The 72089-nt window shown below is 41.1% G+C and overlaps 1 long non-coding RNA gene across 1 annotated transcript; it reads left to right on the top strand.

The window, feature by feature from the left end:
* Positions 1-12636: 12636 nt before the first annotated feature.
* Positions 12637-51415, top strand: LOC147359027 (uncharacterized). Its single transcript, XR_015140139.1, has 2 exons — positions 12637-13525; positions 51057-51415. It is a non-coding gene; the product is annotated as an uncharacterized LOC147359027 (long non-coding RNA).
* The last annotated feature ends 20674 nt before the right edge of the window (positions 51416-72089 follow it).

Genomic DNA, 72089 nt, shown 5'->3' with positions numbered 1-72089 from the left:
AGTTTAAATGGCTTTATTTATAAAAGTCTTCTCCAGCATTTGTGTTTTTTTCCCCCTTTCTTGAAAAGCGTGTTCAACTTGAAAGGAATTGGGGGAAATGCAGGCGCCGGGGGACCATTGTGGATTTGGAATTGAGCTCTGTTTCCCTTCAAGGCCCCCATTTCTGGGGGAGCTCGTTAGTTCAAGGAGGTCAGAAACACATTTGAGTTCAAAAAAAAGAAAACAACACCCTGAGAAGATAATTTCTTTCTTAATGTAGACTTTTTTGTAAATGGATATATGATGTCTCCCCCCAAAAGCTAGTCATTTTATGATTGTACTGATTAGAAAATTAACATCAGGAATTTTCCAGCTTTTCTGTAATCTCAGTGCTAGGCTAAATTACTCAGTAATTTTTTTAGGAATTTCAGATGTTTTTATATTTGCTATATTAAAAACAATTAAAATCCCCTCTAACATTCATTTTGAATATACCTCCAGACACCAGTAGACCAATGGTCCCACACTAAGCGTGTTCAGCCAGTAGCCCTGGAGGGAACCATATTTTCTATTTTACACAACCCCAGGAGATGGGCTGCGACCTCATGAAGATAAACCAAAAGGTTGAAGGCATATGGGACAGTTCCCTGATGTGAAGAAAAATTCTTGCAGAGATTAGTGTAACCACAGTAGGGCCTTGAGTGAAGACCTATTGTGTCCCAAGTATTTTCATAAAAGGAAAATGAGTTCTTTTTCAGTTGGAAAGATGAGATCCTTCTGACATCAAGGTTGTGGCCATAGATAAAATTGGTTTGAGAATTCCAACCCAGTCCCTTCCCTGTTTCCCCGTATGTGTGATTCCTCTCAGGCTCACTCAGATTCCTCAGTCCCCATCCCTTTCATTTTGGGTCCCCTGAGCCTTCTATATCATTGTCCTCAGAGCTCACAGCTCACTCAAGAGATGTGACTGGGATTTGGCTGGTGAATCCACCTCCCTTTTTCTACTCATCATAGCATCATCTTCAGAACAACGGGGCAATCACAGATAATTTCCCAGTCTAATCAACCACCCATCCACCCACCACAACACACACACACACACACTCTCTAGTCTGAATGCTATATATTTGCAGCAGTTTGGTTACTTGTTTAGAAATGTTTCACAATAGTTCTGACATTTCTCTGTTGTTTTCTGAGGATGAGTCATTGAACCAAGCACTTTATAGAGTACCTCTACCACCTGACTTATGCTAAAAACAAATATTGAATATATTACTTCATTTAATCCTTATAACAGAACTAAGAAATGCATATTTTTCTCCTTATTTTACAGGTGAGTGAACTTAACTTTGGTTAGGTAAACTATTCTTGTAACCATTTTAAGCCAGTTCAGTTCAAGTTCAGTCACTCAGTCATGTCTGACTCTTTGCAACCCCATGGACTGCAGCACACCAGGTTTCCTGTCCATCACCAACTCCTGGAGTTTACCTAAACTCATGTCCATTGAGTCAGTGATGCCATCCAACCATCTCATCCTCTGTTGTCCCCTTCTCCTCCTGCCCTCAATCTTTCTCAGCATCAGGGTCTTTTCAAATGAGTCAGTTCTTCCTATCAGGTGGCCAAAGTATTGGAGTTTCAGCTTCAACATCAGTCCTTCCAATGAATATTCAGGACTGATTTCCTTTAGGATTGACTGATTGCATCTTGCAGTCCAAGGGCCTTTCAAGAGTCTTCTTCAACATCATAGTTCAAAGGCATCAATTCTTCGGCACTCAGCTTTCTTTATAGTACAACCCTCACATCCATACACGACTGCTGGAAAAACCATAGCCTTGACTAAATGGACCTTTGTTGGCAGAGCAATGTCTCTGCTTTTTAATATGCTGTGTAGGTTGGTCATCACTTTCCTTCCAAGGAGAAGCGTCTTTTAATTTCATGGCTGCAGTCACCATCTGTAGTGATTTTGGAGCTCTTCGTTATTAACCTCTGAGCTTCCCTGGAGGCTCAGGCAGTAAAGCACCTGCCTGTAATGTGGGAGACCTGTGTTTGATTCCTGGGTCGGGAAGATCCCCTGGAGAAGGAAATGGCAAGCCACTCCAGTACTCTTGCCTGGAAAATTCCAGGGACTGGGGAGCCTGTTAGGCTACAGTCCATGGGGTTGCAAAGAATAGGACATGACTGAGCAACTTCACTCGCTTTTATTAACCTCTACATCTGGGTTTCTAAGTGTGGCACTACTGACATTTGAGCCTGGATAACCCTTTGCTCTGGGTGCCTGTCCTGTGCACTGTCAGATGTTTAGCAGAATCTTCAACTGCTCCCTACTACATACCAATGTCACTCTCCCTGCCCCATTCCCTAAATGCGTATCAACCAAAAAGTTCTCCATACATCGCCAGATGCCCCCTGATTGAGAATACCACTGCTCTTCTTTTGCTGCATAGAGATTTTCTCAGCTTTTGATGTAATGTAATTGATCCGAGCAAAGGTCTATTGGGTCATCAAGGCTCGCTGGAGACTGATACAATCTTAATCATGATCTAGGAAGAGGCAGCAAAGTCTTCTCAGAGAGGTTCTGTGGAGAAGTCCAGAAATGTGAGTGATTAATACCCTCCCCAGGAGGCTTGTCAGAAGCTAGATAAGATTGCCGAAAATGAAACTAATGGCGATATGTTATGACATATTCAAGTTTATGAACCCAAGGAAGAGGTGAAACAACATTTGACTTAACTTTTGGATCTCGGATAGAGTGTAGATAAGACACTGTTCTCAACTGCTCCAAGTCTGAGGCATTAACCCTTAAGACTTCTAAGTCTTTTTTTATCAACCCAGAAGCTGCTGCTAAGTCACTTCAGTCGTGTCCAACTCTGTGCGACCCCATAGACGGCAGCCCACCAGGCTCCTCTGTCCCTGAGATTCTCCAGGCAAGAATACTGGAGTGGGTTGCTATCAGACACTAAACTAACAGTTTTGTCAACCTTTGAAACCCTGTTTTTGAGGATTATTTTTCACCTCAATCCACATGATTCTGAATCATGGAACATCTTTTCCATGATACTCTCAAAGGCACATATCCCAGCCTATTAACCAAAGCCCATAGTCACAGGGTAGAAAGAATATCACGCTTGCTACTGTGACATGTAAAATGGTACTGGACTTCTGGCTTGATTTGAATCTGCCACTTGACCTCGAGTTAAAAGCTGGGGAGAGTTCCAGGAAGAAAGTAGATCTTGGCAGTGGCCTGATGGATGACTAGTAATATGGACTGACTCGTATCCCCTCAAACTCATGTGGTGAAGCCATAACCCCTCAAGGCAACTGTATTTGGATACAGGGTTTTCACGAAGGTCCGAGGTTAAAAATGGTCCTAAGGTAGAGCCCTGATATGATAGGACTAGTGCTCTTCTAAGAAGGGAAGGAGACACCAGAGAGACTTCCATGACCACATGTGCACAGAGGGAAACCAGCAACAAGGTGCCCGTCTACAAGCCAGGAAGAGCGGCCTTGCCCAAAGCAGGCCCTGATGGCACCTGGATCCTAGATTTCCAGCCTTCAGAATCGTGAAAGAATACGTTTCTGTCTAAGCTCCCCAGTGTGTGGTATGTTGGTAATGCAGCCCTGGAAGGCTAATATAACTGGAAATGAGCCAAAGTGGGAGAGGGAAGTTTCAGGGGGGAGGTGGCAGGGAGGGATGTGGGCAGAGCAAGCACCAAGGCCTGGAGTGAGGACGACGTGTTCTCTCCCAGCGAAGACGGCAAACGCTGTCTGGCATGTCATGCATGGGCTTCTCAGGTCCTACCACCTTTAACCTGACGGCTGAATAGAAATGGTCTTCTCTTAGATCAGAGCAGAAAGTCTGATGTATGTGGTGAACATCTGAAACTCTTCAGAGCAAGCATAGTGCAGCCTCCAGCCCCAGCGGTACACTGTGTGTGATAACTAAGGTTGAATATCACATTTAAAAATGAAAAAGGCTTCAACAGGTCCTTAGTTCAGGGTGAGGTAAGCAAATGAAAAACATTGCCTAATTTATTTATTCTGAAGTCTTGTAAATCAGATTCTAATGCTAATGAATTTTAAATGTACAGAAATCAAATCTTCAAGCTGTTTGAGCTCTTATCAGTTTAACTTTGTGTCAAATGGCATATTCCTTTACAAGACTTAAAAAAAAATGACAGCGTTATTTTAAACAAAGAATAACTATTATAATCGTCTTGTTGTTTCAGAGTTAGCAGCCTACCTGCTCCAGAAAAGACAAAATAATGGAGATAAAAGAAGACCACCATCCTTGTTTTAAATATTTGCAGTCCTGTCTTCATAGGTAAAATAAAATAAATGGCTGATAGTTGCAATAATGTTTGCAGTTACAGAATATGAAGAAGAATAATGGGACTGAAATCTACTTCTTCAGGTGAGTTTTGCTTGTTCTTAGGGTCGTCAGTAAATTAGATGATGTAATAGGCCTTTCTTTCCTTGTGCCCATTCTCCCTATACCCTTTTCCAAATCCAGGTGAAGAAATCTGCCTTGGTCTTTTCATACAATATGCAGCTATATGCACTTTCTTTCATAAACATTTGCAATTCACCAAAGAGAATGTGAGATGCATCTTGCATGCTTATCAAACGCCACAAGAACTTTACAGATTACTGCCTGCCTCAGGATTCCAGTTCCCTGGTGCTTATGCATAAGCAATAGATTTATGCAAACACTGTAACATTTTCAAACAGACTGTGACATGAGTGGTTCCTAGTTCATATAAGGTTCAGATATGCAGCCTATTTTCTGCTAGTACTAGATCATTCATCTCATTGAGTTTAAAATATATCATCTCAGCTTATAATGTTGTCAATATAAAATGTCATAATGTGGTCCTCAGTTGAACAGCAAGATGGGTATTAATCTCAAAGGTTCTGTGCATTGCTGGGCGGAATTGCAGACGTGCAGCAGCATTAGTCTGTTTGGTAGTCTTTGTATCAGGCACCATATGCATAGGTGGTAAACATTTTGTTATATTATATACAGTCTACTAATTCTCCTTGATCTAGAGTGTTTATATAGCCCCAGTGGTGTAATATGCATTATAACTTAAATTGGATAATATATTTAGAAAGAAAAAAAAGCCTTTACAAAGAACAGCCTCATTGAAGTATAATGATAACATGCCTATTTGCATAATGATAATGCATATATTTACTGCCAACCATGTTTGTTTTGCATTAGTGTTTGTGGCAAGGCGTTGAGAATTAAAGAATTACAAAAGGGAGTTTTTCTAGTCTCCATTACTGTAGTAGGGTGGTTCCTGGCAGTGAGCAAAGGAATGGAAACACTCGTATTTGAACTAGTGAAAAAAATGAACAAGGCTAGTTGTTAAGTTCATATTGTTTATGAGCACAAACAGGCATGTGTCCAAACTCCACTTTTTTCCTAATTCTGAGACGTGGCTTCTAAAGCAACTAAAAACTCTAGCATGGCTTTTTTTTGGCAGCATGCATCAAAAATTAAATACATAAAAAACATCTCTGTTGGTTGTATGCATTCTTAACAAGCACGTGTTTAAGGAAAACCACCGTTGGACTCATCTACTCCAAGATGTGAAAATCTGCATTTTTGCTTTTGCATCCAAAACTGTGAATTTATTTATATGTCGATGAAAGCCTGGAACCTTGTACTTCAGAAAGAAAAAAAAAAAAAGTTGGGAGATGTTGTTTTGTGAGCTGTCATATGTTTTCTGAACTTTTTATAATAGAAAGGAGTCTCCGAAGAGCCCTTTTCTTCACTCCTTTAACAAAGGCATGTCCCAGTTTATTAAAAAATCATACACAACAATACTGCTTGCCAGGTTTTACAGTCCTAATGAAAATTTGGTCCGGAGCACAAAAATTATCTGGAAAAGTGCCTGAAATTTCCCTGTCGCAGATGTTTCAACAGAAGGTGCTTGCATGCCATTCGTTAATACGGCGCCATACGGGACTCAGTGTGACCACCGCAATATAACCAGTAAGTAACACACGCAGCGTGCGCCGGGCGCGCCAAATCCTCCGTCTGTTGTGTGGGACTCGTATCCCATGGATTGAGACGTACCTTGATGAAACTGCATTGTCATGGAATGATAATATTTGTGGATCACCATGCACAGAAAACATTCTATTCAGAATGTGGGAGGTCCGTTGAGAGATGCGGAGTGTTTCTCGGCATTGTGGTTGGTTAGACTGGATGTGAATGTCAGCGTGGAAAAAGTTCTTGTTTCCGTCATGCGCCACCTTACAGGAGTAACTTAATGGAGGGAAAATTGCTTTTTCAAAGAATATTAGTTTGGGATAACAAAATTAAAAGCCTATATGGAAGTTGTTTCATCTGTGTAGATATGGAAACGAATGTACAGGCTGCCTTAGTTTATTCGTTGCTTTAAAATACGTATGAGAGAGGTGACTCAGTGCACACTCTCCTTTGAAATTAAAGGAATATAGTCATCCTTGCAGAGGCTGATAAAAATAGAGACATGCCTATAAGCGACTCACATATATTGAATTTTTCTACTGAACCCAGATCCTTCTTGCTTGCAAAGACTATCTGGAGCAACACTGTTATCCATTCTAAAGATCAGATTTGCAGCTGCCCAGACTTCACTTTAACTTTTCACTTTCACGCAATGGAGAAGGAAATGGCAACCCACTCCAGTGTTCTTGCCTGGAGAATCCCAGAGACAGGAGACCCTGGTGGGATGCCGTCTATGGGGTCGCACAGAGTCGGACACAACTGAAGCGACTTAGCAGCAGCAGCAGCAGCAGTACATACTCCACACTCAAAAAGAGCTGCTACCTCGTGAAAATAATGCACTTCACTCTAGGTTACTACAGGCTGGGGAGACAGTTGGAAAAGGGCAGAAAAATAATTTACCCCGTACCTCTTGTTCATTAAGGGTGCTAAAGAGATGTAAACTCTCAGTCATTGTACTTTTTGTGGTTCTTAAAGTATTACTTGGCTAAATATAAAGAGCTAAAATATATTGCAACTTTTGTAACCCTGTTATGATCCTCGTATTCCTTTAATGTATCAGGAAGCCGCATCATCAGAGTGACCCAGGCTCTCAAACACTGAGAAGCTCTTTGCTTAAGTTGCATTGTCTTTCAAAACAATTGTTAATGTATTCGATTATGCTCCTTCATTCACATCTTAAGATTCTTTTGTGGGAAAGATGTTTACCTCTTCTTTTTGAAAATACTGTTTATCTCTTTTGTGGCAATAAAAAAAAAATAGATTTTGTGTATTTTACCACCCTAACCAATTTAATATCTCAAAGGGAAAAAATGTTTATAGTCTGAAAAAAGTTTTCAAATTTTTTCTTAGACTCTTTATTCTCTTTACAAAGATTTGACATCAGTACTAAGCATTTTTGCAATAGAGTAGAAGGTGGAGAGATTCTTTTGACCACTTTCCTTAAAAAAAAAAGTTATTGCTTGTTGTTAGAAACTAAAATAGTTATTTTATGTGTGTTCCCATGTTATATATGTACTTTTAATGCATGTTTTCTGTTTTGATCTTTGCATTAACCTATTGAATATCCCTAGTTATTGATAAGAAAACTGAGGCAGTATTATTAAGAGGCTTGTCTGGAAATATACATTCTATTATCGGTATTTCTAGGTCATGGACATAGAGCTTCTAACTCCAGATTCTGGGCTTTTTTCATTGGATTATAAAATCATTCAACATATTAATTCGTTCCTTAAGCCACGATGTCAGTTACTATCAATAGTTCATGATTATTCCACACAGTCAATGAACAACTCAGCTACAAAACCAAGGTTTTTCTGCAGGTCTATTCAGAATGGTACTATTATAATTGAAAGTTGTTGTCTACACTGATAACTTAGAATATAATTGTCTAAACTTCTATTTCTGACATTTTAATTATAAATCATTGATAATACATTGAGGCACACTATTCTTCAAAAACTTCACAAGGTGTATATATTTATATATTTTTAGGTATACACATAATTTACTGAACTGTTTTTAAGAGAAAGTGATAAATGTGATCTACAAATCTTTTTTGAAGAAGGCAATGGCATCCCACTCCAGTACTCTTGCCTGGAAAATCCCATTGATGGAGGACCCTGGTAGGCTGCAGTCTATGGGGTCACTAAGAGTAGGACACGACTGAGCGATTTCACTTTAACTTTTCACTTTCATGCGTTGAAGAAGGAAATGGCAACCCTCTCCAGTGTTCTTGCCTGGAGAATCCCAGGGATGGGGGAGCCTGGTGGGCTGCCATCTGTGGGGTCGCACAGAGTCGGACACGACTGAAGTGACTTAGCAGTAGCAGCACAAATCTTTTTACTTCACAGAGGATGCCCACAACCCAAGGTAGTTTTGAGGGCCGCGCGGCCAAACAAAAGTCAGTGAAGACCCAACTAAGATATTAATTCGTAGCTACAAAATTCTGCCTCAATATAAGCTCATATCACCTGGCTGTCTTTTTCATAAGGAGGAAATTTTTCTTCAATCCCATATAGATTAACTTTTGTTTGAAAGCACTTATCTTCAAATCATCAATTCTGCATTCCAATACAGAGAAGAACAAAGTTTCTCTGTAATGAGCCTTCAATTAGAAATACTATGTAATGTGCCCTAATAAGACATTCCTCTGTTATAACATTGCTAGAAACTACTGGTTGGGAGTAACCAATTATTCACCGATGATCCTTATTAAGACCAACTTGAAAATCCTTCTCCCTACATAGTGCTTCACTGGGAGGAAGGGGGAAGTTTCTCTGTTTGCAAGTGAAACTCAACCAAGTGATAATACGCTGTTAGATAATATGCCCTTCCAGACACTGATAAATTAACTTTTTTCTCAATGCAAAATGGTGTGTTCTTTGAAGCTATGCTGCTATCACTCGATATTAATTTTAATGTGTATTTACTAATCTCCAAAATTCAGCTCAATCTCTGTTGGTTTTCTTTACCTTCAGGTAGATTAAAATATTCCTGAATGTTGCCTCCTCTGAAGATTCCTAAAGTATTCTAAGCCTTCCCAGAAGCCATTGATCAGTGTTAAACAATCCTGAGAATTCTAAAGTAATTCCGCACAGTGAGGCCCACTGGCTAAGCCCTGCAGTGAGAGAGGCTACCAGCTGTGTCGTTGATGGATGAGAGCTGTTTCATGACTTTATTCCTAAATAGAGGGTTTTTTTTTTTTTTTTGACATGTTAACAGCATTTATGGTGATGTAATTTATTTTATTTTCTCTCTTCAATCTGCTGCTTCGTTCTTTCCCTAACCCTCCCCTGTCACTGGCAGTCATCATGGTCAGTCTTTATGCATTCATTTGGGTTGGTTTGCCTAATCAGTCAACTTCAGACTATTAGCCAGCTCTCAAAACACTTCTTTTGCTACCAGAGAGTGGCTAGGTGAGATTTGAGTCCCTGGTGTTGATAATAGCATATCAGTGCCCAGGAGAAAAGAGAAATTGAGTAAGAAATACAAAGGTAACTTAGGAAAGGAAATGTGACTCAAGTCGTTGGCCCAAACCAGAGATAAAAATAGTTACTGAGCCTTCTCATTATTTGACTCCTTGGTAACATGGCATGCCCTGCGCTTAGAGAGCATTTTGGCTATCCCCTCTCTGCTTCTCCATCTTTTAGCACCTGTCCTTCTCCTTCTTCCGCAAGCCCAGATCTTTATTCTTATTCCATTGCTGCAAAACACCGAGGCAGAGATGAGAATGGACTTGCTAATGGTGCCACATCAATCAGTGGCCATCAAATACGATATTCTGTCTTGAAATGCATTTGTGCTGTGCTGTGCTTACTCACTCAGTCATGTCCAACTCTTGCGACCCCATGGACTGTAGCCCACCAGGCTCCTCTGTCCATGGGGATTTTCCAGGCAAGAATACTGGAGAGGGTTGCCATGCCCTCCTCCAGGGGACCTTCCCAACTCAGGAATCGAACCCAGGTCTCCCGCATTGCAGGCAGACTCTTTACCATCTGAGCCACCAGGGAAGAGAAATGCATCTGGTCCTATAAAATGAGGACCCCACTCTCTTGTACAAAGGGCATGTCATATTCAAGTGCCTTTAGATAATCTCATGCCAGTAGAGTCCTTTCTCAGGACTACTAACTGCTTTTAAAAAGGCTTTTCAAATGTGGCCTCTGTAAGCACATACCAGAGAGTGTATGTGCTTACTGAAGATTCTAGAACACTTTGAGCAGATTAGGGGATGTGGACTAGGAAAGTGAAAACAGAGAGGACGCTGGAGGATTCTAAGAGGAAAAAAAGAAAAATGAGGTCATGAAATGTTGGTTAGGGTAGTAAACGGATATCGAAGAGGATGGAAAGAGAGGCCCTTGGAAGAATAATTGACAGGAGGGAGAATGGGTGTTTGTTCCTGGAAGGAGCAAAGTAAAGGGGAAAGAATTGTGGGTTGTATTTTGAGCTCCTAGGATCCTGTTATAAAGTGAGAATTTCTTCATTGACACAAATGTTCTCTTGGTAATGACCTCGTCCCTAACTGTAGCAATTGAATGCCTTTCCTTTCTTGCTTGTGTTTTGTTGAGTGTGTCAATGATATTTTGGTTCAGGTCCCGGGCACCGCAAAAGACATTTATGGTGATAAGCCTCAGCATCTGATGTGAAGAGCTGACTCGTTGAAAAAGACCCTGATGCTAGGAAAGATGGATGGAAACAGGAAAAGAGGGTGGCAGAGGATGAGATGGCTAGGTAGCATCACCAACTCAATGGACATGAATTTGAACAAACTATGGGAGATGGTGGAGGACAGAGGAGCCTGGTGTGCACAGCCCATGGGGTTGCAAATAGTCAGATTCAACTTAGGAACTGAACACCAGCAACAACAAAGTATAATGTGAACATGTAGATCTCCCATTTCTTTGTGTGTGTGTGTCTCCAAATAATATTTAAAGAAGTATATTGACCGCACAATCCTCTAAGTTTGTCATTAGCCATATGTCTTTACAAATGCTACCCCCGACAAGGAAGGACTGGCTGATCAGCAGATTCAGGCTGTGACTGACATGAACACAGATTTCTCCCTGAGCTAAAAAGTTTTCTTTTTTTCCAGTGGAATCTCATGTGCTCCCTTTTTTCATTTGAGCACTGCATGTTGTCTTTCCCCATTAGGCTACATAGTATCTGATTATAATTATGAAAAGCAGTACATAAAATATTTTAGTATTTCAAAACAGGAGATATTGAGAAATCCCTATGTTAACAAGTAGGGAAAAGAATACCTTATATTTGAAAGCTTTGGAAACAAGTGGGAAGGCAAGATTTTTTACTTTAATAATTGATTTAAAGTCACATTTTGAAGTTTAGAAACATTTCTAGTCCTTTGGCAGCAGTTTCCCTTTGGAAAAGTTTAAGTCTACTTGCTCTGCAGATGTTTAAAGACGACTATCTATTGATAAGTTGCTATCTTTGGTGGAAAAAATAGTGTAGGATTAGTAGTGTGATGGCCCTGGATTAGCTTTCTTAATACTGATTTTTAATATGATTTCTAGGACCATATTTTTTGTTTCCTTCACACTCTTCAAAATACACAGCTCAATAGAATTATCACATGTTGTCTTTCCAGAGATTGCTTTAGCAAGGGCGACTTAGTTCATTAACCCTTTGATTCCGATCACATCAGTAATAAGAGGGACTAGTCACATAAATGTTAATGAATGCATACTCATGGCAGAGAACTAGGGAACTGATACCAATGGCACTTGAATGTAAGAATCAGCTTTCAGTTATCAGATTGATGCAAGATAAGGTCATTTTTTAGGGACTACAGAAATGACAAAATGTTTGCCCTTTTCATTTTGTTTTGTTTTTTTTTTCCCCATAAGTAAGGATGGTGATTCACCTACTTAGAGGCCCTCAGCATTTTCTCCTGATTGTACATGTAATAAAGGGGATGCATTTCACAGTCGTGCAGACTTTGGCACAGATCCCAGCTCTGCCATCCATAACTTAAATATGCTAGTAGAACTCTACGTGCCTCGGTTTTCTCATCTATAACAAAGCAACGAGAAGCTATTGTATATGGATGTTGTACATATAATATTAAACAGTGTAAAATGAGGTACACAGCTTGGAACACAAGGAACATTACTTCCTACTATCATTACTTTGCTGTCTTATGTATTCTTCTGCCTCTTGGTGAGAGAGTAGCTTATCTGGTTGAAAGGATGTAGAAAAGTGCCAGGGACAGAACATCAGCCAGAAACACCTAGAGCAGTGTCACGCAGCATTCAACAAAAGTTTGGTGAATTAAGCAGCTGACAAGCAAACCAACAGAAACATCTTATTCTCCTTACCTGTATACCTTATCACTAATATCAATAATAAAAACTTCATTTATTATGTAACAAGTACTGTGCCGGGAGCCGGCATATTGCATATAGAGTGCAGCACTTTCCACAGCATCATCTTTCAGGATCTGGAATAGCTCAACTGGAATTCTATCACTGCCTGGAGCCAGTGTGAGGAACTCCGCCCATGACAAAGGTCATGAGGAAGGAGGCTCGGCATACGCAAAGGCGGGATCGAGCCTCAGGGGTCCCCCTGGAAATTCTCGAGCATCTACCCCCAAAACCAGAGTCTGCCTACTTTCTGCTTTGTGCTTTCACCTACACCTCTGACTTTACGGGAAGCTGTCCCCCACTACCTCTCTCTGAAAAAACAGTTAGCTTACAGCTCCAGTTAATAATTCCTGGGTGTGACAGTGTTTCAACCTACAAACTCCTTTGGAAATCCTCTAGCCTGCCTGAATAGGTTTTTCCGGCCACATGTGATTGTTCAGAGCCTCCCAACTGTGAGATGCAGGAGGTGTTCTAAACTGTCTAAACACAGATTCCTTTGAGTAGTTAAAAGATTGATTAGAAATTGTATTGGTGAAGGGTTTTTCACTTATTGGGCCAATGTTTGCTGCTAAGTCTCCATACTCCTTACCTACTGTGTCCTTGGCAGTGTATTGATTGATATAATGGGTATATAGAAATGTAAGTAGTAGCCTCAGTGTTTGTAACCTTGGACCCTTGAGTTAATTCTTTTCTTGATTGAGCCCACCTCACCTTTGCCTATAGGAATGCAGCTTTGTCCAGTGCTTTTTTGGAGGCTGGTGCCTGACTTTGGAATAATCACCTTTAGAGAAAAATAAGTTCCTTAAAATGTTAACAGGCCTCCTGGCCAGAAGATGATATAAATCACCTGAACTTTTGCATATGATAAGTTTGAAAGCCTGGCTTCGATTAGAACCAGGAACTGCTGTCCTTGCATGACTCCACCCCTTCCCCCATAATCCTCTATGCACAACTTAAGGTATAAAAAACTATTTTGGAAAATAAAGTGCGGGCCTTGTTCACCGAAACTTGGTCTCCCCATGTCGCTTTCTCTCCCAAATTCTGGCTGAGTCTCCATCTGGAGCGCGGAACCCGCCATGCTTGCTAATTATGCCTGGGCTTCTAAGATCTGACTGGGGAGGCCTCAGTGTCTCCTCTCCTTCAGGAGAACGGAAGGACGCCTGCAGCCTACGTAAGTGGTGCAAACTTCTTGTCTTGAAGTTTTATTGGTCTCCCGCGTAAACCAAGCTACTCAGCCTCTTTTCTGCACTGAATTTTCCTACTGAGCTATCCTCATTCTATTATTCTTTATATCTTTGATAAATATTTAAATAAATAGGTCGCCTATGCCATCTCTCCTTCGAATACCCTGGATCAGCCGGGGCTGGACCCCGGCAGTACTTTATTCTTTTTGTTACATTAATTCCTTCAAAACAACCCTGAGAGCATGTGTATCCCCATTTTAAAGATGAGGAAACTGAGGCTTAGAGAGGAAAACATTCCCAGGGCACAGAGTTAGTAAGGAGAAGAACTAATAATTATTTCAGCTGTGCTTGCTTCAGGGCACGAGTTCATAAACACTATACTCTGAATCTGCTTTTTGATTAAATAGCTGCTTTCCAGTCAGCTATTCTGGCCACATTCTCCCTTGGGATGCTTCCCTAATCCTCAGCAGGGAATCTGGCCAGTTTGAGATACAATGCCTCAGGGGTTCCAATTTAAATGTCACAAATGTCAGAGCCTTCCACCCTGGGTCATAGGTAATTGTGCTCTGGAGGTGTTTAAAGATAATCAAAAGATCCATACCACTCCAAACTTTATTATCTAATTTCTTCACCTTTTACCATTTCTAGTGTAGCCAACAGAACATACTCTGCATTCTTAAAAGCTTGCCTGATTCACCTAATCATGCAAAAAAGCTTTACTTTTCTTCTAACAGGTGGCTGATCACAAACCCTGCTTTGGCCAATCAAAACATTAGATGACTGTTATTCTTGGAAACCCATGTTAAAGTCCAGACCTGTAATTGCCTGCCAGGTAGCATGGCATAGTAAAAATAACATAACAGTGTGCTTGCCTTGTTAAAGCATCCCTTGTATTCTGGATCAGAATCCACTGGGCTTGGTGCTGGTGAAGTATATAGCAGCAATAAAATGCTAGCAATACCAATTACTGTGAAATGGAGTCAGAAGGCTGAGCACCAAGAGAACTTTCTAATTGGGTATTAATGATGTCATCACGAGCGCAAGCCCAAGATATTAGACACATGAATGTGACCCTTTTCCTTTTTTTGGCTTAGGCATTTTCCATTCCATCTGAGCAGCAAAGGTCTTAATTATATTTACAGCTTTTTCCTGGGTTTCACATCATTCCCTAAAATCAGATTCACTGGGTATTTTATCTTTAAAAGTATAATCGAGGAAATACTCGATTCCTTGTCAAAAATGGGCTGATACGACTTAAATTCAAATCAATTTATGGACAATCCTAAAAGAACATGTATTCATGTGTTGCTTTTTTATTACATGATTTTACAGAACAAATTGAAAATAATTTTGAACATAAAGGCAATGTAGACAAATACGTTGTTCAGGTGTAAACAAAGAGAATGAATGCATACAAAATATTCTCAATATCATGAGCCTTAGCTCAGTGAAGGTGTAGAAGCTCTTAGAAGATTTGAGGCCAGGTAATCCCATAGACGGAGGAGCCTGGTGGGCTGCAGTCCATGGGGTCGCTAAGAGTCCGACAGGACTGAGCGACTTCACTTTCACTTTTCACTTTCATGCATTGGAGAAGGAAATGGCAACCCACTCCAGTGTTCTTGCCTGGAGAATCCCAGGGACGGGGGAGCCTGGTGGGCTGCTGTTTATGGGGTCTCACAGAGTCGGACTTGACTGAAGCGACTTAGCAGCAGCAGCAGCAGCAATGCCTTTGAACTAGGGTTTGGGGATAAAATACCAGATTCTGTATTTTATCAGATGAACAAAAAAATATTTTTAGTAAAAGTATGACCCACATGTTGCACAGGATATACTTATCCTACAAAACTATTCATTGTCTATCTGGTATTGTAGTCCAACTGGGCACCCCATATTTTTATTTGCTAAGCTTGACACACCTACTCTAAGTGTATTTTCATTGGCAAAACAAAGTAATAATACCTAGCTATCTCATCTGGCTGTTAAGATACTCAAATGCGGAATAGTGATAGCATGTCGTAAACCTTTTTTGACTCCCACGTATTCAGCTCTATGCCTATCCCCTGATATCTCAAAAAAAAAAAAAAGAGAGAGAATCAAGAGTCAGAGAGAGAGAAATAAACAGAGGCTGAGACATGGAGTGAGAGATGTGAGATAGCGGGAGCTGTCCACCCGGCCCTCCAGTGCCTGACAGCGTGCCCTGGGCTGAGGGTGGCAGGGGAGGTGGTTTCTGCTCTGGCCTCTCTCTCCCTGAGGCCGCTTCCCATAATGTGAGCACTTGATGGTGCAGAAGTATGATTCCAGTGTTTAAAGATACTTATTTTTTATGCAACATGGTCCCTAAATGCAAGCCAACTGCTTCATCTGGAGCTCAACCAAAGAAACCGCGATCTGTTCCAATGACAGAAGAAAAATAAATCTTTGGACTTATTGAGAAACGGTGTGTTGATATCGAATGTGGCACTTCCCAAGAGCTTTTTAAAGGTAATTTAACTATAGACAATCTTCATCTCACATGTTGGTTTGAAATCTCAGTCTCCGTGTAAGATGAAATTTCACAGTAATTGATGTAAAAAGTGTTTTGCACTTGATAATGTAGTAAACGGATATAAGGCATCACTATTTTTATACTGTTCTTTTACTTCCTATTATTTTTCCTGTTTCATTATCACCAAAGAAAGTGATATTTAAGTTCTTGAGAGTTTGCCACAGAATTTGAAATAAATGGGAGGCAATTTGAAGACTAAAAAACAATAAGATTCAAAGATAGCTATGATTCGGCTACTTAGGACTAATGTCTTAGAACAATAAAGGGATAAATGCATGTGGTATAAGATCTTAAAGGAAAAAACTTAGAAGCAATGAGACAACTAACTGTAAGTACTAGATGTAATTACTGCACAATGAGGATGCTTCTTTATAATGAAATTATGGGGTATGAGGGTTTGTTGACATGATTGGAGAAAAAGTAAATCTCAGAGAAAAGGACTTTCCTGGAACTTCTATCCTGTACATTGTAGAACAATCTTTTATGAGATGTGATAAGAGCCAAAGAGTTTCAGTCACTTAAAAACAAACTAATTAAACCATTAAGAATATGCTATAGATAATCACCCTGCCCTTACAGGATGAAAGGTCAGCAAATCTAAATAACTTTGTTTTGCCTAATTTTTATGAGTTTTTACTACGTATCTGCTAATGTATATCAACTGAATAATTCATTCAGGTTAGAACAGTGCTGGACAGGATGGTGAGCACTTGTGATTTGATGGTGATGAGGATGATGATACTTCCACAGCTTATTATAGTTATTTGAATAATTTTGAATATTCAATATATGCAACTAACTATAAGCTCCTTGATTGCGGGATCATTCATCTCTTTATATTCTTCCCAGTATCCAGCTGAGTGTTTTCATCCTCACTCCTATGGGGCAGTATTATTTTTATCTTCATTTCTAGAACTGGGGAAACTGAGGCACTAAAAGTTTAAGTCACTTATCATGGTCTCATAGCCAGGATGTGATGCAGACAGTCCAGCTTCAAAAACCAAGGGGTTCTCCTCTTGTGCTATCCACCTTTTCCATACTCACGAAGAACGTGCTCAGGTTCTTGGACAGGGGGGTGATAAATGTACAACAGGGAGGACTGGGTAAGACGGCTAAGATAAAGAGTCGAAATATGAGTCACACTGTAGAGTAGAATTCCTTGGACAGGGTAGTAAGGTTATTCAAAGAAAAAGAAATATAGGTAAAGAGGAATAAGGAAAATGGGCTCACAGAGCTGAAGGCTGTGAGAACAAAGTGCTGTTGGAGCAAAGGGCCTGGGATGATTTTCTGTGATGATTTGATCAGGAGCTGTGAGAGCAGCAGGTGACAAGATACGTTGAAGAGATAAGAGGATCCAGTGGTGAACACGGGAACAAGAATGACTGGGATGGTGGGGTGTGGGCTGGTGGAGACAAAGAGGTCAGAGAAGGAACAGTAGAGAGGAGGGTGGAGGTTAAGGCTCTAAAAGCATCCTTTCTCCTTCTACCACACTTTAGACCATGTCAAGTTGAATTTTCCGAGATGTCTTCTTAGGGGTGTGTGTGTGTGTGTGTGTGTGTGTGAAAAGTGAAAGTGTTAGTCATTCAGTCGTATCTCAGTTGTTAGGACCTTTTCTGAAAGGCATGCTGCCCATCAGCATCAGGGAGAATGGAAAACAGCGCCAGATACCTCTGTTTAGAGCCCCTCTATTTAGATATCCTGCTTACTTTGTTGTTTGTTGTTCAGTCATTAGGTTCTGTCTGACTCTTTCGTGACCCCATGGACTGCAGCCTCCTAGACTCCTCTGTCCATGGAGTTCTCCAGGCAAGAATACAGGAGTGGGTAGCCATTCCCTTCTCCAGGAGATCTTCCCCACCCAGGGATCAAACCCAGGTCTCCCAAACTGCAGGCAGACTCTTTACCAACTGAGCTGCTGTTGTTGTTCAGTTGCCAAGTCCTGTCCAGTTCTTTGCAACCCATGGACTGCAGCATGCCAGACTTCTCTGTCCTTCACTATTTTCTGAGGTTTGTGCAAATTCATGTCCTTTGAGTCGAACATGCTATCTAACCATCTCATCCTCTGCCACCCTCTTCTCCTTTACCTTCAATCTTTCCCAGCATCAGGGTCTTTTCCAAGGTTGTCAGCTCTACCCATCAGGTGGCCAAAGTATTGGAGCTTCAACTTCAGCATCAGTCCTTCCAATGAGTATTCAGGGTTGATTTCCTTTGGAATTCACTGGTTTGATACCCTTATAGTCCAACCGACTCTCAAGAGTTTTCTCCAGTTTGAAAGTTGAGAGGATCAGGGAGAATGGAAAACATTCTTTTAGCACCGAGCCTTCTTTATGGTCCAAATCTCACGTCCATATATGACTACTGGAAAAACTATAGTTTTGACTATATGAACTGTTGTGGGCAAAATGATGTCTCTGGTTTTTAACACACTATCTAGGTTTGTCATAGCTTCCCTTCCAAGGAGCAAGTGTCTTTTAATTTCATGATTGCAATCACCATCCACAGTGATTTTGGAGTCTAAGAAAATAAAATCTGTCACTGCTTCCACTTTTCCCCCATCTATTTGCCATGAAATGATGAGACTGGATGCCATGATCTTAGTTTTTTGAATGCTGAGTTTTAAGTTAGCTTTTCACTCTCTTCTTTCACCCTCATCAGGAGGCTCTTTTGTTCCTCTTCACTTTCCGCCATCAGAGTGGTATCATCTGCATATCTGAGGTTGTTGATATTTCTCCTGGCAATCTTGATTCCAACTTGTGATTCATCCAGCTTGGTATTTTTCACAATGTACTCTGTGTATAAGTTAAATAAACAGGGTGATCATATACAGCCTTGACATGCTCCTTTCCCAATTTTGAACCAATTAGTTGTTCCACGTAAGATTCTAATTGTTGCTTCTTGACCCACATACAAGTTTCTCAGTAGACAAGTAAGGTGGTCTGGTATTCCCATTTCTTTAAGAATTTTCCATAGTTTGTTATGATCCACACAGTTAAAGGCTTTCATGTAGTCAATGAAGCAGAAGTAGATAATATTATATATATGTATATATATATATATATTGGAATGCAGGTCTCATACCTAGAGAAATACTCTTGACTGTGGAAGCATATTTTTCCAGTCGTCCAAAAGTAGAAGGCTCAGGAGAACATACATATAGTTGCCTTAGAAGAGAAAGACTGTTAGAGGGAGAGAGAATTGAACGACACTGGATTAGACCTACATTTGAAGTGTGGGAATAGTAAAGACAGTGAGTGGTCAGGAAAGTGGCAAGTATCTAGAAGGTTCAAGAAAATTCTTTATTTTACATAAGTAAAAATGACTGGTTAGGAAATGGTCACTTTAAAAAAATAAATAAAATGATGTTCCTTTCCCTCCCATTCTTCTACCTAAAGACATGGGTATACACACACACACACACACACACACACACACACACCCCACCTTTGCTAAAGGCATTCCATTCTTCCTTCTATTTAGGAAATAAATACTTCCAAGAGCTGTATAGAGAAAGACTCTTAGGAATGAAAAACCAAGATTGATTTCAAGAGCACATTTGGTCCACCTCCTTGCCAGTAGGGGCATTTCCTAAATCATCCAAAGAAGAAAATTCTCAATTCTATTTTTAAAATATCTCCACAGATGGCAATTCCATAAGCTTTCCTGCTAATTTGCTCCAGTGTTTAATCAGCCTAACACACAAAGTTCTTCTTTACATCTAACTCAATGCTTTCTTGCTATAATATAGAAGCTATTTCCTCCTCCTAGGTGTGATTGTGAAAGAATCTAATAAATCAGAGAATCCACAAGTCAAATGTTCTCAAACTTAATAGCTACTAAGATGCATTTGATTGTTTGTATCTCTTGTCAAATAGCATGTAATTTAGTCCCAATTGAAAATGAAGGCATCTACTTTTAAATTTACTACTAGTAGGAACTGATTAGGGGCTTCCCAGCTGGCACTAGTGGTAAAGAACCTGCCTGTCAATGCAGGAGACATAAGAGATGCAGGTTTGATCCCTGGGTTGGGAAGATTCCCCTGGAGGAGGGCGTGACAACTCATTCCAGTATTCTTGCCTGGAGAATCCCATGGACAGGGGAGCCTGGTGGGCTACAGTCCATAGTGTTGCAAAGAGTCAAACAGGACTGAAGCAACTGAGCACCCACGCACACAGGTACTGATTAAAGAAATATTTAAATGTCCTTTTGCTCTGAATAGAAATAATATGTGGATAAAACCTCTTTAGAGTTAACTGAACCAAAGTTTTTCCTAAGAAAAATGTCCTTCTGAGAATTTTAATGAGTCTTTTAGGGGGACTTCTGTAAGCCTTTTATCTATGATATGTGTGATAAAGTGCAAAATCCTCAAATGCCTATAGGTTGTTTATAATATTACGAACATTATTCTTCAATTACTCTCCTTCCTACATAATGTCATTGAGTCATTTGCTTATTCTTCAAGCCAGAAATCTACATAAGAGTGAATTTAAACTTTCTAGAATGATACCCTCAGGCAATGAGGAAAGAGATCTAATGATAAAGCCAAAAAAGAGCAACAAGAGAAAACCTTATTATTTATTTTATTTTTGGTTTTGAGCCAAGCATGTGTGTCCAATACTATTAATGCTATATAAACCGCAGAGATATGGCTAAGAAAGGAACAAACATTCTCATTACAGATATAGATACAACAAATTTAGACAGCAGAGTTTTAAAAGCCTTCCCAGTCCTTTCCATTGCTCTGGTAAATACCCTCGGTGATTTCCTGGGACTTGCACCACGCTGGGCCCCCAGGATCACAGGTGCCAAAGACGAGATGGCCACGTCAAAATCAGAGACACATGGTCAAGGAACAGTGCCAAGATCTTCTCTCATAGATGGAAGTCAACCAAAGAGGATAAATACAAGGAAGTACGACATTAGCTCAAAGGTATTTGGAGGTCAGCTCCCCAGTATTTTTTAAAAGAGCCATGAAGAGCAATACGTCAATGAATATTGAGAAATATTCTCAGTTCTCATGAAACTAGAAAAAAAAAATCTGTCCTTTCACTTTCATGAAGGATGCACAGCTATAGTCATCTTCATGCACAGGTCTCATCTCCAGAAAATATGCTCTTGCATCTGCCTGGAAGTTTTTTCCCATTCTCAGTTTTCTGTTCCCTTTCTTAATACTTTAGTTTTTTAAGACTTGCCTTAGAGGACATTTGGCTTCCCTGGTCGCTCAGACGATGAAGAATGCACCCGCAGTGTGGGAGACCTTGGTTTGATCCCTGAGTTGGGAAGATCCCCTGGAGAAGAAAATGGCTACCCACTCCAGTATTGTTGCCTGGAGAATTCCATGGACAGAGGAGCCTGGCAGGCTACAGTCTATGGGGTTGCAAAGAGTCAGACACAACTGAGCAACTTTCATTTTACACTTCTAGAAGACATAGGCTCAGAGGACGCTGTTCTTGCCCTTTTTAACAGAGTGAGACGATTGTGCTCTTTATTCTCCAGCAACTCCTCATAATTAACCCATCCTGAGATGAATTATATTATATTTAATTGTTTCATCCCCTGTTCATCTCTCCTACCTTATGTTAAGGGCAGGAGCGAACCTTCCTCTTAATCAAGACTACATATCCAATGGCTAGCACAATGCATTGATGAAGGCATGTTGAATATGTGAAAATCAAATAAATGCATATCTTGCTGCCAGTGTGTCCCTACTACTCTGTTTGTTAATATCTTTCAACCAGGTCAGTGCTCTGAATTGAAGTGCCCCCCCCGCAAAAAAAAAAATTTCATGTATTGAAGCTTCAACCCCCAGTAGCTCAGAACGTGACTGGATTGAAGTCATAATCTTTAAACAGGCGCCTAAATTACAATTAGGCCATTAGAGTGGGCACTAATTCAATCTTACTGATATCCTCCTGAGAAGAGCCAGGGACACGTGCACTGAGACATAAGCAAGTGAGGACACTGCAAGAAAGCAGCCAACTGCAAGCCAAGGAGAGGAGGCCCCAGAGCAAACACCTTGGTCTTGAACGTCTAGCTTCCAGAATTATGCTAAAATAAAGTTCTGCTCTTTAGGCCACCCCGTCTGTGCTACTTTGTTATGGCGGCCATGCGAATTCATATCCAACCAGCATATCCTCCTGTTTCATCCAGAGTAGCCCACATTTTCTCTTTTGTTCTGCTGAGGGGAGAGAGTTGGATCAAAACTCTCTTCTCCACTTGGGTCTCCGTGAGGAAAACAGAAGCCATTTTAGGTCTTTCAAAGAGACAAAATTAAATACAAAGTTTTGGTCACACAGATTATGAAACAGCGGAGAAGTTAAACAGGAGGTTATGAAGCAACCGAGAATTAGAGGCCATTCCCACTCGAGGGCCAGAGGGACGTAGGAGGAAGTAGTCTCCCCAGCGCCCGGAAACAAGGTGTGTGTGACAGGGCGTAGGGCGGGAGTCCATAGGAAACGACGTCCTCAAACAAAGAGAATAAGAAAGAAGCAAGGCTGCCAGCATCATCCTTCGAAATTTAGCCAGCGTCTGCTCTTGGAAGAAACGGTCAAAATTGTCTGATGCTCACTCAAGAGGTACAATCCAAAGGGTCTAACCCCGCCCCCGCTTTGCCTTCCAGCCTCCCGAGAAGCAGAGAAAGGGTATGGAATGAATGTGGGAGCAAAGAATTAAATGATAGCCACAGTCCACAAGAAAATATGTCATGTGAGGGCTGGAAGTAGGTCTGGTCCCTGCGTTATCCCTAGCCCAGCACCTGGCAAACACTGTACCAACATACATCAGGTATTTTAAAAGGACGTGTTAAATCAGTCTTTCCTGAATGAATGTCGTTTCTCAGTTACCATTTCTCTAGTATAATTAGTCTAATGCATATCTGTAAATGCCTACTACAGTTTAAAATTCAAGGCAGAAATTTCATTAGGTGTTTTGTTCACTGATGAATCACTGGCATTTAAAACACACCTGACCAGTAGTAGGTACTCTGTACATATTGTGTATGCTAAGTCACTTCAGCCGTCTCTGACTCTTTGTGACCCCGTGGACTGTAGCCCGCCAGGCTCCTCTGTCCATGGGATTCTCTAAGCAAGAGTACTGGAGTGGGTTGTCATGCCCTCCTCCAGGGGATCTTCCTGATCCAGGGATCAAACCCACATCTCTTCTGTCTCTTGCACTGGCAGGCTGGTTTTTACCGCTGAGCCATGAGGGAAGCCTCCTTACATATTAGTTGGACCAATAAATAAAAGTTTCATACAGTGGAAAACACAGCTTACCGTCTTCTTAATTAGAGTGTGATGCATCAGATCATGGACCAGGTGCCTCTCAAAGCTAAGGAAGAATTGGGCCTGACTGCCATCCGGGTAGCTTACAGAGACCTTCCTGTTTGCCATGATCTTAACAATCAAATGTAGGGGTTTATCTTAATAGACCAGAAACATGAAATTTTATAACAGCTACAAGGAATTATGAAGAATGCAGATTAGATACATGATTCTTCTAATATACATATGTAATATATATATATGCACCAATGTGATATAGGGTATATACTATGTAACATATACAAGCTGACTTATATTTAAACCTAAAAGGAGACACATTAGAAGTTTTGTACGATTTGAGGGGGCGGGAATCTAATTAGCAAGAGGCAAACCCAGAGAAGAGACATCAGAATGAAGTCATAGGAGGTGAAAGGCTTAGAGACAGAAAGATTAGACAACAGAGAAGCCTGAAAAGAGAAAGGGAGAAAGTGCCTGTATTTCAAAAGTGTTTAAAAGTATGAATATACAAGAAGAAGATGCTGTAAACCTCTGCTCTAGCGACCATTAGTCATATGGCCTCAGCCGTATTCTTTGTACCTATTCAATTTTCTTTGTAGCCGTATTCCATTTTCCCATCTGGAAATGGAAACAGTAATGACAGCCACCCCATAGTGCATTTATAGAGGCTCAGACCTCAAAGGTCCACGTGAGAGGTCCAGGACCACATTGCCCGCGGTAAGCAACATTTGGGGAGGTTTGCAGTGCGTGCAGGCCGTATCTCTGACTGAAGCTGGTAGGGAGAGAAATAAACACATCATGAAAGTGTTAGACCAGGTGTCAGAATCCCTCAAGGCCAGGTTTGCATAAAAGATTTACGTGGAGAACATGTGACATATCCTTGCGAGCTGGGGTCATTCCAGTGCGTTTTACTTGAAGGCAAGAAGGTAGACTAATTCTCCCCACACCACTCCCCCACCAAATGACCTTTCAAGTTCTCCTTCAGCCTTTACTTCCATAAAACATATAATTGCCCTTTCTGGCAGTTCCTCGAAAAGTGCTTTTCCCAACCCTTCTGGGCTGCCTTGGACGGAAAGTGCCCCGGGTTCTCAGAGACTTAACACCCCGCCTTGTGAACATGAGCGAGATTATTGTCTCCCAGCAGCTCTTTTCACATGTGATAAGCTTGGCAAGCTGCCCTGCTAAGTGTCAAGCCCTGAATGTTTTTGTTTTTGCCCTGGTGGTCCTGAGGAGTTACTGGAATCCTTCTGGGGATCTGTTTTGTATCAAACTGTTGGCTGATGGTGACGTTGAGAAGAAGCAGGTAGAGACAGAGAGGGAGCTCTGGACTGCATCGCGTTTCATTCTGATAGCAGACTCCCTGTCTGGCCTCGCTGCCTCCAAGCTGCCTGCAGTCTCTGCTTCCTCCCCTCTGTGCTTCTCAGTGTTACAGGGCAATCTTTTGTGTGCATGTCTCCCCCCACCACCCCCCGCCCCTGCTGCCCTTTCCTCCTCAGAGAGGCTTGTCAGAACGCCTTATCTGCTGACGAACGAAAGGAATTTCTCCTGCGCGGGCAGGACCCCACTAATGCAGCCCTGGCCAGCACGCCGGGTCACCAAGTGAAGGGAGCCCCAAAAGGCAAAGTGCACGGAAAATATCAGGACGGCTGTGGTGCCAGGAGGTGCCGTCAGCCGGCATTTTCCTGCAAGCAGAGCGGGAGGCAAGGCTGAGAGAATCAGTCGTGGGTGAGTTTACTCTGATGGGAGATGCCACACCAGCTAACATTGACTTTGGCAGTCACAGCATTCATTCCACATGGAGCTTTGAAAGCATGTGTTTAGGAGCCTGGCGGCATTTTAGAGCCAAATGAGAATCACTGCTGCTGCTTCTTCATACAGGATTTTTTTTTTTTTTTCATTATTTGAACTGAGATTCATTTTCTTAATCTCTTCCAAACCTCAACCATCTGAAAAAAAAGTGACAGTCCCTCAGTCATGTCCACCTCTTTGCGACCCATCAACTAAACAGTCCTTGGAATTCTCCAGGCCAGAACACTGGAGTGGGTAGCCACTCCCTTCTCCAGGGGATCTTCCCAACCCAGAGATTGAACCCAGGTCTCCACACGGCAGGCAGATTCTTTACCAGCTGAGCCACGAGAGAAGCCCCAACCATCTGAAACTTTTTCCAATTACCAAAAACAAAGGAGGTGAGGCTGTTATATCCATTAACATAATCACCCCATGATGCCCAGTTATGAACATCTCACAAGGGCCTGTAAGGAGTGAGGACTCATTTAATACACAGCGAGTGACCGGATCCTCCTTCTGGGGCACTCTGGTGTAAATGGCACCATCGCCAACACAAATCTTGCAAAGCAAACTATGGAAGAAAGAGAGAAGGAGGTAGGGAGGAAGGAAAGAGTCACATAATGTCTATGCTGAATGTGAAGTCGGGGTTGGAGAGGGGACATGTAAGCACTGGAGGTCTGGGACGGGTGGTCATCTAGTAATTCTGCTGAGATGTCCATTATGTCTGTGACCTTCCAGTGACGACTAAAACCACACAAGTTAAGGATGTGCAAGACTAGATCCTTCTAAACACACCACAGTCTTGGAGAAGGCTGCTGCTGCTGCTGCTAAGTCACTTCAGTTGTGTCCAACTCTGTGCGTCCCCATAGATGGCAGCCCACCAGGCTCCTCCATCCCTGGGATCCTCCAGGCAAGAACACTGGAGTGGGTTGCCATTTCATTCTCCAATGCATGAAAGTGGAAAGTGAAACGGAAGTCGCTCATTCGTGTCTGACTCTTAGCGACCCCATGGTCTGCAGCCTACCAGGCTCCTCCATCCATGGGAGTTTCCAGGCAAGAGTACTGGAGTGGGGTGCCATTGCCTTCTCCGGAGAAGGCTGCTAGGTGTGTAGTATTAAGGCATAGGGCCTAAAGTCAAGAAAGGTAGGTTTAAGTCCCAGTTCAGTTTCTTGCTGTGTGACCAGCTTCCCTTAATCATTTGAACCTCCATATCCTCATCTGCAAAATGTATCTAAGAATAATAGCTAATTTACTTTGTAAAGAGGGGCCATACAACTTTTTTTTTTTTTAAACTTTAAAGCTGTTCAATCCAATCTCTCATTTTACGGAAGGACTTTAGCACACATATTCTTGATTCAAAAAAGTTTGTTAATTTCTTTGAAAAAGGCCGTTTATTAAATCAAACTTCTGGAAGACATAATCCTTACCAATTTTCATTTTAGGAAATAGAAAATTCTTTGCAAGAATTTTACTTGTTTAGAAAGAGTTGCTGTTCTAAAGCCAGTCATTTTTAGTCTCTTGATATGTTGTCAACCAAACAGAGTGGAGGAGATATAATTGTATTTGAATGGCATAATAGTCTCATTGTGTGATTAGGAATTAGTAAGTGAGAGGCAGTTTAACAGGTATCTTAGCCTAAATTAAAGTCCATCTATCTCTGCTCATTACACTCAGAATAGTACCCTTTCGGGGAGTGGGGTGGGGGGCTGACAAAAAGACAGGATTCTAGGCTTGTGGTCCCTTACACGTCCCATACGTTTAAATCTGACTCCGCATTCATTAGCAGACTTTGGAGTCACTGGTTTCTTTGTCTCCCTAACTGTAAACTCACAGTCTCAGGATACATCTTACTTAAGAAAGAAAGCATCTTTCTGACGACCAAGTTCTAAATTTCTTCTTGCTCCTTTCTGTCAACTCTCTCCCTAAAGTCCTGACACTGGCCCCAGTCCTTTGATTATTACCTTCTGGCATGCTATAAAGACATTTCATCTTGCATCTTTGCCTGTGACGATCTATTTCAATTCAACTTTTAGCAGCTTTGGGGGCTTTTTCTGCTTCTTAGTCTCCTAACCATGCCTACTTCACTGAGACAAATGCAGCTGCGACGCCAGAACTGGCCAGCTCTGCTTTCTCAGGGTTCACTCTTACAATTAATGTGCTGATAGCCAAAATGCTCCAGACATTACACGTGACAACAGGAATCTACTTGATGGTAAATAATCCATAGTCAATGGAGGTATACCGAAGAAGACAGATCTTCTCAGAATCATAGAGTCGCATAATGTTTATGCTGAAGCAGATCTTACAGATCTCTTCCAACCATCTCATTTTACAGACAAGGAAACTGAACTCTAAAGAGAGGAAGAGTCTGGCAGAGGTTGTAGATAAGAGTTATTTATGCCCTTTAAAAGTAAATTTGGTACTCAAGCCACTAATTTGAGAAAAAACAGATTTTTTACAGGGAAATGAACAGAGGGGAATAAAAAATTGGAACCCATATGGCTGAGAAGGAAGTGGAAAATCTTTGTGTGTGTGGTGGGAGGAAAGCACAGGAATGTTTAAAAAGGAAATTCATCAGAAAACTGTTAAGAAGGTAAGAATGAAAGCTAAAGGGTTTTATAGATTAACCGGGGCAGGAACTGAAAGGAACAATTTTAGAAATTGTGTTGGCTGAACACCTTGTAAAGCCAATGATGAAAAGGATATTTTTAAGGATAAGGAAAAGAATGATCTAGAGAAAAGCTCAGGGTGTTAAGGATGGCTTAAAAGAATAATTTGGGTGAAATCTTGGAAATGGCTGCTCTTTCCTTAAGGGAATTAGAGGTATCAGAGACACAGCTTAGCTTGGTGCAGAAACAGTGTGGGAATACGCTGTAATCAGACTTCTTTAAACAAGACAGAGATAACCAGGCATGGTTTGCAGACCTGGAACAATGTGAAACCCAAGCTTCCACATTCTCAGATGAAGGTAAATCTGACATCCTAAATGACTGGCTGAGTGTGAGATTTTGATGACCACACTTTCTTTGTGTAGACTGTGTTTTTTCACTCTTTGAAGTTGTTGGAGTTTGTTGTTCAGTCACTAGATAAGTCTTGTCCGACTCTTTACCACTCATGGACTGTTTGCATGCCAGGCTCCCCTGTCTTCCAATGTCTCCTGGAGTTTGCTCAAATTCATGTCCATTAAGTCGGTGATGCTATCAAACCATCTCATCCTCTGCTGCCCACTTCTCCTTTGGTTTTGAATCGTTCCTAGCATTCGGGTCTCTTCCAGTGAGTCAGCTCTTTGCATCAGATGGCCAAAGTATTGGAGCTTCAACTTCAGCATCAGTCCTTCCAATGATTAATCAGACTTGATCTCCTTTAGGGTTGGCTGGTTTGATGATTGGATCTCCTTGCAGTCCAAGGGACTCTCAAGAGTCTTGTCCAACACCACAGTTCAAAAGCATCAATTCTTTGGCCCTTAGCCTTCCTTATGGTCCAACTCTCACATCCACACATGACCACTGGAAAAACCATAGCTTTGACTATAGGCACCTTTGTTGGCAAAGTGATGTCTCTGCTTTTGAATATGCTGCCTAGGTTGGTCATAGTTTTCCTTCCAAGGAGCAAGCATCTTTTAAATTTATGGCTGCAGTCACCAACCACAGTGATTTTGGAGCCCAAGAAAATAAAATCTGTCACTGCTTCTACTTCTTCCCCTTCTATTTGCCATGAAGTGATGAGACCAGATGCCATGATCTTAGTTTTTTGAATGTTTATTTTTAAGGCAGCTTTTTCAGTCTCCTCTTTTACCCTCATTAAGAGGCACTTAGTTTCTCTCCACTTTCTGCCATTAGAGTGGTATCATCTGCATATCTGAGATTGTTGATGTTTCTCCTGGTAATCTTGATTTCAGCTTGTGATTTACCCAGCCCAGCACTTCACATGATGTGATCTGCATGTAAGTTAAATAAGCAAGGTTGTTGGAGTTTACTCAGTAGCAAATATGACAACAATAAAGAATCATTTGAGTGTTTACTAAAGTGAAAACAACATCAACAATTGGGAGTCTAAATTTGCTTTTAATAATGCCAGGACCAACGAACCATGGTAGGCAGCTTCAAGGTTATGATGACAAGGCTGATGCCTCACCTGCTTCAGAGGATGTATGTACTTTAGGGGGAAGAATGTACAGGAATCACCTACACTCTTTATTGAACATAGGAGACCACAGAGTGTCCAAACATGATTAAGTAAAATTGGGTGAGTTTACTGCTGCCTCTAAGTACCAAATAGCAGCTGAGAATGCAGAGCTGCCCTCTACCTCAACATGGCAACTCTGGGGACTTTGGATAAAGCAGGATCATCATGCAGGTGAGGCTGCTAATTTAGTCCTCAGGCGTCATTTTTTTTTTTTAATCTAATAGGTAAGATCATATCACAAGAAATTATAGACATAAGGAGCAATTTTTAGAAAGAGGAATTTCATCCATAACAACTATGTTAAAATCTCCACAAAACAGTCGGCAAAACAAGGAAAAGATAGGCTAGAGATATGAAGATGAATTATTCAGATTTACCAAGTGTCACTCAAGCTGTTTTGAAGATTCTCTCATTAATTTATTCACTTAGTTAATCATTAAATATCTACAAGGCGTTTGACAGGACAAAATAGAAGGACAACGTGTTTAACCTCAAGAAAACTAAAACTCTGGCAGCAAAAACTCTTTCCACTTAAATATCTATGGTGTAATACATGTTGTGGTGAGGTTGTAATTGACAGAGAAGAGGAAGTAAAGTGAGAGTCATCCCTCAAGGAGGTGACTTTTAAAGTAGGACCTAATGGAGAGAGGAATATTTGCAAGTCAAGTGAAGAAAGACATCCCAAATAGGTAATAGTGCATACAAACTCCTAAAGATATGAGTGTATAGCCAACTCACACATACATGAGAACATAAGACAACAGAGAGGCCACGAGAAATTGATGGGGATAGCGTTAATACATGCTGTTAAGAAATGGAATATCCCTATGGAAAAAAATAAAACTTAACCCCTACACACTGTACACAAGAAAGTAAATTTCTAATGGATAAAAGTTGAAAAGTTTAGAAGAAAGTATTTTAAAATATATGTACAACTTGAGATAGAGTAAAATATTAATGCACACACTATTGAAGAAAGCATAAAGCTGATTACATTCAAATTTTAAACCAGTGTTACACAAAAAGCACCATAAACGCTGTGTCTCTGCAGGTACTCCACGGTGGGAGAAAGCTTTTGCAAATCATGTAACAAAACAAATTGCTATCACAAAATTTTAAAGATACTTAAAAATGAGAAAACCACACACACACACATATCTCAATGGAAAAATAAATAGCAGGTATAAGTAAGTAATTCACAGAAAAGGGAAAAAAATGTCCTATAAATACATGAAAGTCTGCCTAGCCTCCCTCATAATCTGGGAAAACCACAATTAGATACAGTTTCAGACTTGTTTGGAAAAGCATAAAAAGTTTGATAGCAGATGTGAGCACGGGCACAGAGCAGTGGGATTCTCACACACTGGGACGAGTTAAAAATTATTTGGGGAACAACCTGGCAACTTATACCAAAACTGAAGATATCTCCTTTGCCTCATCGACTTCACCCCTCACTTCATATCTAGTGGCTATGCCCAAGGAGATGTGCCAAGGATGCAAACCGCAGCTTTTTTGGTTCAAGTGAAAAGCTAAGACAGACAAAGAAAAAGTAAAACATAAGTATTTATTAACAGCAACAGGTAGGCCATCCTCAATTATTCATATGAAACTCAAGAATCATCCAAATGGAAAGTTTTTCAAAAACCATGGTGTTTGCAACAGTCCTGTAATCGGTAGAGAGCATTACCCTGCCTACCTCAGGGACTGGGTTCTAAAGAAGAGCTCCTTGAGAGAGTCAGGTAGATTCTGCAGTACCTCTTACAACAGCCTCAAAAAGCATGGAGCATCTCTTCCCCCACACTGCTGTTTATCTGTGCAGTCAAAATGCCCATGTAGCTTTAAGAATAATAGACTCCGTATCTTGATGAGGGCATGCAAGATTCTGGAATCAGATTTGGGAACAGAAATACTGCTTTGAACACTCGTAAAATGCAGCCTTCCACAAATAGTGTCGTAAATGGAAACACTGGCTCTAGTGTCCGAACGCCTGTGGCAAAATCCTGGCTTCTGCTCAGGAGGAACGTAGCGTGTCCTTAAAAAACAGCTACTTTGCCAATGTCAAGTTTTTTTCACTTGTAAAAAGAGAGCAGCAGTTGCAAGATCCCAGAGGGTAGTTTGGGGGATTAAACAACCTATGATAGATAACCTATGCAGAATACTTAGCATGCTGCCTAGCTCATATAAGACCTCAAAAAATGTTACTGCCAACCAGCTGTATGAATTTAGATAAGTTTCTCAACCACTTAGAAACTCAGTTTCTTCCTATGCAAAACAATGATGAGAGTACTTCTCAGGATTGTTTTGAAGATTAAGTAAATTTAAGTATGCTTAATAGATAGTAAGAAATATTACACATATAATTATGGAAGCAACAGTTAGAACTGGACATAGAACAACAGACTGGTTCCAAATAGGAAAAGGAGTACGTCAAGGCTGTATATTGTCACCCTGCTTATTTAACTAATATGCAGAGTACATCATGAGAAACGCTGGACTGGAAGAAGCACAAGCTGGAATCAAGATTGCCAGGACAAATATCAATAACCTCAGATATGCAGATGACACCACCCTTATGGCAGAAAGTGAAGAGGAACCAAAAAGCCTCTTGATGAAAGTGAAAGTGGAGAGTGAAAAAGTTGGCTTAAAGCTCAACATTCAGAAAACGAAGATCATGGCATCCGGTCCCACCACTTCATGGGAAATAGATGGGGAAACAGTGGAAACAGTATCAGACTTTATTTTTTGGGGCTCCAAAATCACTGCAGATGGTGATTTCAGCCATGAAATTAAAAGATGCTTATTCTTTGGAAGGAAAGTTATGACCAACCTAGATAGCATATTGAAAAGCAGAGACATTACTTTGCCGACAAAAGTCCATCTAGTCAAGGCTATGGTTTTTCCTGTGGTCATGTATGGATGTGAGAGTTGGACTGTGAAGAAAGCTGAGCACCGAAGAATTGATGCTTTTGAACTGTGGTGTTGGAAAAGACTCTTGAGAGTCCTTTGGACTGCAAGGAGATCCAACCAGTCCATTCTGAAGGAGATCAGCCCTGGGTGTTCTTTGGAAGGAATGATGCTGAAGCTGAAACTCCAGTACTTTGGCCACCTCATGTGAAGAGTTGACTCATTGGAAAAGACTCTGATGCTGGGAGGAATTGAGGGCAGAAGGAGAAGGGGACGACAGAGGATGAGGTGGCTGGATGGCATCACGGACTTGATGGACGTGAGTTTGAGTGAACTCCAGGAGCTGGTGATGGACTGGGAGGCCTGGCGTGCTGCGATTCATGGGGTCACAAAGAGTCGGACACGACTGAGCAACTGAACTGAACTGGTACTTAGAATTACATATATAACTGTGTGTTAGTCACTCAGTCGTGTCTGTCCCTTTGTGACCTGTAATGAAAAGTGAAGCGTTAGTCGCTCAGTCATGTTCGACACTTTGCCACCCCATGGACTTGGACTGTAGCCCACCAGGCTCCTCTGTCCATGGAATTATCCAGGCAAGAATACTGGAGTGAGTAGCCATTCCCTTCTCCAGGGGATCTTCCTGACCCAGGGATCCAAACCAGGTCTCCTGCATTGCAGATGGATACTTTACCATCTGAGCCACCAGGGAAGTCATATAACTGTACAAATAATTATAATTGAATAGAATAGATTATAACTAACCAGTCCCCTGAGAAAGCAACCTCAAAGTACAAAAAAAGGGAATTCAAACTAATAGACCATGTGTGTGGAGCAATGAAGAACTTCAAAATTATTAAATTTAAGTTTTTAGTTAGGTTTTTCCAATATGCACTGCAATGGTCAACTAAAATAATGATCAACTAAAATAATATTGCAATGTAGCAGAATAAACAAACATGTGCTTTGATTCCTCATAAAGGACACTGGGGGTGGCTGTATGTGGTCTGAGCAGCAATACTGGTAAAGCAAGGGAGCCACAAAGAAAAGAAAAAAAATGGTCACTCTGAGGCTTTGATGATCTTTAATCCAGTCCAGACTGTAAAGAACTCCGAGAAATATATCTGTCTAAATGCGCTGAACCCAGCCAAGACTGCTTGGAGCAATGCTTTAATTACATTCTGATTAGAAAGACACTGCCTAGAAACAGATTCCAAATTAGGTGATTTTTGTTCTTCTGCAAGGCCTTCTAATATGGCTATCTATGATGCATATAAGCACAAGAAATAAAAGTTGCACTGCCTTTAAAATTTCTAAAATGCCTCGTCAGGGCACGGTGATATCACGGCAAATCCACTTCCCATCAGGTCAGCTTCATGGGCATGTAACCGTGGTTACAGAAGGACGGGGCTGGGGACCCATGTTCAACAGTCACTGCCTTGGGATTATTGAGAGTTTCATCTTTGAATCTGAGTTTGTAGGTGGAGTCTGATGGGACTGGGACACCTGGGGTGGGGCCGTGTGCTGAGAACCTCAGCTATCACGTGGTGCAGCCTCTTCACCTCCCAGGTAGGGGCTCTTGGCAGCCCAATCCCCACTCTCTGGGCCCTGAGTCCACCATACGTCACCTTCCTGCCCTGCTACCTTCACCACCTTCAACCAGTGGCAGAGTCGAGTACGTGGAGGAAAGCCTAAGCTCGACCAGTGCCCTCCACCCCTGGCAGGGCCCGGGACGTGCGGGGAAGTTCGGGATTAGGCGTGCCTGCAGCTCACTAGCCTGAGGGCGGGGTGTCATGGCGGCTGTCCTCATTCAGGCGTACCAGCACCACAAGGGCATCTGACAAGTGACCGGTTGCAGGGGAGGGGCTCTCTTACCCACTCGTGGTCAATGTACCCAGCGTGTCCTTCCATGGAGGTTGGACTCCCTCAGGGTCACCTGTCTCTCGTGGCTGGGGAGCTAGCAGGGAAGAGGGAGATTGATAAACTGGTCGGCTGGCTCAGACTGAGACCTCAGCTGCCTGGGAAGGTCTGCACTGACCCTGTTTTTCATTCAACTGCCTGAGGGAATTTAACTTAACATTAAAAATTTAATGAAAACACCATCAAGACAGTGATCTTGGTAGGAAAAAAAAAAAAAAGTACTTCTAGCAGGACTTTTTTTCCTAAATTTTTTACAAGAAGCCCCAAACTTCTGTCTTGCATTGGGCCCTGCAAACTGTTTAGGCATTCCTACTTCTGGTAGATGACAGACTTTCCTGAGCAATGGTGGGAGTGAAGAAGGCAACACGGAGGCTTGCTCTCCCTACCTTAGAGGAGGCGTTTCACTGGTCTGAATGGTAACAATTTCTGAGGTAAATCAAATATGACTTCAATACTGATCTCCATCAGCTTTCTCAAAAGAGTCCTTCAATGGCTGTTGGTCTATGGTTTTCAATTAAATTTCCATTCTGATTCATTTCTGTGATTGGTTCTTTGAAAGCACTTTGAAAGTGAAAGCAGACTTGTAATTCGTTATAACTCCATTGTGATTTTTTGGATTTTTAAGAGTGCAGCTTACTTTTGACTGTTTCTCTTCACATTTTTTCCTCTTTGGTGCCTCTTGTTTATCTTGTTGCAGCAGTGATAATATAGTCCATCTCATATGTAGGTGAAGCAGTTAAATTTGTAGAATTCCACAAAGTAACCCAACATCTGCCCTCCCAAATATTCTACTATTCCTCCATTAACGGCCTGATTCTTTGATTACAGAGTAGTCCCTGGTTATCATAAATGGTCTCCTCTTTTATGACTTCAAAGGATAGAGTGTCACATGAGTTGCTTTCTACAGGATTTTCATCTCAAAAACCCATGACTCAGCTGAGTTATAATGAAATTCCCCTAAAAGGAATTTTCTCCCAAATGTATTTTTTCCCCCTCAGATTGAATTTCTGCAGTTAATAAATATGAGATTTGAAATACCCATGATATTAAATACTTCCACTTGTATTTCTGGTTCTTAAAAAATCTTAGCAAGGTTTGCTTATTAAAGTACATTTGTTTTTGTCTTCTCCCTTTCTTTACCATATTAGCCATAGGCTTTAATGAAGGGGTTACAGGGGAGTCATATATTTTAACTAAATGTGCTGGAAAACTTTATTATTAAACTTCAGGTTTTATTGTCTTTAACCAGTCAGTGGTTGCAATGGAAAAGTTAGTAACCTGCTGAAATAGAAGAGGAAGAGCAAGCTGACAGGATTTGCTGATAGATTAAACATGAGGGATAAGAAAAACAAAGGGATATAAGGAAGATTCATAGGTATTAGGCCTGAGCAGCTTGAGCTGATAATGGTCCCCTTCATATGGGTGGAGAAAACTGGTAGGAGCTGGTTTGGTGTACAGCTCTGCTTCAGACTTGATGAACTTGAGATGTCCTTTAATACTAAGTGGAGAAGTCAAAGATGCAAGTCTGAATCAAAGTGAAGATCACATATAATACATAAATATGGAGCTAATCGCATTTAGGTTTTATGTAAAGTCCTGAATGCTGACGGGATTACCTGAAGTCCTTGCTCTTGAAGGAAACAGAAGGTCTGGGCTTGTGTTCTGAGGCATCTTAAAATCTCATAGGAGAATGAGAACTACAAAGAGTTCTCTGAGAAGTTGGATGAAAGCAAAGAGCCTATTGGGTCACCTGAGCCAACAGAAGAGGGTGTATCAATGTGTCAAATCTAAAGAGGAGCCAAGAAAGCTGAGGGAAGAAATGCCAACATGGGATGAACTGTATGGCAGTCAGGTGGCTTAGATGGTAAAGTATCGGCCTGCAATGTGGGAGACCCGGGTTCGATCTCTGGGTCAGGAAGATCCCCTGGAGAAGGGCATGGCCACCCACTCCAATATTCTTGCCTGGAGAATCCCGTGGACAGAGGAGCCTGGTGGGGTACCATCCATGGGATCACAAAGAATTGGACACAACTGAGTGATTAACAATTTACTTTTTTTCAGAAAAGAAACTTAAGTTGGGAAGAAAATATACATAACTCTTTCAAAAAAGTTTTTCTGTTAAGGGAACAAGAAAGGTAATGCTAACTGGCATTGAATTCAATTGTGTTAGCTATTACACACACACAAATAAACATAGACTTTACAGACTGAATTGTGTTTCCCCAGATTCATATGTTGAAGTCCTGAGTCCCAATATGATTGTATTTGGAAAGAGGGTCTTTTAAGGAGGTAATTCAGACTACATGAGGTCACAAGAGCAAAGCTCTTTTTCTATTAGAATGGTGTCCTTGTCCTTGAGAGTTCTCTCCCTACATGTACACATGCAGGATAGGCCATGAGGACACAGTGAGAAGGAAAAAATTCTGCAAGCCAGGAAGAGAGGGTTCATCAGAACTCAACCCTGATGGCACTTTGGACCTGGACTTCAAGCTTCCAGAACTGTAAGAAAAAGAATATCTGTTGTTTACTCCTCAAACTCTGTAGTATCTTACTATGGCAGTGTGAACTGACTAATATAGTAACTTACACAATATACTTTTAAAACCTTGTTCAAAATTAGTTTATATTGGTTTCATATTACCAAAATATTTTTCACTTTTCCACTGATCGGTTTTAACCAACTCATCCTCTAGATCACCCTCTATTTCCACAAATGTACTAATATTTAGCCATTTAGTCAGGTCAACATTTTCAGAGCCATCCTTGGTTACTCTCTTTTATAAACCACATGAAATCCATTAACAAAAAATCACACTAGTTCTACCTTCTAAATGTATTACAAATCTAACCACTGCTTTTCTCCTTCACCTCCATTTCTTTAGTTTTAGCTATGATTACCTGTCAGCTATAAAACCCTTTTAACTAGCGCCCCATATTCCACTTAAGCACCACTGAAGTCTGTTCTCCTGTAGGAACCCAAATATTTCATCTAAAATATGAACGAAGTCTTGCCTTACCTCTGCTCTCAACATTTAAGTGGTTTTCCCTTCTCACAGAATAAAATCCAAAGTTCTTTTCATAGCCACAAGTCTGCCGTAATCTGCCCCTTGGCTATTTCTCTATATCAGGTAAATATTTTTATACAACAAACAACCTAAACATTCAATAGCTTAAAATAATACTTATTATCACTTAAGTGTCTATGGCTTGGCTAAGAGTTGACCAGTCCAGGCTGGGCTCAACTGGAACTGCTTGACTAAATGAATCTGCTCCTGTATTTACTAGAAGGCCAGCCCAGGCTACTCATCTCACAGTACTAACAGATGTGCAGAAGGAAAAAACAAGCAAAGACTCATAAGGCTTAGATTCAGAACTGGTGTACTGTCACTTCTACTTTGTTCTATTGACCAAAAGCAAGTCATACGGCTAAATGCAAAAATCTCTCTAAAGGAAGAAATTGCAATACCACACAACACAAGATATGCATATGAGGAGGAATAAGGATTGTGTTAGATAGCACCATCTACCACACACTCCAATCCATTTTCCTGGCTTGCTTTCTTTCACTCACTTGACTTCAAGACTCACATTTGCCAATCAAGGTACCATCTCAAGGCCTTTGAACTTGTGCTTCCTTCAGCTTGGGATACTCTTTGTGTAAATTATCATATGACTTTTGCTGTTTTAGCTTCCCAGGTGGCACTAGTGGTAAAGAATCCACCTGCCAATGCAGGAGATGCAAGAGACACAGGCTCAATCCCTGGGTCTGGAAGATCCCCTGGAGAAGGAAATGGCAACCCACTCCAGTATACTTTCCTGGGAAATTCCATGGACAGGGTCTGGCGGGCTATAGTCTATGGGGCTGCAAAGAGTCAGTCATGACTCAGTGAGATCTTAAGTTTATTCTTTTAATTCACATCTCTGCTAAAATATAATACTCTCAAAGTTTCGCATGACTAGGACTTAGCAAATTATGACCCAGTTCTTGCCTACTGTCTCTTTTTATAATTAAGTCTTATTGGAACACAGTCATGCCCAATCATTGATTTATCAATGACTGGTTACACACTGGAATAGCAGTTCAGTAGTTAGTTGTCTCAGAAACTATGCTAGAAATCTTAAAAATACTTACTACCTGGCCTTTTCTAGAAAAAGCTTGCCAAATCCCTGCTCTATCCCATTGGCTTGCTTAGTTTTCTTCTTGTTGATTATTATATAACATTAATTTGTATTTATTTACCTGTTTATGATTGAGCTCCTTCACTAGTGTATAAGATTTTCCAGGAAGAATTTTGTCATATTTACTGCTGTATTGATAGTTCTAGAATTATACCACATACTCAGACCCATATTCTCATCTCCTTTAAGTCTTTGTGTTAATGCACTTCCCAGAAAAGTCTCTCCTGACAATCACAGCACCCCAGGTCCTCTTCCTCTGCCTTATACAATGTCTTTATTTTATAGAACTTATTACTTTCTTATGTATTGCCTAACTTTACTGCTAATGTCTGACTCCCCAGGAAAATGTAAATTTTCTAGGGGCAGAAATCTGTATCTGAAATACTTCCTTGATTCAAAGCCAGGCATATAAGAATTACTCAACCAATATCTGTTGAATAATTGAACAAATGAAGATAACTTCTTAGGAATCAAGTTAAAATCTTTAAATTTTAGGGAATAAAATGATAGGAGAATAAAACAGTAATTTTCTTCAGAGTTGAGAAAAACCTCTAAATGAGACTCAAGGAAGTCATCCAGCCCTCCCATGTAATGAGGCTTCTTTGTCATAGAACGTATGAGCCTAACGGCATGTGGATCTGGCTTGTTTAAGTTGTTAAGGCCTTTTCTGAAAGGCACGCTGCCCATCACCATCAGGGAGAATAGAAAATGACACCAAATAGCTGTGTTTAAAGCCCTCTTGAGAACCTATATGCAGGTCAGGAAGCAACAGTTAGAACTAGACATGGAACAACAGACTGGTTCCAAATAGGAAAAGGAGTACGTCAAGGCTGTATATTGTCACCCTGCTTATTTAACTTATATGCAGAGTACATCATGAGAAATGCTGGGCTGGATGAAGCACAAGCTGGAATCAAGATTGCCGGGAGAAATATCAGTAACCCCAGATATGCAGATGACACCACCCTTACGGCAGAAAGTGAAGAGGAACTAAAAAGCCTCTTGATGAAAGTGAAAGAGGAGAGTGAAAAAGTTGGCTTAAAGCTCAACATTCAGAAAACGAAGATCATGGCATCTGGTCCCATCACTTCATGGGAAATAGATGGGGAAACAGTGGAAACAGTATCAGACTTTATTTTTGGGGGCTCCAAAATCACTGCAGATGGTGATTGCAGCCATGAAATTAAAAGACACTTATTCTTTGGAAGGAAAGTTATGACCAACCTAGGTAGCATATTCAAAAGCAGAGACATTACTTTGCCAACAAAGGTCCATCTAGTCAAGGTTATGGTTTTTCCAGTGGTCATGTATGGATGTGAGAATTGGACTGTGAAGAAAGCTGAGCACTGAAGAATTGATGCTTTTGAACTGTGGTGTTGGAAAAGCCTCTTGAGAGTCCTTTGGACTGCAAGGAGATCCAACCAGTCGATTCTAAAGGAGGTCGGTCCTGGGTGTTCATTGGAAGGACTGATGCTGAAGCTGAAACTCCAATACTTTGGCCACCTCATGCGAAGAGTTGACTCATTGGAAGAGACCCTGATGTTGGGAGGGATTGGGGGCAGGCGGAGAAGGGGACGACAGAGGATGAGATGGCTGGATGGCGTCACTGACTCTATGGACATGAGTTTAGGTAAACTCCGGGAGTTGGTGAGGGACAGGGAGGCTTAGCGTGCTGTGGTTCATGGGGTCACAAAGAGTCAGGCACGACTGAGTGACTGAACTGAAAGTCCCTCTATTAGATAACCCGCTTACTTTGCTGTTTAGTCACTAAGTTGTGTCCAACTCTTTTGTGATCTCATGGACTGTACCCTGCCAAGCTCTCAGTCCATGGGATTTCCCAGGCAAGAATACTGGAGTGAATTGCCATTTCCTTCTCCAGGAGATCTTCCCGATCCAAGGGTTGAACCCATGTCTCCTACATTGGCAGGTGAATTCTTTATTACTGAGCCACCAGGGGAGCCCATCCTGCTTACTAGCTCTCCTTAGTTGGCATATTTCAGAGAAGAAGAAACTTCCTTTTTTACTTCAAGGTAGAGGAAAACTGTAACAGAATTTCACCCAAGATTTATGTCTCCAGGGAAATAATAACAAAAACTGGGGGAGGTCAGAACACTCCTCTGCCCTTGTTAGAATGTTAGACAGTCATGAGAACAAGTTTTCTGCATTTTCTGTGGTCTCATTCCTCATTCCTAGAGTGAGCAAAGCCAGCTGTGGAGTGAGACTCATTCAGAAAATGAAGATTTTTGCCTTCAGGAGAATGGAAGCAATTCAGGTAATATCTATGTGTACAGAGATGAGTTGGAGTGAAAGGAGGGCTGTCATTCATTTGCAGAGGCTTCAGTGGGGGGAATATCCAGGAGTAGCTGCCTTGTGTCTGGATGCCCAGTAGATTCGGCCCATTTCCCAAAGGTGAGAGAAAGAGGAGGAGATGGAAAGGCTTAGGTCACTCAGTCTGGTGGAGTAAATAGCCACTTGGTGGGGAGATTATTGACAGTATTTTTATCATTCCTGCTTTAGCAGATGCATCTCATACTCTGCCACATCCACTTGCCCTTAATGCTTAGAGGTGCAGTAACACAACTTCCAATTGCAGGACCTGATCTTCTTTGCCTAACATGCTTCTCCTGCTACAAGAATCTGCTTGGCCACTGGCACAGACCAGAAGTGCATGGGAATTAAATCCCCAGGAGCAGCCCTTAAGCAATGACTGACAAGAGCTGGTTCCGAAATACCCTAACTCCCTCACCTCCTCACCCCCATCCCAGTAGGTTAACACCAGGGCTGTGTATTTAGCAAGGACCTCCAGAGTTTTCCCACTGAGATCAAGCCACAGTCCCTGCTTTGGTGACATTTATTGGCTGTCTTCACTTCCCTGTCTTACCTCATCAGCACCCACCCACTCAGGGCTTAGATAAACTGCTTGTTCTCAAGTTATGGTGTCAAGGTCTGCTTCTGGGAAAAGCCTCAACTCAGAAACATGCATTTCCAATTCATGCTTAACGTTAATTCCCTAGCCAGACTTAAATGTGATCATCTTTTATTTCACATATGGGGGGAACATGTTCACCTTAAAAGCCACATCTTATCCTTCAGTAGTAAACCTTTAGGAAAATTTAGTATTAATCTTTTAGTAGCTTTCTTATTATTGTTACCAGTGAACATGCTATGGCAACCTGAAAGAACTAACAATATATTTATAAGTACATTGATATTTAGATTTTTACATAATAAAATATTTTGAGATCTGATAGTCCTTTTATAAAATCCAAGGCCTTTGTTTCATACATGGAAACATCTTAGATGGTTACAAAGTTTGCGAAGAGACTTACCAAAGGTATCACTGCTATTTGGCTTTACAGGTGAAACCACAGGTTAAATTCAGATCTTCCCATAGAATTAATTACTTAATGCCTAGGCAAGTGCTCTGTGTTCATCCTTCTCTTCTAGGTTTTCCCACTTGCGCCTGTTTTGACTATCTTGTAAAGTATGTATTTTTGCTCAGTTTGGGAGAGGGAAGTCTGTCTTGATTTCTGTCCTCCTTACAAACAGTCGAGTAGGCTTCTATTTTGCAGTTTCTGTTGTCCTGAATACCCAGGGTCATTCCTTTCCGGAAAGAGGAAACGTCCTTACTTTCTCTCTCTGCCAGTTTCTGCAGCCACTAGCTGCAGAGGCAGTCATCCTCGTGTTGTAGCAGAATTAATAATTTGCCTCTTGGGACTTGTGAGAGACTCTTGCCGCCTAGATCAGTGCATATGGCTGAGGCACTTGTATATTTTTGCTCCATCCTTGCCTTAGGCTCAGTTTTTAGAGCTCTCCAGAGACAATAAAGCCCACACATCCTATGGGCCTGGACCCTGTGGCAGCTCTGATCCACAAGTACGGGTGTAGATGTGTCCATGTGCTACAAACGGAAGGCCCAGGCAGCTGGGCCTCATCTGGTAGAACCCCAGGCTGCCCTGGCCTCCTGTATTGGCCGGGGTCAGACTTCATCCAGCTAGGCCTGGCCAACATCATGCCTGCCTCAGTGGGAGACTCAGGGACTTTCACATGACAGGCTGCCCTACTGAGTTCACAGGGATTCTGGCTTCCCAGAGGGCTGGTTAACCCAATCCAAAGTACTACTCCCATGAGTTTTGAGTAAAAAGAGTTTTTTGTGGGCAGTCTTTGAATGAGGCATTGAGCACAAGCATTCTGCTTATTCTAGAGACAGGGCATCAAAGCAGAGAAAGTTTAATGATGTTCCTAGAATTAATTATGTTACCATGAGTAGATTTGAAAAATATAAAATCTAACCTCTTAATTTCATTTTACCTGGAGGTTTTGTTTTACTACTATGTCCTTTTTTGTTTGTTCTTTTTTTTTACCCAAGGTTATTTGTAGGGAGATGTATAATGGTTAATTTCTTCCTAAAGAATAATTCATTCAGGGCAGTAGATGCTGCATACATCTGCGAAGCTTTTAAGTATCTCATGCATTATGTGGCCCAAATGGCTACATTAGAAAAAAAAATCCCAATTAGTGAAATTTAAATATGGAATTTCTTTGAATTGCATTTCTCCTTTCATATGTTACAACATTCTGATCAATGGCACCAAAAAGCAAGAGGTTTCTCTTATTGCTATATATTTTTATTTTCCTCCAAATATCAATGCCACATCAACTGTTAATCTGAAAAACCTCATTTAATGTCAGCTTGCTCACAGTTATGAAAATTCAGGTAATGTATTCCTGTTACTAATTGTATTTGAGAAAGTGTTATTAATTTCATATATCAAGTTCGTAGTGGCCATCTGTTCCCTCCGAACTGCTGCGTCTCCCTCCATCTGCCCTGTTTTTCTTCTGCTAATCGGGTGGCAAGGGCTCAGATGATCGGGAAGTTTCTCTCTGACTTTTGATTTGTCAGTCATCATCAAGCCAGCTGTGCATTTGTAACAGACTCCTCCGACGGGTGGTGGTGAATTTAAATCTGTCTGGTTTTCTTTCTTTTTTTTTTTTTAATAAAACTTTTTTGTCAAAAAATGTTTAAAGGAAGCCAGATTGTATTTTCTACACTGTAAAATGTGCTTTGCTGCCACTAATTTGGCTGCATCTGCACTCTCATGAATATAGATGAAGGTACATGGCCAGGATATTATTAGGGACTGCAGCAAGCAGGGAAGAATTTTAAATGCAGCAAGATACCATAGTTTAGATTTCTGAGAACATTAGGACAAACTAACAAGAAACTGCTGACATTTGCTAGCTTTAAGTTCAAGATGAGTTTTTGAATCTTAAACACAAAGATTCTTCTTTGAATATTTTTGCTGGTATATGACTGGGCCAGGGAAAGAAAGAGGTTATGAGGAAGATTCTAGGAGGCTATTTTAAAACTAGAAAGTTTTCATTTCAAATTTCTTCACCTTCTCTCCCAAAAGTCATGAACTAGAGTCAGTGTGCAAATGACTTTGTTTGAGCTATCTCATAGCTGAGCAGGACATTAGCTAACATCATGACTTTTAAGTAACTTGGACATTCTGTGGGAAAGATATTAAGCTTCCAGATTTGGGGATGTGAGGATTAACTTAAAATACCAATTATTTATTGTTTGTGATTATTTATTATATTTTTAGTGCTCATAACAGGTTATTTATAACAAATGTTTATGAAAATCTCTTTCAACTCTTCTGATAACCACTTTTACCAAAGTCCAATAGATAACAGGAGTACTCAGATGTTAATGATGATTGAAGTGTTATTTTGCCATCAAAATAATTCAGGATAACTTGATATAAAAAATATTCAACTTGTATTCAATAAACATGTACCAAGAATGCATATTTAGCAACAGAAAGGAAATCAAACTATGGGACAATAACTGTCCTCAAGAAACCTAATACAGTATATAAAGCACTCTATTACATTTCCAGGTGTAGTTAGTAGTAAATAGTAAAGGAACAGCGGCCAAATAAAAACACATACAAATCTTAAGAATAAATACTTTTAATTTCATTAGCTCTAAAACAAAGCAAAGGCTTCTAATATTGATTACATGTTTAGTTAATATTTCTACATTAAAAATGAAATTCTTCAAGGATTGTCACCCTTCAGTTCAGTCACTCAGTCTTGTCTGATTCTTTGTGACCCCATGGACTGCAGCATGCCAGGCTTCCCTGTCCATCACCAACTCCTGGTGCTTGCTCAAACTCACGTCCATCGAGTCAGTGATGCCATCCAACTATCATATCCTCTGTTGTCCCCTTCTTCTCCTGCCTTCAATCTTTCCCAGCATCAGGATCTTTTCCAATGAGTCAGTTTTTCCCATCAGGTGGCCAAAGTATTGGAGCTTCAGCTTCAGCATCAGTCCTTCCAAAGAATATTCAGGACTGATTTCCTTGAGGATGGACTGGTTGGATCTCCTTGCAGTCCAAGGGATTCTCAAGAGTCTTCTCCAACACCACAGTTCAAAAGCATCAGTTCTTTGGCACTCAGCTTTCTTTATAGTCCAACTCTCATATCCATACATGACTACTGGAAAAACCATAGCTTTGACTAGATGAACCTTTGTCAGCAAGGTAATGTCTCTGCTTTTTGATATGCTGTCTATGTCGGTCATAGCTTTTCTTTCAAGAAGCAAGAAAGCTTCTTGGCTTTCATGGCTTCAGTCAGCATCTGCAACAATTTTGGAGGCCAAGAAAATAAAGTCTGTCACTGTTTCCATTGTTTCCCCATCTATTTGCCATGAAGTGATGGGACTGGATGCCATGATCTTAGTTTTTTGAATGTTGAGTTTTAAGCCAACTTTTTCACTTTCCTCTTTCACTTTCATCAAGAGGCTCTTGCTTTTTTTTTTTTTTTTTAAGAAAACTGCTTAAAATAGTACAGTTAAGAGAAAACTAGGAATTTACATTATAAAGGACAAAGAGTCTATGCCATAAAGCTTCTTATGGGAATTTTGTCCCTGAAAAAGATATGTTGAGTCTTAATCCCCATATCTGCAAATATGATCTTATTTGGAAATGGGGTCTTTGCATATGTAATCAAGTTAAAGCTGAATTAGGTTGGGCCCTAATCCAATGTACCTGGGGTCTTTATAAGAAGAGAAGAGACACAGAGAGAGAACACTGTGTGACAATAAGGTCAGAGACTGGATGGTGCTTCTAAAGTCAAGGATACCCAGCATTGCCCGCAGCCACCAGAAGCTAGGAAGAGGCAGAGGATTCTGTTCTAGACCTTTGCAATCCTCTAGTTCCCCAAACTGTGAAAGAGTCCATTTCTGTTGTTGTAAGCCACCAAGTTTAGGGCAATTTGTTACCATAGTTTGAGGAAACAAATGCAATATTGTATTGAAATTTAAAGAACAAAAACAAAAATGACCGGTTTTCTCTTTTTTTTTAATTTTCAAAACTCATGTTTAATTTTAACATAGGGAGTCAAAATCTTTATGTTTCTCAGCATCATGAAGCAGAGCACCCAAAGACATTTTAAAATTTTCAAAATCATTCTCCTCTGAAAATATTACTTTTATCACAATAAAATAATTGTAAAATTGTCAAGTATTTTCAAGTTCCCATAGTGACATGAGATGTAAATTACTTCAAGAAGCAAGAAGAAACTAATTTTTTTGCATTCAGTTCAGTTCAGTCACTCAATTGTGTCCGACTCTTTGCGACCCCATGAATTGCAGCACGCCAGGCCTCCCTGTCCATCACAAACTCCCGGAGTTCACTCAAACCATAACTTATTTAAGCTCTTCTGTTGTATAAATGATTTTTGTTTTTTACTTTTCCCCCATGTATTTTACTAGGGATGCTACTACCAAGCCAGAATCTAGTTTTAATTTTTTTTACACATCTTTTGATATCCTTTGTGAAAAACCACTTTGCATCTCTGTTTCTCTACTTTAAAAAGAAATGAGATGTCAATATACACCTCAATTCAAAAGAACTGATTGTTTCCAGACCTGCCCAAATCTTTAAGAACAAAAAAAAAAAAGAAAAGAAAACTTAATCTAAACATCTTCCTTGCTTCTTGTTAGGTCTGTTCTCAGATCTTTCTCTTTATGCCCATCAAAAAGTCCCCAGAGACCCTGTGATAGCCTGTCCCCTTATTATCACCTAGGTCTGGATGTTTTCCAATTCATTCAGATCAGTTTTTTAAACTATCTTTTAATTGAAGTACAGTTAATTTACAATGTTATATTAGTTTCAGGTGAAAAGCAAAGTGATGGTTTTATATTCAGGTTTAGAACATAATTATATATTCTTTTTCAGATTCGTTCCCATCATAGGTTATTGCATGGTATTTAATATAGTTCTCTGTGCTACACAGTAGGTCCTTGTTTTTTATCTATTTTATGTATGCTGCTAAGTCACTTCAGTCATGTCTGACTCTGTGCGACCCCATAGACGGCAGCCACCAGGCTCCCCCGTCCCTGGGATTCTCCAGGCAAGAACATTGGAGTGGCTTGCCATTTCCTTCTCCAATGCATGAAAGTGAAAAGTGAAAGTGAAGTCGCTCAGTCATGTCCGACTCTCAACGACCCCGTGGACTGCAACCCACCAGTTTCCTCCGTCCATGGGATTCTCCAGGCAAGAGTACTGGAGTGGGTTGCCATTGCCTTCTCCGATTTTATGTATGCTGCTGCTAAGTCGCTTCAGTCGTGTCTGACTCTGTGTGACCCCATAGAGGGCAGCCCACCAGGCTCCCCCGTCCCTGGGGTTCTCCAGGCAAGAAGATTTTATGTATAGTAGTGTCTATATGTTAATCTCGAACTGTTGACATCAATTCTTAGGAGCTCTGCAGAGCTGTACTCCTCCACATTGTCTAAATGTTGCTCTTTCTTTACCACCTTGCTAATTAAAGTGTAGTCCAGGGACTGGAAGCATCAACATCACACAGAAACTCGTTAGGAATGACTAACAGGCCAGGGTCTCAGACCCCAGAATCAGAAGAGCGTTTCTGACAGGTTCTCCACGTGAGTCCGACATACCCTACAGTTTGAGAAACAGTTCTACACGACACATTATTGCTTTTCCCTGTAAATCTCCAAAGCAGTATCTTACACAACCTCTTCCTAGTTTCATAACAGTTTTCTTCCCTTTTAATTATGTAAACCAAAATCTTGCAATATTTGGAGAATCGGTGTATGAACAAAAAGGATGGAAAAAGACCCCAAATCATAGGTACGTGCTACAGCATTGTACCATTGATGTTTTCCTAGCATACCATGTTGATACCAAGACCTTGGAACATCCTTCATGATAATAATAGAATACATGTTTACGCAGAAGGGAAGACCAGATCCCTTTAAATGATACTTCTGTTTCCTTTCGCTAGGTAGATAATGAAGTAGATCCACTTTTCCCATGACACTGGGCTGCCTGATATTTTGCTGTGTTACATGACGTGCTTCAGCATGACTAATACATCCCAGCTGGTCTCAACAGCAGGAAAATGTGTCGTGGGGGGCGGTGGGGGGGTGGTGGCATGGTTAGGAAGCTACGCATGTGCAGGCAGAAGACGCTCTGTTGTGTCTGTGATTAGAGTTGGGGGTGGGATGGGAAGAAAGAATGAATGAAAAGGGGGAAAATGAGGAAATCCCAGGAGTTCTGGAGACTTGAAATATTTCAAGCTGTCATTTACCTTTGCAAAGTTGTGGTGGGTGACTGTGTTTACAGGCTGTGGATCTGTAAACAGCACATGTGCAAACCGTTAGCTATTGTTTTGAAAATGACAGTATGGCCAATAATTTCAATTTCAGTGTTTGAGCGTGAACCAGATGACGCTATGTTTTATTTAAAACTGGGCCTGTATCATGGAGGGTGGAAACATGTACCTCTTAAACACTTTTATATTGTGTAGTGTGCCATATGTTGCCTGCTTTCAGGTTTTTAAAGTGATGCCTACTGCCTAAAGGTAGCTTGTTTCAGGATTATAATCCGCATCTTGCTTGAGGGCAGAAACGAACCCATTAGTTTAACAGCACACTAATGGGATCGGTATAAAGGTGTTAATTCTATTCAGTCTTCCTTAAGGGTTAGGTTGAATGGTAGTTTGGCAAGTGAGAAAGAAAAGTAGAGAATCACCATGAGAAGTAGGAGGCCATACAAAATATGTGGTCAATATATATTTTAAGTGGTCTCCTTCCCACCAAAAAAAAAAAAAAAAAGCCAATCTTGATAGCTAGATGAAGTCTTTTTTTTTAGTCATATATTATAAAATAAACCTCCCTTATTATGTAATTTTAGATGGAAACAATTTTCTTGCTACCTATGTATTTTCAGTTAAGGCAAGTATGCATGCTAACATGCACACTTTTCTTTACTGAAGATATGGAAGTAGCAAGAAAATTGGGTGTATGGGCTTCCCCTGTGGTTCAGTGGTAAATAATCCGCCTGCAATGCAGGAACTACAAGAAACACAGGTTCGATCCCTGGGGTAGGAAGATTCCCCTGGAGGAGGGCATGGCAACCCACTCCAGTATTCTTGCCTGGAGAATCCCCATGGACAGAGGAAACCTGGCAGGCTCAGGCCATTGGGTCACAAAGAGTCGGACACAACAGAAGCAAGTTAGCACGGAGGCACATCCAGGTTGTATATTCAAGAAAGAGGTTGGACACATACTCTAGCTGCGTATTTGACTTTTGGTGAGATCTGGGCTAGCTGTAAAAGATCTTTGCCACCTCAGAACACTTTTAGAAGTGCTTATCCGATGTCAGCTGAGCAAGAACGGCACCAACTCTGAAGTGACATCCCCTGGCTGAAGGCTGTTCCACTGTGTGGTCCTTGACCCTTTAGGGGTGTGAGGCCGCGTTCTGTGTAGTGAAGATCTGGGCAGCGGGACAGAAGCCTGAGTGGGTGAAGCCTGCCCCATGACTTGATAAAGGTTATTCAACGTTCTGTTTTTTACTTAGAGAAATGTTTCTCTAATCTTCAAGACTCCAAGGCTTGAAGTCCTAGATAATTGTTGATCCTGGCCTGATTTCGCAAGTATTTCAACCCTGAGATCCAGTTCTGTCTCCCTCAGAGGAGGCAGACGTTAAGCCCCTTGTGATCGTTCCACCTTGCTAAGTAATCATCCAAATACTATTACCACTTAATTCGCTTAATATTAGTGTCCATGTTAAACCAATATCTTCCTTTTTTCAAAAAAAAAAATTGACAGTTTATAACAGGATTTCTTATCTGGTAATAACTATCTAGGTTTATTTGAAAAGCCCTCTCTTGTTAGCTTAAGAAATAAAACCCAGCAATGAGAGACGATTAGGCATCCCCCCAGGTGGGGTTCAGACAGTTTCTTCTTTGTGTTTGCCTGTCTTCTTTTGTAAGATGTGACCAGGGAAGAGATTAAGTTCTCCTCAGCTGGCGGGCCGAGGGTGTGGCTCTTTACTATTCTGGCTAACAGATGGTGAGAAACCAACAGGTGCACCCAGATCGGTGCACCAAGCCTTTTACATCTGCCTGGTACACAAACAGTGTGCTCACTGCCACGCCCCCCACGCCAGCTGGGGCCTTGGCTGCTACCAAGCCCGGCCCCGGCAAGGTGCAGAGAGATGGAGGCCCGTGACCTTTGACTGTTAACCTACGGATACGATGTGCTTTAGAGGGTAAGCAGGGCGAGAATGCTTTGATCTGAATGGTAGGCAGTGAAAACAGACACCAAGGGTGCGGATCCTGAGGTGACGTGAGATAGCAGGCAGGTTTGCTCACAAAACCCTCTTTTCAGGATATGACAGCTTCTCTCATCAGAACCAGAGGTCTCACTTGTCACAAGGACACTGGCCTGCGTTTATTGCCACTCTGGGAAATTGTTGTTGGAGGGCTAAACATTCTTGAATAGGAACAACCAGGGAATCACTGAGATAATTCTGTTTGCAACAACTAACCTTCAGTGTGCTTGCTGTGTGCACTGTTCTGCCTGCGTTATCTCATGGCATCCTTCCAACAGCTCAGAAGGGCGTGCACTGTTTCTAGTCCCATTTTACAGTGGAGAAACCAAAGCACAGAGAGGCCAAGTGATTGACAACTGGAGAACAGAGTCGGGACTTCCAGACTCAATATTATTTAAATATCTGTTCATTGAGTCTACTATGTGGCAGCACAGGCCTGTGAGCAGCTCTCCAAACCAAGCTGGCCTGACCCCAAAGCCCTTGCATTTAACATTTGTGTGGGGTACTCGAGCATCATTTGGCTTTAGAGCGCTATCTACTTGAAGGTAGATAGAAAGGAAAAAAAAAAAAAAAAAACGTACTTGGGGTAAATACAAGTCACCATGTCGCACGTTAAATCCATCTTGAAAGGACTGGTTTTTGTTTCGTTTTGCTTTGGTTTTGGTCTGATTACCAAGGTCCTTATGTCAAATAAAAGAAGGTCATGTCCCCATGATGTTTTACTAATCCTCATCATTAACCTTATCTAAAGCCAAAGAATTCTCTCTTCTCACCTTTTTTTTTTTTTAAACAGAGGCGGGAAATTACACAACTATCTCCTGGGTCACACCATTCTTTACTGTCAAACAGGAACTGAAACTCCAATTTCTTGATTTCTTACCTTGATTCAAAACTATTTTTCCATACTGGATTGTTTCATTTCCATGTATTTGCTCGCCTTGCTAAAGGATTGGTGGCAGTGCCTGTAACAGGCTAGCTGCCACCTCCAGCTTCAGCTGTGAGTGCACACGAGCCTGCTGAGTGAAGAGAAAACACAGTAGGGCCACATTTAATCATCCTGGTTTCTACCCGTCATCAGGTAACGAAACACACAAGGAGCAGATTGCCTGATTCGAAAGTCTGGAAGAGCAAATGGACTGAAGAACACCATCTTTCACACAAGGCTTCAGGAGAGTCCCAGCACCCCTCTGGACACATGACACATGACGGTACAAGGTTTAGAAAAGGAAAATCTGTCCCATATCTTTATTGTCAATTAGTGTTCACATGCAGAATGCTACAGGGATTGTTGAAAACAACTAGTTTTCATTACCTATATGTCAGTCACTGAAGTGCTTTATATGCGTGTTATCATTTCATCTCCCTAAAAACACTATAATGTTGGCACTAAAACTGACTCATTTTACAGACGAGGAAATAAAGCTTTACTATGCTTGAGTCACTGGTATAATGTCTCACAACTGGTAATTATATCTTTGCATGATTTTGGTTATTTGGCAATCATCCCTTTGGACTGTAAGTTGTATAAGGACAGAGATTGTGTCTTTAGATGCCTCTATTCAACAAACCTAGATGGCATATTAAAAAGCAAAGACATCACTTGGCCAACAAAGGTCCACATAGTCAAAGCTATGGTTTTTCCAGCAGTCATCTGCAGTTGTGAGAATTGGACCGTAAAGAAAGCTGAGCACCAAAGAATTGATGCTTTCAAATTGTGGTGCTGGAGAAGACTCTCAAGAGTCCCTTGGACTGCAAGGGAATGAAACCATTCAACCCTAAAGGAAATCGACTCTGAATATTCATTAGAAGGACTGATGCTGAAACTGAAGCTCCAAAATTTTGGCCACCTGATGTGAAGAGCGGACTCATTGGAAAAGATTCTGATGCTGGGAAAGATTGAAGGTGGGAGGAGAAGGGGACGACAGAGGATGAGATGGTTAGATGGCATCACTGACTCAATGGACATGACTTTGAGTATACTCCTGCAGTTGGTGATGGACAGGGAAGCCTGGTGTGCTGCAGTCCATGGGGTCGCAAAGAGTCAGACACGATTTAGTGACAACAACAACAACAAATTCACCCCAGACTGCTTAAACTATTTAACAGGGTCTTCTTACATATATGTTTAATAAATATTTGTTCAACCACTGAATAAAAGAATGACTGAATGAAGTTGGAGAACTGGAATTCAAACCCATTCCTGTCTGCCTCCAGAGTCTGTCTTTTTAACCACTGTGTGCATGACCCCACATTGCTCAGCTAGGTTCTGCTTATTTGTTAGGTACTGTTATAGACTGCACTGCATCTCCCCAAAATTCAACTGTTACAGCACCAACCCAGAATTTGACTGTATTTGGAGACAGGGTCTTAAACAAGGTTAAATGAGGTCATATGGTTCAGGCCCTAATCCAGCAGCACTATGGTCATTATAAAAAGAGGAAAACTCACCAGAGCTCTCTGGTGCTTGGTTAGAGAAGCTGTGTGAGGAAATATCAAGAAGGTAGCCATCTGCAACCAGGCAGGGAGGCCTAGCCAGAAACCAATGCGGACAGAACTTTAATGCTGAAATTCTGGCCTCCAAAGTGATGAGAAAATACATTTCTGTCCTTTTAACTCATCTAGTCTGATTTTTTGTTATAGCAGCCTGAGAAAATGAATAAAGACCACTACTTTCCTCTGCTTTCATTCCGTATTTCTCTTACCCTTTAGCTTTCTTCCACCTCATCCCCCACCAGGTCTGGATGACAGGAATAGCGTATCATGGCTGGCATAGACCAGCACCCAAGAAAGAAAAGAAAGAAGTTGAGAGCTGACAATCGGACCAAAGCTTAGGACAGAACTGTGGGCTGGGGAGTCTGTTCCAGTTTTCAAGTCTGACTTTTTAGTGGTCAAGCGACCAGAGTCTGGAACAACTTAAGTCATTATTCATCTTGCAGTCCATACCAGGATTTGAAATTTGGAGGCTCCTAATCAACAGATATTCCAGTTGGTGGGAGGGTGGCAAGGATCTATGCCTTAAAAGGGATAGAGTTACTAAGCTGAGTAACCTAGCAGATCTGAACTAAGGAGGAAGGCCAATGATACAACAGTTAGGGTTGACATGAGAAGAGTAAGAACGGTCTGAAGGGGGTAACTCAGGAGCTGGTGATGGACAGGGAGGCCTGGCGTGCTGCAGTCCATGGGGTCGCAAAGAGTCGGACACGACTGAGCGGCTGAACTGAACTCAGGAAACTAGGAGTTACTTGTAAAAATGTCTGTACTCTGGGTCTCACTGACAACAATAAGCCAGAAAGGACCAAGGTCAAAGTCTATGAAAATAAAGGAAGTACGACGATTTCCAAAAGTAATTCCATCCATAGCAAGAAGAATACTGAAAACAGTGTTGTACGCTTGCCTCAGACATAATCATGTACTCATGACGTGATCATCACCACTGAGCAATTGCGAAAGGTGTGAGTCAGGGGGCTGGAATGGGAGCTGTGATGCTCAGAGGACTTGGGCAGCAGGAAGCCAGGGAAAGCTGAAGCCTGAAGCCTGGGTGGTCACAGCCCCTCCACAGTCACAGCCTGGAGCAAACACCTGAAGATACAAATTAGAAGCCTGAGTTTAGAGTCCTTGTTGATAGTGTTCTGTATTTATTCCTATAGAACTACCAGAGTTCTCCACACAAAATAAAGGTGCCATATAGGCATTAAATAAATAAAGGAATAATATAATGCAACAAGGAATGCAAATCTTTCAACTCCAAAATTTAAGTGCTATAGTGTTTTCAACAGTGACCATAGTTACAAGTTGATTAAAGTTTACAGCATCAATATCTGCTGCTCAGAATCACCAAAAGTGTGACTCTTCTTGAAAACGGAAGTGTGTTCAAGAAACCAGTGTTGGTAAAAACCATGGCCCCTTCAGTAAGAAAATATTTCTAGAATAAAATCTGGTTGCTTTTAATTTTTACACTTTCATTTGCAAGGATCAAGGAATTAGAATCATTCAAATGATTTCTAAAATGAAGTTTGAGGCTAAGAAAGAAAAGCTAGATTGAACTTCATATGCTAAATTTCTTGATTATTCCTTTATCATAGGCTAGATATTAGTAAGAACACCCTTGTAATTTCTCTTTTTTTAATTTTTAATAAAATGTTAAAGGCTAATTTCTATTTATAGTTATTACAAAATATGAGCTTTATTCCTGGTGGTGTACAGTATACCCTTGAGCCTATCTTGGTGGTTTAGTTGCTAAGTAGGGTCACCGCAGATGTTGATTGCAGCCATGAAATTAAAAGATGCTTACTCCTTGGAAGGAAAGTTATGACCAACCTAGATAGCATATTAAAAAACAGAGATATTACTTTACCAAGAAAGGTTCGTCTAGTCAAGGCTATGGTTTTTCCAGTGGTCATGTATGGATGTGAGAGTTGGACTGTGAAGAAAGCTGAGTGTCGAAGAATTGATGCTTTTGAACTGTGGTGTTGGAGAAGACTCTTGAGAGTCCCGTGGACTGCAAGGAGATCCAACCAGTCCATCCTGAAGGAGACCAGTCCTGGGTGTTCATTGGAAGGACTGATGCTGAGGTTGAAACTCCAACACTTTGGCCACCTCATGTGAAGAGTTGACTCATTGGAAAAGACCCTGATGCTGGGAGGGATTGGGTGCAGGAGGATAAGGGGACGACAGAGGATGAGATGGCTGGATGGCATCAGCGACTCGATGCACATGAGTTTGGGTGAACTCCGGGAGTTGGTGATGGACAGGGAAGCCTGGTGTGCTGTGATTCATGGGGTCGCAAAGAGTCGGACACGACTGAAAGACTGAACTGAACTGAGGGTCCAACTCTTGAGACCCCATGGACTGTAGCTCACTGGGCTCCTCTCTTCAGGCAAGAATATTGGAGCCGGTGGCCATTTCCTTGCACCCTTATATCTCTCACCCATCTGTATATTTCCCTGCCCCCCTGATAACCACTAGTTAACACTTGTGATCGCAATTTCCCTTTCTATGAACAATCATACACACACACACACACACACACACACACAATGATGCAAGTGATTGGTCCCATCAGAGACCACACTGGTATCTGGCATTTCTGCCCCTAATTCCTGGGGTCCCTGAGCTGAGATGACCGTGCTGGGCACACAGCTGTCCCCCACAAGCTCGGCAATGTGGTGGAGTTTGTGTTCACTCACGGCTGCTGCTCTTGCAACCTGGTGGGTTTTTCAAGCACAGCAGAATGGAAAACTCGGTTCCTCTTGACGCACACCAAATAGTTATCAATCACACTGCGAGTCCCTCTCCACTCTGTGGGCGGATTTAAAATTAGGACGAGCACAACCGTGGCTGTCTCGGTAAACGCAGCCACTCGCCTCGGGCCACGGGAAGCAGCCGGCTCACTGCTGGCGGCTTCAGAGCGCGGGCTCCAGGCACCTCCTTGTGAGTTAGATGGATCTCTGAGCCGCGCTCGTCTGCAGAAACTGCAGCAAGATGCCCCGCAAGAGTGTAAACCCCATGGCTAAGATTAGCTGAGAATGTCTTTCCATCATCACCGTCATAATCTGCTCCTGAGGTGAACACTGAGCACCGAATGCCAGGTCACTGGGAGAACAGGTATACCAGCCTCCACCTGAGACCTGGAGAAGGGAAGCAATGAGCTAAGGATGGTGGAATCAGAAGTTCCTAAGTAAGCGAGCTCCTAAACAAGTGTGCCTGGACTTATGGAGCTTGAAAATGCCCTCTCTGGCACGCTGCCTATGGTACATCTTCACATAAATAAGCGCTTCATAAAGTGTGGTTTCTGGAACACCGTGCTGTAAGATGCTGGATGCAGAAGTCGCATCCCTTATCCCATTCCAGCGCCAGAGCCTGTGAAAGGCCCAGAAGCACCCTGTAGTAAAACACTCCGTTTAGCACAAACTCTCACTTATTTGACCATAACACCCTTTTCATGCAATTACCTTTTAACATCTTTTGAAGTAGTTTTCACTTGTACATACTTTACAAAACACTGATCTAAAACACCATTCAAATATATCCGGTGTGTGTCAGACACTAAAAGCAGCATTTCTGAGACTTCCAAAGGTCTATTTAAACAGAGGTTCTGGCCTCCCCTGGGGCAGTGAGTGGAATTTGATATCCTTCCTTCCCCTTTTACTGTCCTTCAAATCCGAGGCATCGCTTTTGTTGATATTACGTAAATCAATTGTGGTTCTTACCAATTTCACTGAGATCACTGTAATAAAAATATCTTTATTGAAGCACTTGAATTTCTACTTCCTTAAACCTCAAGAGAATGCACAGATCTACCCAGTAAAATGCTATAGCCAACCAATACAATATTGTAAAGTAATTAGCCTCTAATTAAAATAAATAAATTTAAATTAAAAAAAAATTAAAAAAAAAAAAAAAGAACTTGGAATAAGGCATTAAAGAGTCTTCTGGCTTAAGAAAGTTATCAGCGGACCCAGCTTCTTATGAAGATGCTGACCTGGGCAGGAGACGTTCCCTGCCAAGGTCCTTTCTCTTGCTACTCTGCAACCCAGGCGTTCTGCTTCATGTGGCCCAACTGCAGGGCTGGCTTCACGGATGTGCTGCCTCATGAGGCCCTAAGGACCCAGCACCTAGAAAAAAGCTTGTGCTTAACGTTCTGCTGTTACCCTACTGAAATTCTTAATAATTTTTTAACAAGGATCCTACATTTGTTTTTGCAAATTAAATAGCTGGTTCTGCCCACCGGGGGCAGGTGAGTCTGTCTTTCTGTCCTGCTCTTCAGAAGGACTACTCCCTTGGCCTGTTCCAGTATATGAACTATCTTTGTCACTTTCATTGATCATGTCGATACCTTTTTGTAGTAAAATCTGAAGCTATCTGAAGATGTTGTTGTAGTCATGCATTCCAGGAAACAAACTGACTCAGAAGGACAATGCAGATAGTGGAGTGCAGTTTATTATACCGGCAGGCCCAAGGCAGAGTCTCTTCTTAGCCAAGGATCCCGACCAGTTTTTGTGAAAACCTTATATACCCTAAGTGTACGTGCACAAACCCTCCTCCCCAAATTCCCTGAAACTAATCTGAACAAAGGAAAAAGAATGATACAATCAAAGTTAACCCGTAATTCATATGCCTTAAGCCTAGGTAGTTGCTGCTGTTAAGTCACTTCAGTCGTGTCCAACTCTGTGCAACCCCATAGACGGCCATCCACCAGGCTCCCCCGTCCCTGGGATTCTCCAGGCAAGAACACTGGAGTGGGTTGCCATTTCCTTCTCCAATGCATGAAAGTGAAAAGTGAAAGGGAAGTCGCTCATTTGTGTCTGACTCTTAGTGACCCCATGGACTGCAGCCTACCAGGCTCCTCCATCCATGGGATTTTCCAGGCAAGAGTACTTAACAGTGGACAATTATCAATAGGCCTGTGGTCATACCCCAATAAGTATAATAGAATGTCTGATTCTATTCGGTTACACAAATAATTAGGGTATTCTTTTAGGCAACGGAGAGCCCTGGGGCTCTTCCTTCCAGGGGCCTGGTTTTCCAGTTGGTGTGTTGTTTCCATAGATACTGGCCACATAGCTCAACGTCCACAGTCCAGCCCAAGATGGAGTCCTGCTTTCAACATAGAGCCTGTTCTGTAGTGAAAATACAGAATTCAGATTCAGGGAAAAGTGTGCTCAGACCACAGCATCCACATCTCCAAAGGTTTGGACCTGAACATGGTTGCCTTGGGGCCAGCACGGGCAGCTGTGCGGCCCCCGCTGTGCACGAGGTCCAAATGTAGATGCGGCCAAGGGACAGAGTGGGGCTGCTCTTGCTAAGCCATCTGTCCTGGCACACGCGCCTCATTTGCACAGAGGCACTGCAGAGGCTAGTGATGGCCTGCCCAGCCTTCTCCTTTTTGAAAATGGGAACCACGCTTGGGGGCTACAAAGACTGAGATAACCCGTGAAGTACCTGGTACAGGAGTTGCTCGATACCTGTTAAATCCCTTTCCTAAAAATAAGTGTTTGCACTCAGAACTTTGAAAAGACAACCAAAACGTTAGACAACCATAAAGTGACTTCACATCACAGTATGTTCAATGTTAATCAACTAGTTAAGCATACGTGTGTCTGTTTATACTTATTTACTCAGGAAAAACACACACACATTACAAATAATAATGCAGCTGAAGTGCTTTCTGGTGCTAAGTTGCAATAAACTTGTGTAAACCTTGTAGTCGTTACTTTTTTTGTTTGTTTGTTTGTTTATGATTCTTGTTCTGCACTAAAGTCTCCTCCATAAGTCTCACTGGGACCAGCATGCATCAGAAGCATTCTTTCTTTTGTAGAGCTTCTGTGATAATTTCACTGAATACTCAGTTCTCTTATCTGTATTCATCTGTAGTCCGGGTTTTAAGCAGTCTTCATTCGATGTAGTATTTCAGTCAAAGTGTGAACTCCTAAGAGCCAGGTTTGAGTTTTGACTTTTATTAGGTTCCCAGAGCTGCCATAACAAATTGCCACAAACCAGGTGGCTTTAAACAACAGAAACTTGTTCTCTCCCAGCTTTGCAGGCCAACGTGTCAGCAGGGTTGGTTCCTTCTGGAGGCTCTGAGGGTAAGTTCTTTCCATTCCTCTCTTCTAGTTTCTGGCGGCTGCCAGCAAACCTTGGCGTTGCTTGGCTTGTGTAAGATGCATTGCTCCAATTTCTGCCTCCATCTTCCCATCACCTCTTCCTCTGTGTCTGTAACTCAAATCTTCCTTTTCCTTTCTGTTATAAGTATACCTGCCAGGGACGTTAGAGATGCTAACTGCACGATTGATCTCATCTTTAGATGTGGAACTTAATTACATAGGCAAAAGCCCTTTTTCCGAATAAGGTCATGCTCACAGGTTTTAGGAGTTAGAACATGGACATATCTTTGTGGGGCCACCATTCAACTCACTACTGCCCATGTGGTCTTGAGAAATCACTTCACACTGATCAACCTGTTTGTTTTCACTGACTGTAGAAAGGAGATTAAAGTACCTATTGTTGAGCTGTTATGAGGATTAGAAAATCTCAGGTAAAACCCACAATGCCTGCCACCACATCATAGATCTTAAGTGCATGACAGTTGGTATTATTATGATGTAGATTTTTATTCTTTTTTCTTTTAGTGTCTATTGCACAGATTCATACTTACATTAATGAAGTTACTAAACGTGGGTCTTTTCTGATGTGTATTCACTGTTGGCAGCTTCAGCTACGGAGGGTATCATCCCTTCCCAGATGAAGGGGGCAGAGTTTTATAGACCACTTTGACTCCAGAAAGGAAAAGAAAAAACAATTTTGAGGCTGAGAACTACTTCAAAATGTGTATCCCCAATACTGTAAAATCACTGTTGACAGCCACTTTCCATGGCTACTTTCACACTGTAAAGGAACCACGTAACAACATGTGTGTGTGTGTGTGTGTGTGTGTGTGCATGCACATCTGCACACTACGTTACTTCTAGACTGTAGTCCTCCAAGCTCCTCTGTCCATGGGATTCTCCAGGCAAGAGTACTGGAGTGGGTTGCCATGCCCTCCTCCAGGGGACCTTCCTGACCCACGGATCAAACCCCATCTCTCGTGTCTCTTGCATTAACTGGCGAGGACTTTACCACCAGCACTAGCGCTTCCTGGGGAGCCCTGTAACGACATACAGTGAGTGCTAATTCAACAACCCTTTATCTGCCTGTTTGAACAAAGAACCAACTGTAAAATCATGACTTTTTGGAGAGCAAGAAAGTAATCACAGTAAGGAAGTCTATCAGTTTGGGATTCGTAGCCTGTAAGTGAAGTGAAAGTCATTCAGTCATGTCTGAGTCTTTGCGACCCCATGGATTGTAGCCTGCCATGCTCTTCTGTCTGTGGGATTTCTTAGGCAAGAATACTGGAGTGGGCTGCCATTTCCTCCTTCAGGGGATCTTCCCGACCCAGGAACTGAACCCAGGTCTCCTGCCTCAGAGGCAGATTCTTTACCTTCTGACCCACTAGGGAAGCCCCCAAAACATTAGCATGTGTGCATGCTAAGTCACTTCAGTCGTGTCTGATTCTATGTGGCTCTATGGACTGTAGCCCACCAGGCTCCTCCATCCATGGGATTTTCCAGGCAAGAATACTGGAGTGGGTTGCCATGCCCTCCCCCAGGGGATCTTCCCAACCCAGGAATCAAACACATGTCTCTTAGTCTCTCCTGCCTTGGCAGGCAGGTTCTTTACCACTAGTGCCACCTGAATAAAAGTCAATTCCTAACAGCTTAAGCAGTAGAGTATTTAGACTCTAATGTAGCTGGAAAATATGGAGATAAGGTGAACCTCAGCCCTGAATGATTCAGCAAGTCAAAGATATCATAAGGGATCTGAGTTTTTTCATTCTATCTGCTCAGTCATCCATGGTGAGGTAGTCATGCTGTTTTGATGGCAGGGAAGTGGCGAAAGCAGCTTAGACTTTACCCTCGCCATTCACATCATCAGTACGGAGAGGGAGAAGATGAGAATGAGGTCCTGGTTGCTCTAGGAAATGAGTGAGAAATCACATATATCTCTCCTTATATCTAATCCACTTTCATTGGATTTCAGGCCCATCTCTGAACCAGCCTTATTAGGTTATTTCCTCATTGTGTGACTTTGGCCTGAGTTACCTAAACTGGTCCATCTTAGAAAGCTGAAACCTCCGCAACTGGTGTGAGTCAGCATTGTCGGATACTAATTTGAAATTTTTTTTTTTCTGAAGTTAAAGTCAGCATAGTGGCATGTTAGTCTCCAGCAATATTCAGCAAGTTTTACCAAGGTTGATACTTGGCCTGATGGAAAAAGAAGAGAAAGTTAAAGGAGTTAGCAGTGTTTGCAAGGAGATGAGTATAAGACAGACCTTGGAGACTTAGTTGAATAAGGAGAAAAGGGACAATATGACCTACTGAAGATGATGACAAGATAGCCATCTTTATGAGTTGAAAGTCTCAGTGAAGCAAAGAACTGTTTAAGATTGAGTGGGCATAAAGATGGAGCTCAAAGACTAAGATGCATACAGATGAGATTTCAGTGTCAGCGTGGCTGTTAGTGATGACCAGATCTAGTGGCCGTGGTGAGATTCAGGAAAGATCCCTGGATTTGAGTGGGTCACATGGTGGGTGATCTAGGTTTGATTGCTCAGCTCCATGTGGCTCTCAGTGAGGGGAAGGGGCAGTCTCACCTGAAGCTCAAGAAATTGAGATGATCTCTTCTCTCCCCTCCTTCCCCATGGTGTAGTATGCGGGAGCAGAGAATCTTGAGATTGTCTATTTGTGTCTACTTCCCCAGGAGTGTGACCTACAAAACGTGGTGGCTTTTCCTGAGTTCATGCCAAGTGTGTTCAATCAGAACACAGCATAGCTTAAATGGTTAGGTGGTTAGGTCATGATGTTTCAGCAATTCCAGGGTGTATATATATATATATATATATATATATATTCCTTTTTTCCTGGATGCTTATGACTGGTGGATGACTGATTAGAGAGTTAAAAATAACGAGGTACTATGATTGACAACTCATAAATACCAGGGATTGTTGGAAGCACTGAAATCTTCTTGGTGGATTCTGCATATTTTATTTCTGATAGAGAAAGGAGTGGGGGAGAGCAGGCAAGGAGAGAGACAGAGGGGGAGGGAGACGCTCAGAGGAAATGAAGACAACATTTCCATCTGGGGTTTGTGCTTTTCCGAGTGCCTACTCATTTTGATAGATTATTAGAAAACTCATATTTGCTCATAAATGTGAAAAAATAGCAAATGTAAAATTTGCAAATTTATTCCTAAATGTAGTTAAATTCATAAATATTTAGACATTTTCTGTAAAGCTTCTAATTTATAACCTTTACATGAATCTATAATTTGGTATAAAAGCTTCTAAATGCAGTAGTAATGTCACAAATGTCTATAAATATTCACATCTCATTTACAAGTGTTCTACAAACCATGAGATGAAGAAATTGTGAATGCAAACCATTTTTCAGGTGGATTTCTGCCGAGGTAAGTCAGAATGATGAACAATGAAAACCTTCAAGAGATCATTTGACGACCATGGTTTTAGTCTATTGCTCATATAATCTAGAAATTCTTCATTACAAATAATTAGAAAAGGTTGCAGAAGCAATTAAAAGTGAATGAACAGCTTCAAATATTATAATTGAAAAAAAAAAATCTGAGAAGTTGGAATAAGCCTTCTAGAGACCAGACAATGCCATGTAGAATAGTAAGACCTTGAATAAATCTTCTAAGGCTCAGTTTTTTCATCCATAAAATGGTAATAATGCATTCTTTACAAAGTTTATTTATTTCTTTTAGCATTCAGGACTACAAAAGTAGTCCATGTTCAGTTACCCAGTCATAGCTGACTCTGTGCAACTCCATGGGCTGTAGCCCACCAGGCTCCTCTGTCCATGGAATTTTCAAGGCAAGAATACTGGAGCAGGTTGTCATTTCCTTTTCCAGGGGAGCTTCCCAACATAGGGGGCAAACCCAGTCTCCTGAGTTTCCTGCATTGGCACTCAGATTCTTTACCCCTAGAACCACTTGGGAAGCCCTAGGCAAGTAACAGACAACTCAAAAGTGGTTAAGAAAGCCGAAACAAAAATTCGACATTCCAGGCCTATCTAGATGCAAGGGCGGCAATCGGGACTCATTTTCCCTGTCTCACTGTCTCTCTGTTTCACACACACACACACAGCTCTCACTTTAATCTCCTCCTGTCATGTTTTCTCGTCCAGCCTGCAGCTCTGTTTTTCCAGGCTCGTATCAGCCGTACACACACTGACCACAACAGAATGAGAGCCTCTCTTACCCAATTATTCTACCAAAGCCCCCCTGACAAATTATCCTGAGACTGCCCTGGGACATTTGCCTGTCCTTGAACCTGTTGCTGTGCTCAGAAGATTGAGATTGCACCTCCCTGTCTCTGGGACTCATTCTCACTATTGAAGCCAGGGGCACTTGGGGTCCTGTGAATAGAGTGGTCCATCACCAAAGAAGAGGAGGCTGCATGCTGAACAAACAAGGCCAGAAAGTCTCTTTACATGTAGACAGTGGATAAAAAGAAGCAATGTATGAAAGGCTTTAGCCTAGTATTTGGCACATAATAGACCATCAGTTATTTCCTCCATTAGCCACTCCTTACCGCTGTTACAGTACAGAGAAGAAGAAAAGGATTAAAGTAAGAAATAGAGAAATTCTGTCTAGGACAAATGTTCCTGCTCAAAACTATGTTCAGAGAGTCTCAGGAAGCCAGATTCTCCCTGCTAATAGTATCCACTGTGATTACTCAAGACCTCTCCTAGCAACACAAATCCACAGGGTCCCCAGCCATATCCGTGGTGCAGGGAGTCAGGGGGAAGTCATCCTCAGCGTGGTGAGCATTGTCAGTATTATCAGCATACAACCGTAGAGCAAAGTCTTCATCTCTGTAGTTTGTCTCTATTATAAATCCCCCTTTATGGAATCAAATTCCATATTTCTTGGATTTGGTGATGCTGCCACAGCTAGGTGGCAGGAAATTTTGATGCTTTATGAGGTTAACTGAAGCAAATTATAAAAGTATTACTATACATTCTTCAAATATGCCCAGCTGGATGCTAGATCATTCTGCCAAACCCTGTGGAACTCATTTGCTTTTTCTTTGATGTTCTCCAATAATGGCGTCCCAGGTCGCGCAGTAGTAAAGAATCCTCCTGCCAACACAGGAAACGCAAGAGATGTGGATTTGATCCCTGGGTCAGGAAGATCCCCTGAAGGAGGAAATGGCAACCCACTCCAGTATTCTTGCCTGGAAAATTCCACGGACAGAGGAGCCTGGCGGGATGCATTAGTCCAGGCGGTTGCAAAGAGTCAGACCTGGTTGAGCGCAGTAATGGCATCTTATGTTTATTTATTGAATATATTAGCACCACAAGTGTTTCCAGATTTTTATACATGTACTTTTTTTTTTTTTATAGCAAACATCAAGGACGGTCTTCTACAGCCAATACTCCAAAATTTGGTAAATTTGCTACCCATCGAGTCCATATTCTCCATTTTTATCATTTTTTCAAACATCCCTGCTTTGCCTTTAGCTCACCACACTGAAAGTCTATAATCTCTTTAGCCTATTTCCATAAGAAAGCTCCTAGTCCTTTAATCATTTTAGCTGTCCTTCCCTGAATTCTTTGCTGCTGGGGGTCCGTTTTTATTAAGTGTGGTGAATAGACTACAGGCAAGTACTTGTGTTGCTTTTATCACTGGAATTATTCACCAGAAGTCATGCTGCAGGTTTACCTGTTCACCCCAAAACCAAAACTGCCTTCAATACCCTAAGCTCAACTGCTATTTCTAGTATATCTCTTTCTTTTTTGTGCTCAATGCTCCCACTATTTCTTTGGAAAATAGTGCTATTCCTGTGGTCATGTATGGATGTGAGAGTTGGACTGTGAAGAAGGCTGAGCACCGAAGAATTGATGCTTTTGAACTGTGGTGTTGGAGAAGACTCTTGAGAGTCCCTTGGACTGCAAGGAGATCCAACCAGTCCATTCTGAAGGAGATCAGCCCTGGGATTTCTTTGGAAGGAATGATGCTAAAGCTGAAACTCCAGTACTTTGGCCTCCTCATGCAAAGAGTTGACTCATTGGAAAAGACTCTGATGCTGGGAGGGATTGGGGGCAAGAGGAGAAGGGGACGCCAGAGGATGAGATGGCTGGATGGCATCACTGACTCGATGGATGTGAGTCTCAGTGAACTCCGGGAGTTGGTGATGGACAGGGAGGCCTGGCGCACTGCGATTCATGGGGTCGCAAAGAGTTGGACACGAATGAGCGACTGATCTGATCTGATCTGATCTGATACAGGATCATGCGGAGAAAATCTTACACAACATGTAGAGAATGTTGAATATTTTTGGCACACAGGAAGCCCTCAATAAACGTTCACAAACATTATAATTTTGACTCTTCCTATCATAATACTTCAGTTGAAGTTTGAGAACCCTCTAATGAAATCAGTGTCTGACTTGGACACTGGCCCTTTACTTGAGTGGTTCTTTCTTAGATTATAACCTTAAAATATGGAAGATTTTGATGTACGAAGCATCTGCATATAAAACTAGTAAGGAGTTTTTAGCAGCCTTTGGTTTGGCTAAAAAAGGTGGCACACTTTTATAATAAAAATAAAGAATTGCATTTACTGATGTCTAAGGAGTAGGTAATTCAAAGAAAATAAATATGGAAGCAACAAGTTAAAGGTCAGTCAAGAAGTTGGCATAAACTACAAAGTGTTGGTCTTGCCTTCAGGTTTTCCGCTTCTTTCATAACATAAAAGTTGTCCTTTAGTCACGGTGCAGTCTTTCTTGGAATCCTTATTCTAATTCTGTAACATTTATATTCCAGGAGTAACAGCAAATCTGCTGATTACTTATGAAAGCAAGGGGAAAAACATTTGCAATTACAGTCAAAATTAAAGTTATTTTCTAATCTTCTCATCCTTTTTAAGGAATGAGAAACTTTAAATATGGTCAACGTAGCACATTTTAAGTGTCAAACTTGGTGAATTTTGCTATGCCAATTGAATAATAATCTTCTGTAGAAACAGTGAGCATTCCATGGAATTTTTATCATTTGACCCGTTTAATATTAAGTTGAAAAATTCCGCTTGCATTAGTGCCATTGCATAATGCTGTGTGCTGAGCTATTAAGATATATTTAGTAATTCCATTAGAACTGCACCATCGAGCAGGGCAGAGCATATGGAAAGAAGTTGGTGAAAAACTGATTAAACATTTATATCAAGTACATTTTGATTTAACTCACATAAATAATTCATTTTTATGTTTTCTTTCTTTCAAAATAAACCTTTTTGACACCTGCTGTGCTAAAAATAATGCTAGCATGGCTGTAATAAAGAAACTCTTAAAGCTCACAGCAATGACATCATCTGGTACTCATGCAGATACTAAATTGTCAGCACATAAGTGTAGTAAAGTAAGACTTGGCATTATTTATTATTTATTTAGTGCCTCAAAAATATACTGTGCTTAGTGGCAAGTAAAACACCTGGCTGAATCTGAAGCTAGAGTTTGGCTCAAGAAATCTAAGAATTAAAGGGCTTACAGAGACACACAAGGAAAGGTGTGAGACAATCATTAAGGTACTGAATCCCATTCCTTTCCTTGAGCATAAGAACAGAGATGAGAGATAACAGTGAGTGAGCTCAAGCAAAAACCCCGAGACATGTTAGAGTCTCTTTACACTGGGAAAGCAGAGATACAGGCAAGGTGATAGTGACTACATACGGTCACAGCAGCATCATTCTAGAATAGTCATTGCTAAAGTAGGCGACAAATACCATTGGAAGCACCACAGATACTGCTGGGTTGTCCACAGGCATAGTACTGAAGAGCATTGAATCATATCATCAAAAATGACTCCCTTTTAATCCTCTTTCAATATTTTAGGTAAGTGTAGGAAATACTCTTAGCGCTATTCTGCCCCTAACATTCCTATACACTATTCAATCTCTTTCTTTTTACTTTTTTTTTCTTTAAAAGACAAAGAGACAAGGACTAGTGCTCTGAGCCTTTCTGGGCGGTGCTGTAGTGAATAAAATCACCTAACCAAACTCTGGTGTGATGCCTTTCTAATTCTATCTACACCCAGAAAATGGCATGGTTTCCATAGTGAATAAAATCACCTAACCAAACTCTGGTACGATGCCTTTCTAATTCTATCTACACCTAGAAAACGGCATGGTTTCCATGCACAACATGGCATTAAGATAGCATTAAAACATTTTGGCAAAAACACAAATCTGTTTAACAAAAATTGTCATGTAAGCAAGAGTGAATCACAGAAGCAGTCCAAAAAGATATTTTTAGGCAGAATTATAACAGCATTTGCAAATACAGCCTGAACAACTGGCTGATCCTGGCAGGTTCTACCAAAATGAGAGCTTAAGCACAAGCATGAGAGGCACTTCTCTGCTCTTGCCTCTGTGTGGACTAAGAGAGTAAGACGATGCAATGGGTAGGCTGGCAGACTCCCCCTAAGCCAGTCCATCTCATACATGCCCCCCAAAATGCAGAACTTATTGATTATTGGTGAGACTCTACTAAAGAAATGTATTTATTCTGGGAGAAAGCACATCAAAACACCACAACTGATGTTGGAAAAGAACATTCATTTGACACTTGCAAGTTTAGATAGCATCTGCATAGTCAAATATTTGTAGGAATTAATTTTGTTGCATGAGTTTCACTTAGAGGATGATTTTTCTTCAGAATGCACTCTTTCAAAACTTGAAAAATAAAATTCTGTGTAATTATTATCATGTCTATTATAATATGTTATTGGCATGCATTTTGCTGGACTGCAAAAATTCAATTGGAAAGGAGACTCCCAGAATTAGGGCCACAGAAGCATTGCAGATATTTTCCTTTGGTTTGTGAGAGCACCTAGTAGGCATGACCATCAGGAAAAGTATGGGAATATCATATTTTAAGCACTGCAAGACTTTGAATATAAAAATATTGCTACATTTATTAAAATAAATTTCCATGATTACAAAGTTAATTTTGTTTTTAAAAACTTGCAAACTATAAAATAACAGAAAAAGTAAATGAAATATAATCTTATTATTCAGAAATAAACACTGATAATGTTCTGTTATATATATATATTTTTTTTTTTCCCCAAACTTTAAACCTTTTATTTTGTATTGGGGTGTAACCGATTAACAATGTTGTGGTTGTTTTAGGTGAACTGTGAAGGGACTCAGTCATACATATACATATACCCATTCTCCTTCAACTCCCCGCTTCCATCCAGGCTGGCACATAACATTGAGCTGAGTTCCATGTGCTATACAGTAGATTCTTATTGGTTATCCGTTTTAAATGTAGCATTATGTACATGACGTTCCCAAAGTCTCTAACTATCCATTTCCACTCCCCGCTACCCCCACCCTGCGGTAACCGTAAGGGTTCCCTTCTCTCCACACCATCTTTGGTTTCTTCAGTGATCCAATGGTTGTATAGTGGCATGTTGTTTAGCTGCCATGTGTTTGTGTTTTTTAGGGTTTTTTTTAAAATTTATTTCTAATTTCATAGAGTTGTGATCAGAAAAGATGTCTGAGATTACTTCAATTTTCTTAAACTGACCAAGGCGTATCTTGTGGCCCAGCATGTGGTCAATCCCGGAGGAGATCCCATGTGCACTTGAAGTCTTCAGCTTTTGAATGCAATGCTCTGTAAATATCAATTAAGTCCAACGTGTCTAAGTGTCATTTAAGGCCTGTGTTTCCTTACTAATTTTCTGTCCAGGCGATTAGTCCATTAATGAAAGCAGGGTATTAAAGTCCCCCACTCTTACTGTGTTACTATTGATTTCTCCCTTTATGTTTGTTTTTGTCTTACATATTGAGATGCTCCTGTGTTGGGTGCGTATATATTTATAAGTGTTATATCTTCTTCTTGGATTGAACCCTTGATCATAATGTAATACCCTTCTTTGTTTTAAAGTCTATTTTGTCTGTCTACAGCTTTGTTATGATTTACACTTGCATGAAATACCTTCTTCCATCCCCTTACTTTCCGTCTTTTTTCCCCTAGGTCTGATGTGGGTCTCTTGTAGAAACCATATATATGAATCTTAGGTGCATACATATGAACCTAAGACATAACCTAAGACAGTATATGTCTTAGGTTGGTGTATTTAATCCATTTACATTTAAGGTAATTATTGATATGTTGATTCTATTACTATTTTGCCAATTTTCTAGAGTTTTTGTACATCTTTTCCTTCTCTTATGTCTCTTGTCTGCCTAGAGAAGTTCCTTTAATATTTGTTGTAAAACTTGTTTAGTGGTGCTGAATTCTCTTAACTGTTGACTGTCTAGAAAGCTTTTGATTTATGTGTAATCCAATCAAGAGTCTTGCTGGGTAGAGTATTTTTGATTGCAAGTTCTTCCCTTTCATCACTTATAATACATCATGCCATTCCCTTCTGGCTTGTAGAGTTTTTGTTGATAAATCAGCTGGTAATCCAATGGGATTTCCCTTTTATGTTGTCTTTTTTCCCTTGTTGTTTTTGATATTTGATCTTTGTCCGTAATTTTTGTCAGTTTGGTTACTATGTGTCTCAGTGTGTTCGTCCTTGGGTTTATCCTACCTAGAACTCTGTGCTTCCTGGACTTGATTGACTATTTCTTTTCCTATGTTACAGAAGTTTTTGGCTATTATATTTTCAAATATTTTCTCGATTCCTTTCTACCTTCTTATGGGACCCATATAATGTGAATATTAGTGCATTTATTGTTGTCCCAGAGGTCTCTTAGGTTGTCTTCATTTCTTTTTATCCTTTTTTCTATATTCTGCTTTGTGGCAATGATTTCCATCATTCTGTCTTGCCAGTCATTATCCGTTCTTCTTCCTCAGTTATTCTGCTACTGATTCTTTCTAGTGTATTATTCATCTCTGTTTGTTCTTTAGTTCTTCTAGGTCTTTGGTAAACATTTCTTACATTGTCTCCATTCTTTTCTTGAGATCTTGGATCATCTTCACTATCATTATTTTGAACTATTTTTCTGAAAGGTTGCCCATCTCTGCTTCGTTTAGCTGTTTTCTGGGGTTTTATTTTGTCCCTTCATCTGGTACATAATCCTACTTCTTTTCATTTTGGTTAGCTTTCTGTGATAGTGGTTTTCATTCTGGGAGATGCAGAATTGTAGCTCTTGTTTCTTCAGTCTGCCCTCTGGTGGATGAGGGTAAGAGGCTTGTGCAAGCTTTCTGATGGAGGTACTGCCTGTGGGAAAAACTGAATCTTGCTCTGCTGGGCAGGGCCATGCTCAGTTTAATTTTAATCCAATTGTCTGCTGATGGGTGGGGCTCTGCTCCTTCCCTGTTAGTTGTTTGGCCTAAGCAACTCCCAGTCCTGGAGTCTACAGATTTATGGTATGGCTAATGGCACCCTGCTTATTTAACTTCTATGCAGAGTACATCATGAGAAATGCTGAGTTGGAAGAAGCCCAAGCTGGAATCAAGATTGCCGGAAGAAATATCAATAACCTCAGATATGCAGATGACATCACCCTTATGGCAGAAAGTGAAGAGGAACTAAAAAGCCTCTTGATCAAAGTGAAAGTGGAGAGTGAAAAAGTTGGCTTAAAACTCAACAATCAGAAAACAAAGATTATGGCATCTGGTCCCATCACTTGATGGGAAATAGATGGGGAAACAGTGGAAACAGTGTCAGACTTTATTTTTGGGGGCTCCAAAATCACTGCAGATGGTGACTGCAGCCATGAAATTGAAAGATGCTTACTCCTTGGAAGGAAAGTTATAACCAACCTAGATAGCATATTGAAAAGCAGAGACATTACTTTGCCAATAAAGGTCTGTCTAGTCAAGGCTATGGTTTTCCCTGTGGTCATGTATGGATGTGAGAGTTGGACTGTGAAAAAGGCTGAGCGCCGAAGAATTGATGCTTTTGAACTGTGGTGTTGGAGAAGACTCTTGAGAGTCCCTTGGACTGCAAGGAGATCCAACCAGTCCATTCTGAAGGAGATCAGCCCTAGGATTTCTTTGGAAGGAATGATGCTGAAGCTGAAACTCCAGTACTTTGGCTACCTCATGTGAAGAGTTGACTCATTGGAAAAGACTCTGATGCTGGGAGGGATTTGGGGCAGGAGGAGAAGGGGACGACAGAGGATGAGATGGCTGGATGGCACCACTGACTCGATGGACGTGAGTCTGAGTGAACTCTGGGAGTTGGTGTTGGACAGGGAGGCCTGGCGTGCTGTGATTCATGGGGTCGCGAAGAGTTGGACACAACTGAGTGACTGAACTGAACTGAACTGAATGGCGCCCTCCAAGAGGACTTATGCCAAGATGCATCTCCCAGAACTACCTTCAATCTTTTCCAGCATCAGGGTGCTTTCCTGCCAGTTTCCCTCCCCACAGCAGGCTACTGCCCACCCACACCTCCGCAGGAGACCTTCAAAACTCACAGGTATGTCTGACTCCGTCTCCTGTGGGACCACTGCTCCTTTCTCCTGGATCCTGGTGTGCACAAGGTCTTGTTTGTGCTCTCCAAGAGTGGAGTGGAGTGTTTCCTCCAGTCCAGTGGAAGTCCTATAATCAAATCCTGCTGGGCTTCAAAGTCAGATTCCCTGGAGACTTCTGGTCCCTTTCAGGATCACCAGACTAGGAAGATTTTGGTCCTCTCGCAGGAGAAGATGAACACACGTCTTTCTACTCTGCCATCTGGAACCAATCTCTTCTTGTTATATATTTTTAAGATGAGATTGTCTTCCCATAATTCCTTAGGATTTTATAACAGTTTATTTATTTATTTATTTTTAATTTCACATCAATTAATCTTCATAAGTGGTAGTTAGTGAACTGTCAGCTGTGTTTAGGCTGTGGATGTTGGTGACACCAAGTTCCCACTGTAATCAAGGAAGTTTAGCTCCCATTTTCTCTAAATATTAGGATTTCACATAAAATTTCATTTGGTTTAAAGCAAGAGAAAATGTTTTCTTTGATCATGGGTTTCATGGTTTCATAATTTCCATAATTTAATCAATTTTATAATTTTCAAATTGTGTTTGTCCCCAAATTTTTACAATTCTAGATAAAAACTTTGATAAACATTTTATCTACAAATATTTGGGAATATAAACACTATATTAAAACAAAATTTCTTGGTTAAAAAGTATGAACATATTAAGATCAATTTTCTTAGAAATGAAATATCAATTTTCTTTTCTACCAGTGGTATTTGAGTGCGTGTTTACTACAACTTTATCTCCATTAAGTACTATTTCTCTGTTAAATTTTCATTTACATGTTAAATAAGAAGTGTTCTGTTTATTTAAAATGTTCACATGTGAGTAAAATTATTCAGCAAATAACTATAAAGGAGCTTAATATTATTCATTAATTAATGCTTAAATTTGAATGAGATTTGCAGGGCAAAGTTACAATGATGGAGAAATTGTGACTTCCTATTTATTACTTCTATCACCTTATGTATGGTTGTTTATATAATACTATCTTCTTCTAGAATATAACGTAGAAGTTCAGGTTGGCTTTCCATTCTCTGATGTATATATAAAAAGTAAA

This window comes from Bos grunniens, chromosome 14, assembly GCF_055505025.1.
Source record: "Bos grunniens cultivar Pamir isolate PY7600 chromosome 14, Bosgru_T2T1.0, whole genome shotgun sequence".
Lineage (NCBI taxonomy): Eukaryota > Metazoa > Chordata > Mammalia > Artiodactyla > Bovidae > Bos > Bos grunniens.
This window is presented reverse-complemented; position numbering and strand designations above follow the sequence as displayed.